The following is a 54739-nucleotide window of genomic DNA, read 5'->3' on the forward strand; positions in this document are numbered from 1 at the left end:
ATGTTACATGTCTTCTGGGTACATTCCTGTTTCCCTCTTAGCTGCTGTCTCTCACAGCTAATTATCTTTTGCTGTTCTGAGTTTCTAACAGGATACTCATTAGTCTTTCCGTCTGATTCCCGACTCCTTTCTGATTTCTGAGCCATTGCTGCCTGCTGTTTATACCTGCCTTGTTTGCAGTTGATATGTGGTCAACCTCACTCAGGTGGCCACTGAGTCAGATTTCTGGTCTGGGCCTGCTTTATCCTCTTTGGCTTCCCAAGTTTTGGCACAAAAACTTCTTTGAACAACAGGGATTCAGGATACCTCCTTTCCTTTGTACTGGTAATCTAGTTTTGATCTTCTTTCTCTAAATTCATCAAAGATTTGTGATCTGTTGACTTCAGTGGACTTTCTCATATGTTTCTCCCAATTAAGCTCCCTATTGCTTTTGACTCCTTGACAATTACATTATCTTCTTTGAAATGCCTTTTCTCCCTAGCCTCTATGATATTATGCATTCCTGATTCTCCACCTGTGCTTCTAATAGCTCTTTTTTCTTTCTCTTCTATTGGATTCTCATTTTTCCTAAGGCAATTGGTTATGGAAAACTGAGATTTTTTTTTTCTAAGATTCAATTTAAACCTCCCCACCTTTCTTCTTCTATGTGCTTCCCTAGTAGTGCATCTAGTCACAAGGCTCTGGTAAAATGTAAAAATAGCTCACATTTTAACATCGTGGTTTACAGAGTACCTTTACATATCTGATTTCACTTATCCTCATTCTAGTATGTGAATGTCTCCACAAATCAACTCCAGTTCTGTCCATGGGGTCTTGCTATTCTTAGCAGTTCCTTCTGATGCCTGTTCAGATTATTAGTCTCATTCCTTTCTCTGGACGCTCACCACACTTGCCCAGATTTCCACGCAGCACCCACAATAATATTGCACTTTGAATTCACATGACCATCTCTCCCCTTCTAGGCTGTCAGTGCTTTGTCCTGGGGGTCTTTTTTTCCCAACAACTAGCATATGTTCTGGCCATAATGTGTGTTTAACAGCCAATGAATAATTGAATAAATTCCCATGTTCTGGTCCTGATTTCCAAGAGTCACTTTGAATCCTCTCCTGAATCTTGTTATTGATTCCTTATGCCTTATGTTTCTTGATGTTGTCCCCTTTCTTCTGTTATTTTTCCTACAGTCACCCAGACTTTTGCACTTTGTACAACTATGACATCCCCATTCTGTCTCCCTGCTTTCTCTTGTCTTTCTCTTGTCGAATCCATCCTATGTTTACCTTGCAAGAATAATCTAAAGGGACTTCCCTGGTGGTCCAGTGGCTAAGACTCTGTGCTCTCAGTGCAGAGGGCTGAGATTTGATCCCTGGTCAGATAACTAGATCACATATGCAGCAACCAAGAGTCTGCAGGCTGCAACTAAAGATCCTGCCTGCCACAACTAAGACCTGGTGCAACCAAACAAATGTTCTTTTAAAAAGAATAATCCAAAAGTGCCATTTGTGTGAGGATCAGGTTTAAATTCCTTATTCTGATATTCAAGACCTTCACACATCTTCTGAAACTTCCACATCATATACCTCAGTCTTCTTTCACGATTTTTTTTCTTGTTACCACCCAGATGCCAGATCCACACCTTTTCCTCTTTCTGCCTTCCTTCTCCCATTTGTCTAAATTTTACCCTTCCTTTATGCAACACAAATCCTGTTTTCTCCAGGAATCTTTTGAGTCTTTCGGTCCTAGACAATGTCATTCTTCTTAGACCTATTACTATTTACTTCTCTACAACTTACTGTTGTAGCATACTCGAGCATTTAATCATCTGTAGTGGGGATCATATCCCATTTAGTCATCTACAGAGCTTCCCTGGTGGCTCAGATGGTAAAGAATCTGCCTACAGTGTGGGAGACTCGGGTTCTGTCCCTGGGTTGGGAAGATCCCCTGGAGGAGGAAATGGCAACCCACTGCAATATTCTTGCTGGAGAATTCCATGGACAAAGGAGCCTGGCAGGCTACAGTCCACAGGGTCACAAAGAGTTGGACACAACTGAAGCGACTTGACACAGCACGGCACATGTTAGGTACCTGTAAGCCAAATCTGGCATACTGCCTGTTTTTGCAGAGTCTGTGAGCTAAGAATGGTTTTTACATTAAAAATGTAAAAGAAGAAAAAGAATATTTCACTCACAGCACAAGAAAATTATATGAAATTCACACATTAGTGTCCACAAATAAAGTTTTATGATAATATAGTCACATCTATTTTGTTTACATATTGTCTAAGACTTCTCTTAAGCTATAATGGGAGACTCGAGGAGTTTGAATATAGGTCCTGCAGAGCCTAAAATATTTACTTTCTGGCTGTTACAGAAAAAGCTTGTTAATCTATGATCTAGGATTTTGAAGTCTCTGTATAATCCTTGCATCACTCTTCAAAAACTTTGGAGAGGTCTGCTTCATTAAAGACAGTCTTTTCAAGGCTAATTATCCATTTGTTAGAAAGGTAGGGGAAACCAGAAAGTAGGCTGCATAGAGTAGGAGCTAGGCTACTTAGAATTTAGTAATGTAGGCAACAAGATTCCAATTGGAAAGTGAAGGTCAGAGGATCCCAGGTGTAGGGGAAAAGATATGATCTTTTTTCTATTTTCTCTGTTTCTGAAGTGGCAGAGAAAATGCAATTACACAGAGGGTCTAGCTAGTGAAAGGGTATTTGAAGTCTTATCTGAATCTAGTTGTTGAGAATGGATCAGTGGTTGCTGACTTAGAGAAACTCAGCTATTAATGACTCAGTTATTGCAGGCCATGAAATAAACTATTAAAAGGATGTAACAGCTAAAGCTGAAAGTGTTTGGCTTTGGCCGACTGAAGCTTCAAGAGGGCTAGGAGGTTTTGCAATGCCTAGAAGTATCACAGGCAAGAACATTTAAAGGATTTCTTTAAAGTAGAAACGAAAGCTAGATATTTAGGTATAGTGGTTGAAGTTATCAGAAAGTTCATGACTTTTACCTAGGTGTTCTATTTCTTTTCATCCCTCTCTCATCATATTTTTCCTTAAAACTTATACAACATAGTGACTATTTAGTAAAGTTCCATCTTACTGAAAAATAATCTGTATAGATTGGGCTGTGGGCTTCGTCTTTCACATCTGCTCCCTGCACCTGGGCAGAGTCCACTTGCTAGTTTTGGTACTCAAACACGTACCACCAAATGGGTTGCTACCTGAATTGCAGGAAGAAAAAATTTAGACTTTAAGAGATAGGACTTGCATATTGAGTGAAATCTATTTTAATGGCAACAAAAGGTGTAAGTTCCTAAGAAGTCTCCCTTTTTTTAAGTTTTAAATGTTCACTTTCATTTATAGTTTCTCCAACACAGTGGAGCACAGTGGAGGATGCACTGTCAGATTAAGATTGAATGAGTAAACAGTTGTAAACTAACTTTTGGAGGAGCTCACTATTTATTCAAGTGGACCCTAGGGAACGATCATTTTGCTGGAGATGGTTTTTTGCATTATGTGGAAGGTAGGACTGATGAATCTGAAAATGTCTTTCAACTCCTAAGAATAAAGTCTTCCGAATCAGCCCTGAAAACTTTCCTTGCTCTTTGCTACAGAACACTGTCCCCTTCCATCTCTCAGTCTCTCCTTCTTTCTCTGTCCCTCTCCTTTCCGCCCTTCTCTTATTCAGACTGCCGTCCTATAACTAAATCTTAATCTGCAACAGCTCTTCCCTTTACCCTTTGATTCACTGCTGCCTGCTTCACACGTACCCTCTTGATTTCCTTCCAGCTCTTCTTTCTTCACTTTCTCAAACTCACACACCCCTTCCTTCCCTCTCTCTCCTTCCTTCCTTCCTATACTATTCCTTCCTTCTTTGCTCCCCCTACTTCATTTTCCATCCGCTCATCCCCCGACGGTCTCCCCCTCCTTCCCGCTCTCTGTCTTACCCTAGTTTGGAAATGCAGCAGACCTCTGAGCCTGCCACCATTGGTTACGAGGGGCTGTCACTCTGAGGCAGGAAGAGCTCCTATTGGTCGGCTTGGAGGCGGGTATGGCGCTGACTATAAAAGGTGGGTCCAGCGGAGGTTAACCGCTCGGCTCTGACAGGACAGGGTCGGAAGGGGACTCCAGGAGCGGAGCTGAGCGCTTGGAGCTGGGGTGCGGGCACTAGAACAACGGCTCTCTGCACCGACTCTCCCCGCCTCATCAGCGGGGACCCTGCCTCAGAGTCCGGCAACTCGCTGCCGTCGCCCGTGCAACCCGAGGGCCCGTTGTCTCCCCTGCACGTGCCGCGCCCCGCGCGCCCCGTCTGGTCGCAGAGATGAGCGAGGTGAGCGGCGCTGCCCAACTCCCCGCTGCGGGCTAGGGCTGCGGCGCGGGGAGGCCGCGGCTCGCGTGTCCCAGGGCGGCTCGGGAAGGTGCTGTAGTCCACATCCGCGGAGAATCCGCCCGGGCGCCCACCTGCTTCTCTGGAAAAGCTTCCGTATCCAGGCGCTGGGAGTGATTGGAAAAGGGAGGCTTTAAGTTTCCCGACTGTGGGTGGCGATTTTGGGGGACTGGAATCGAGTGTAGAATGGAGGGAGGCTGAGGTCTTTGCTTATAAATCTTACCCTCAGGATGCGGCTCTCTGCATCTGTTTTACTGCTCCGAGGTTACTCGGGTTTCCCTTCACTCCCCTGACTTCTGAGAAAAACATTCACTTCTGTCCTCCTAGGACTGTATTGCTTTTACACTCCTTAGGTAGCATTCAGCCGAGAGCTCCAGCCTTCGCCCCCTGAGGTGGCCACTTTGCCCCTTTTAGGAAAGTGACATCCCACCTTCCATTCATTCAATCAAGAGCCAACTGTTGGAGGGACCATTTCTGACATTCAGAAGCCTTGTAGTGGGGGCCTGTCCGGCTCCTGGGGAAATGTCCCCTTCAAGAATAGACCTCCCTCTGCAGTGTTTGTTACATCCTGAGGCTCCGTGGTCATCTGAGCCAGACCCAGTCCATTAACTGTGAATTCCTCTATTCGGAGAACACTGTCCATCTGTGAGGGTCAAAACAGAAACTGGGAAAGACCTGTCCCATTGTTTGACTGTATTTGCAGGCATTCAGAGACAAGGATCTTCCTTTCTGAGTGAAGTCAGTATGGGCAGTGACATTATAGGCTTGGCCTTGGCAACCCCTTTCCTAATACCCAGGATCCTGTGTTAAATCCAACTTCTCATCTATATGCCAGATCCCAGCTCTACTACTTACTATATGGCCTTAGGCAAGTTTACTAAACCTTTCTCTGCTTCAGTGTTTTATCTGCAAAATGGGGATAATACTGGTTGTTCTAATGATTAAATGAGATATTATATGCCAAGTACTTAGTACCTGGCACAGAGTAGGCACTCAATCTGTGTTAGCTATTCTCTCTCTCTTTTTAAAATTTTAACTTAAAAGCATTTTTTAGAGTGTTTCAGAAAAATTAGCTTGAGAATTCTCAAGAATACAGATCAGTGAAGGGGCAGGACGCTGGGCTGGGGTCTCGGTTTAGATCTTCATCTTTAGCAAAAGCTCTGCTGGCTACCAAAAGCTGTCACCCAGGGAACCAATTAGTGCCAACTACTATGTTTTGGTTGCCATGTCCACTAAATTCATTGTGGAAAATCCCGCTAGTCTGGGGGCTGCAGATGAACTATAGTGGTTTCCTGTCCCTCAGATAGTTGTGACTGTGATTACAGCAGCCTTAAAGAAAAGGAAAAAAAAAAAAAGATTCAATCTTCTTTCCTTTTCTTCTTTCAGCTCTAATATGAGAGGAGAGGTTTTCCATCTCCTCTTTTCACTGAGGTCTAGAGTTCAATGCCCCTCCGGTGTTTCTAAATCTGAAAGTTGCTATTCAAGCCATCCCCTGGGGGTTTGTGATCTGAGGGCTGTGCCAACACAAAGATGCATGGTTAGTCTGTGCTTTTAAGGGGAAGTCCACAGCCTTTCTGTAGAATATGCTACGGGGCTGGGATTTAGAGTTGTATTTGGTGGAGTGACAGAACTGTCACAAAGCAGTGTCAAAGAAAGCAATTTGGTGTTTGAGGGAAACATCAAGTCTTGACTTAGCAGCTGTACTTGGCTTGGCTAGCCTCAGTCAAGAACTCAAGTAGGATGGTGAGTGTGGGATCCTTGAATGGGAAGGAACCATCAGTTGTCTGCAGGGCTGCCCAGACTTCCAGGCTGTCAGAGTGATCTGGCTCTAACTAGCAATTTAGCCATCAAAGTTGCCCCCTAATACGGAGCTGAGCCCGACTTCAGGGATGAGTATTTATGAAAGCCAGAAACAGCTACCTGGGCTTTCACAGAGACCAACTGTCGCTGAACCAGATCTCCAAAGGGCCTTGAATTCCCTCGAGGCCAAGACCCAGCCTGTTTTCTTCCTCCTGTAAAAGTTATGATGAAAAGCGGAAGTGTTGCCCAGAGCTCTGAAGCTCCAGGGAGACTCCAAGCTCCTTTATTTCGCTCAGCCCAGCCCCAGGGGTCTCCTATTTCAGGCTGAGTTCTAGCCAGGAAAGCCCTGTGCACTCTGAATCTTATGTAAGCTTCACCTCCTCCACCTGCTTATTTTCTTGCTTCAGAGAAACTGCATGAAATGAGAGGATCTGGGATCTCTTTAAGAGATTCCCATTTCAAATGAAGTGCAAAAATTGAGAGGGGGATGTGGTCTCCAGACCTAGAGGAAAAGTGTAGGGTCCTGGTGACGCTGCTGGGGAGGGTCTCTGGTTGCACTTTGCCTTCCTGGCTCTTTGCTATCACTCAGTACTGCAGCAGAGCATTTCCCTGTAAGTGTGTGCTCATGCGCAGAGGAGTCGCAGGCTCAACTCCAGCTTGTCTGCATTCACAGCTGCAGGCAGGACTTGATTGCTGTCAATCAGTCTATCTCTTATAGTTTAATAACTTTTTGCCAGTTTCGGTGAAGAATGGGAATGGGAGATGCATCCAGTCCCTGAAGGCTCTTTCCTGTAATCCCTTCTCATATGGTGTAGCTGGCTGCTTAAAGCACACTTGCAAGTTTTTCTGTGATCCTGTTGCACTTCTCAAGTGTAAAAAAGCCCAGATGGAGGAATACCTTGGTCCAGCAGTCATTCTGTTGCAACGAAGGTTATGGAGGTCTGATAACTAGTCCCATGGTGTCTGCCCCATAGTGCCTGTCCCCAGGCTGGCAGGGGATGGAGCAAGGGGCAGATCAGTTAGAAACCTCACTAGAACCAGTACTCCCTCCTTTATTATTCTACTTGCTGTCTTCCTAGGTAATAGGGATGGAACATGGTAAAGAATCTGCCTGCAATGCAGGAGACCTCGGTTCAATCCCTGAGTTGGGAAGATCCCCTGGAGGGGGAAATGGCAACCCACTACAGTATTCTTGCCTGGAAAATCCCATGGAGAGAGGAACCTGGTGGGATAAAGTCCATGAGGTCACAAAGAGTCAGACATGACTGAGCGATTAACATAACATATCATAATTTGGGGATCACATTCTTCTTCCTGTGCATATCTGAGTCTACAAGCCTTCTCCACAATGGAAGTTTGGTCAGAGTGACATCATTCTGTTATATCTTCTGTGAACCATTTGTAAGGGAACCTGGTAGGGACTTGTGGGAAATCCAAGTTTCTCTCTTTCTCATTGTATTTAATTATGATGATAATTATATTGGACATATAAAATAGAAAAGCTTGATATTGGAAAGCTTTCTACCTCTAGAAATATCTGTCTTCTAAAGTAAGAGAAACCATAACTTGGTTCTAGAATTTGCCTATCTCTTTCTTAGTCATCCATCCAGGTTGTTGACTTCGGCTGCTTGAGCAGGAGACTCTCTGGCTGGTCCAAGTGGATGACTTTGTCATCCTGTGACCCAGGATCACACTTTAGAATATCAAGTCTCTATAGGGTCAGGCATCCATAAGTAATGTGGCTGAAGTCCAAATATGCAAACCTGCTGTCTTTCATATCTGTCCGTGGAGGGTCTTAACCCTGAAAAAAGTGATGGGTATAGGCTTGCAGAGGCAGTGGAGGAAGAAGGATCAGGTTAATAACTGTCTTTTCAAGGTAGTGATTCTCCCATCCAAGTACTAACCAGGCCTGACCCTGCTTGGCTTCCGAGATCAGATGAGATCGGGCGCGTTTAGGGTGGTATGGCTGTAGACCAAAGTAGTGATTCTATAAATACCTCCTCCTGTTTTCTTTATGTTTTCCTGTAGTTCCAATTTGTCTTTCATGAGTCTATGTTATCACGGGAAAAATAAGCTTAGTTTTGCAAAAATCTTTCTATATGAAATACAGGTAATATTTTTCATCAGGAAAATCTCAAATAATATATCAAAACATTTTAGTGATATAATTTCAGATTCATTAAGCCCTAAAGATCATCTGGCCCAGTCTTCTCATTTTGCAGATAAGGAAACTGAGGCCCAAACCTCAGTATTAGAGTCAACCATGGGGCATAGATGACCGCCTTCTTATCCCCAAAGAACTTTCCCTAAGACTCTTAGTGTGGGACCCCAGTGATAGAGTGATGTGAAATCTCCATGCAACTTTGAAGGACAATACTACAAATACTTTATATAGGAAATCTAAGCAGGATGATTTAGTAAATCCTGAGTAAGAGGGTAGAGAGAAAGGAGAGATCAACATAGGAATGAAAGCACTATTCTTCCTTGAGATGCCTAGTCACCTTAGAAATGGGTGCAATGAATGTGCTGAAGTGGAGTAGGTAAGTTAATAGGAATCAAGGGAAGGGGCAGCCCGGAGGCCCTCTTTTCATGCATTTTTAGCTTCTGGTGTCCATCACTGATTTCCTTAAGTGTAGAGCATCAAGGACCAGAAGGAGAGGTTTTCTTTCAGAGAAGAAAGGAATGACCAATTCTGTTAACTCTAACGTATTTGACTTGGAGGACCCAGTGCTGAAAAGTGGGTATTTAAGTAAAATTGCTATACTTGATGATCAAACAGATGCTGAACAGTCCTCCTTTATTTGGCCACTCGACTTCCAAAGAGAGTATGGTGGCTTCCGGAGGAGAAATCTAGAAGAGGGAAAGAAGAATGTATTAGGCTGGCAAAGTAAGTGATCAATACTAAGTGCATAATTTTCTAAATCCATACTCCAAACCCGCTGCTCAAAATGGCTTGACTTGCCCAGAGTTATTTTACCTGCAAGAATAAGCCAAGCCAGAAGCAGATCCAAAACCACTTTCTCTAAGAAATGTGCATCTCTGCAGGTGCCTGGACCTTATCACATTCTCCTCCTTGAAGCCTGACGACTGCTTAATTCCCGGCTGACAGCAGAGGCAGGCCCACCTAGGCTTCCCAACCCCCCATCCAGGGAAAAGAGGTGCCGTTTACCCTTCTGTTGTCCTTGGTGCTGCCTCCCTCCCACACAAAGCCCTCCAGCTGCGTGTTTGCTTTCAGGCTGTGGTGGGATTAATACGTTTATTTTGGGACATTAACGCCATGGGTGGGATGCACATTGAAGATTATAGTAATAAATGATGCTTTGGCACTACTCTCTCTCCCCCACCCCCTACCCTCAGTATGGGGTGAAGGCACAGTTCCAAGCTGTGTGCAAAGCACCACAAATAACACTCATTAAATTGTGGCAGTCCATGCTGGGGGAAAACGGGCCGGGGCCTTTGACTCACTGCATGCCATGAGCTGGCATAAACAAGGAATTTTGCCTGACTCCGGTGGGGGGTACTGCTATTCCAGGAAACAGAGGTGGGATGGCTGAATGGGGAAGGACAGACCGGGGGCTTGGGAGTTTGGACTGCTTAGATTCTATTCCTGTCTTTGGAGGCACCCTAGCTATAAGGTATTTGAGTTATATGCCTTATGTTAGGAAAAGAAGGTGTGTATGTAGAACTGGGAGTAAGGATTCGTAGTTCTTTCTCTGTCATAATCTTGAGGGTGACCTTGAGAAAGTCTTTCTGAAGCTGTTTGAGGACTGCAGCTGGTTGCTACACTGAAAGAATTGAAACAGTTCCAATGGCGCTCCAAAAACAGCAGTCTGGGGTCTTTCAAGGGCACCAGGGATCCCAAAGGCCTAAGGGTCTTTAGCAGTGAACTTCATTTAACACTGGGAGTGGGGGGAATATGTCAGCAGGGATAGAAGGGTCTCTGGGGGCCTGAAGCCTCTTTGTCATAACTTGAAAGCAGATGCACTAACCCTGTCTCTCTTCCCTTTCTGTGCCTCTAAAGCAAACAGAGAGCTTACACAGTCTAGGATTTATGTCAATACTCTGGCAAGGAAGAGGTGTCTGGGATTCATATCTGGGATTTTTAGGATTCAGTACCTTTTTAGATTTCCCTGCCCTGGACTGTAGGACAGGATTCTAAGTCCTTCTCCCTATTCATCTGGATTAAGTGATTCTAACAGTACTACAGTGTGTGTATAACATGCTTTTATTTGCCCAGCATCCAAGTTATATCATGCAAAAGCAGAGTACATGTTGCCCAGGTATGATGAGATGCTCCTTTGTTCCTGTCTGTTGCTGCTGCTAACAACCTGTGATCCCTCTTGAAAGATGCCAGTAGGATGAGGAGTATAGGAAGATCTGGGTAGTTTACCTTTCCTGTGGTTAGTTTTAACTTGCTGCTTGGAGCAGAGGGGGTGACACTATCTTGCCTCTTCCCTGTGACAATGGTTGCTGTGGCAACAGCACTGAAGATGAAAGAGACAAAGGAAGGGAGAATCGCAGCCTAGGAAGGGGGTGGGGCAAGCAGGGCCTAGAGTCATAGGGCGCCTATTTCCCAACAGGGGAAGCAAGGGAACAGCACCTCATTTTACCACTTTGACATTTTTAGGTGCTTTGCCAGGACAATACTAACCAAACTGTCCTCCGAGGCAAGGAGTGTATTTCCACAAACATCTCTGTGATGCGTAGATGGATGAAAGAACTTGATCAAAGAGATGTGGTTCATTTGCTCCTGAGCACTGATCACCTCCCTGTGGCCTGTAACTCAAAAAATAAAAATAAAAGGAAAAAAGCAAACAGTGTGTTTGTGTCTAAGGGTTCTTGTAAGGTCGGACCCTGGTGGCCTTCTTGGCTTCCCCTTCCCGGTGGCTATCTTGGCTCCTTCTTCCCCTCTCCATCCCCTGCCAGAGGGAAAAAGTCCCACCAAACCACTGAGGAATCTCTGACGTAAAAACCCTCTGCCGAGATCTACCCCGCTTCCTGACCTCCAGAGTGACCAACCGGGTCTCACCACGTCGACTAGCTGACCATTCGCAATCTCGCATTCCCGAGCTTTACCTTATTTTAGGCCTGTCCAGGTTATATGATGCCACTTCTTGCCCCGAAGGCATAAAAATCTCACCCTGTCTTTGTTCAGGGCAGAACTCCTCGTGGCCATTCTTGCGGTCAGTGGGTTCTGCCCGGGAGCGCACTGCCAATAAAGTCTGTTACTTTCCCTTGGTGTCTGGGTTATTTCCTTACAGCTTGAGACGCCCGTTTTCGTTGGGCGCCAAATGTAAGGTTGCGGGCGTCTCAAGCTGTAAGGAAATAACCCAGACACCAAGGGAAAATAACAGGCTTTATTGGCAGTGCGCTCCCAGGTAGAACCCACTGACCGCAAGAATGGCCACGAGGAGTTCTGCCCCGAACAAAGGCAGGGTGAGATTTTTATGCCTTCGGGGCAGGAAGTGGCATCATATAACCTCAGTTCAGTTCAGTCGCTCAGTCGTGTCCGACTCTTTGCGACCCCATGAATCACCAGGCCTCCCTGTCCATCACCAACTCCCGGAGTTCACTCAAACTCATGTCCATCGAGTCGGTGATGCCATCCAGCCATCTCATTCTCTGTCGTCCCCGTCTCCTCCCACCCTCAATGAACACCCAGGATTGATCTCCTTTAGAATGGACTGGTTGGATCTCCTTGCAGTCCAAGGGACTCTCAAGAGTCTTCTCCAGCACCACAGTTCAAAAGCATCAATTCTTCGGCGATCAGCTTTCTTCACAGTCCAACTCTCACATCCATACATGACCACGGGAAAAACCATAGCCTTGACTAGACAGACCTTGGTTGGCAAAGTAATGTCTCTGCTTTTTAATATGCTATCTAGGTTGGTCATAACTTTTCTTCCAAGGAGCAAATGTCTTTTAATTTCATAGCTGCAATCACCATCCGCAGTGATTTTGGAGCCCAGAAAAATAAAGTCAGCCACTGTTTCCACTGTTTTCCTATCTATTTCCCATGGAGTGATGGGACCAGTTGCCATGACCTTAGTTTTCTGAATGTTGAGCTTTAAGCCAACTTTTTCTCTCTCTTCTTTCACTTTCGTGAAGAGGCTCTTTAGTTTCTGCCATAAGGGTGGTGTCATCTGCATATCTGAGTTTATTGACATTTCTCCTGGCAATCTTGATTCCAGCTTGTGCTTCTTCCAGGTCAGCATTTCTCATGATGTACTCTGCATATAAGTTAAATAAGCAGGGTGACAATATACAGCCTTGACATACTCCTTTTCCTATTTGGAACCAGTCTGTTGTTCCATGTCCAGTTCTGACTGTTGCTTCCTAACCTGCATACAGGTTTCTCAAGAGGCAGGTCAGGTGTAGTTTAGAGTGAACAGATATCAGTTTTGAAACTCCTTTTGTACCAGAATAAGCCTCAAGGACCTTTAGAGCCATCCCAGGTATTCCCTTCTTCCTTCAGTCCCACTTAGTGAAGATCTACTCTGGGGAAAGCTCTGTTGCTTCATTCCAGGACTTGGACCATGCAACACCCTAGCAACTTGACCTGTTCTTACATTCAACCCAGAGTTACCTCACTTCAGAATAATAACTATTTATGTTAATATGGACTAGACATTTACATACACTTTTCAGTTCTTTTTACCTTTTAGGATAGATATTTCTCTTCTGCAGATGAGAGATCTGAGCACAGCAAGGCTAACTGCCTTCCCAATGTCACACAGCTAGGAATGGCAGAGCTGGGACAGTCAATTCAGATCCAGGATATGAACCCAGATCTGTCTAACTCTACCTAAGATGACATACTGCTTCCACCAGGAATTTGAGGCTTAAGAAAATTTTAATTCATATAAACAATTACCTATTGAATACCTACATTGGAAGGACTGATGCTAAAGCTGAAACTCCAATACTTTGGCCACCTCATGCGACGAGTTGACTCACTGGAAAAGACTCTGATGCTGGGAGGGATTGGGGGCGGGAGGAGAAGGGGATGACAGAGAATGAGATGGCTGGATGGCATCACCGACTCGATGGACATGAGTTTGAGTGAATTCCAGGAGTTGGCGATGGACAGGGAGGCCTGGCGTGCTGTGATTCATGGGGTCGCAAAGAGTCGGACATGACTGAGCGACTGAACTGAACTGAACTATGTGCAAGGTGTAGGTTGCAGTTACTGCTGCTGCTGCTGCTGCTAAGTCACTTCAGTCGTGTCCGACTCTGTGTGACCCCATAGACGGAAGCCCAGCAGGCTGCCCCGTCCCTGGGATTCTCCAGGCAAGAACACTGGAGTGGGTTGCCATTTCCTTCTCCAACGTGTGAAAGTGGAAAGTGAAAAGTGAAAGTGAAGTCACTCAGTCGTGTCCGACCCTTAGTGACCCCACGGACTGCAGCCTACCAGGCTCCTCCATCCATGGGATTTTCTAGGCAATAGTACTGGAGTGGCTTGCCATTGCTGCTAGTGATCCACAAATGAATGGGCTGTGCTTTCAAAGAAATGGGCCCTGCCCTGGTGGGGTGGTGAAGGTGGGGAAAGGGAGGTGAGACAAGTACACGGTAACCGTAATACAAGTAATATGAAACACACTTCTAGAGAAGTTCTTCCCCTTCACCCTCAGCTCTCTTTCAGGTAAACCCGCTGAAGTGAGGAAGAACAATAAGCTAGCTTCACTGTCTCTGAACCACTACAAAACGAGGCCCTCAGCTATTTGGAAACAAACTAGATTTTAGAAAGCTAGGTGAGGTGGCAAATAAAGCAGAGCTGGAGCTCCCTTCGTTCTTTCGACAAATACTAGTTGGGGACTTACCTGGTGGTCCCGTGGTTAAGAATCTGCCTTGCAGTGCAGGGATTGTGGGTTCGAGCCCTGGTTAAGGAACTAAGATCCCACATGCCACAGAGAGACTAAGCCCGAGGCCCACAGCTCCTGAAGTCTGCCCACTCTGGAGCCCGTGCCCCACAGCTAGAGAGTCTGTGTGTCACAGTGAAAGATCCCACGTGACACACTGAGGATTCTGCCTGCTGCAACTAAGACCTGGCTCAGCCAGATACATCAATATTTTTTTTAAAGTGTTAGACTGAACTGAAAAAAAGACAAACACTGAGTCTGCATCTTGTGTAAAGGCATTGTGCTAGACCCTGGGCTATAAGAGTGTATAAGAGAGACACTGGTGCTACCCTCACAGAAGCTCACAGAGATGGGGGACTTTCAGTATCTAACCACTAAATGAGTGTGTAATTACACTAATAAAAAGTACTATCCGGGAGAAATACTAGGTGCTATGAAAACTTATAAGGAGCGGCCTAGCCTAGTCTGGGGGTGCTTGGAAAAGCTTCCTGGAAGAAGGAATTATTGAGAGCTCTGAAGAATAGGAATTAACTAGGTAAAAGGGCGGAGAAGGCAATGGCAAGCCACTCCAGTACTCTTGCCTAGAAAATCCCATGGATGGAGGAGCCTGGTGGGCTGAAGTCCATGGGGTCGCTAAGGGTCGGATGCGACTGAACGACTTCACTTTCACACGTTGGAGAAGGAAATGGCAACCCACTCCAGTGTTCTTGCCTGGAGAATCTCAGGGACGGGAGAGCCTTGTGGGCTTCCGTCTATGGGGTCACACAGAGTCGGACACGACTGAAGTGACTTAGCAGCAGCAGCAGGTAAAAGGGGAGCAGGGGTAAGAGAACCATGTGTCAAGGTATTGAGGTGGGAAGGAACAGAGATGAGGTTACTAAGGTAATCAGAGGCTGCATAATGTTGGGCCTTTTAGACAATGTTAGGAATTTTCATCTCTATCTTAGGAGCGTTGGTAACGCCTGGGCTCTTAAGGTGGTCTACATAGAAACAGCTGTGTTCGCGTGGTAACAGTGGGAGCAGTGAATGCGTTAAGAGATGTTTGGTAAAGAAAGTTAACAGGACTTACTATTGAATTTGGATATGGAATATAAAGGAAGGAAAGGTATAAAAAACAATTTCTAGGTTTCTGGCTTGTACAATTGGATGAAATGGAGAATATTGCAGAGGACTAGGTTAGGTAGGTAGGATTATGAATTTAGTCTGAAACTGAAGAGTTTGGAGTTTCCATAAAACACCCCAGTGGAGACGTTTTAAAGCTCGGAGAAGAGGTTTGGGACAGAGATATGTGGTCTGCCCTCTGCATCCATAGGCTCCACCAACAGCAGATCAGATTTCTGAATCTAAGAAGGCAGAACCCATGGAGAGCCAACTGTACTGTGCCATTGTATATAAAGCATTTGAACATCTGTGGATTTTTATATCCTTGGGGATCCTAAAACCAATCCTTCTTGGATAACAAAGGGAGGTTGTACATTTGAGTCCTCAGTGGCATTCTGCACTGTTGAATATGGTTTAATTATTATTAATCAATAATACTAATTATTATTAAGTTGTTTTAAAAAATTCTAAATTTTATTCCTCAGTTGCACTAGCCACATTTCTAAGTATTCGGTAGTCCCTTGTGTCTAGGGAGTGCCATGTATTAGATGGCTCTTTATAATTTCAAAATACTTCTATTATTGCAGAAAGTTCTATTGCAGGGGTCTGCACACTTTTTCTGTAATGGGCCAGGCAGCAAAATGTTTGGCTTTTTACGCAGCTCTGCTATTGTGGTGCCGAAGTGGCCGCAAACAATATGCAAACAAGGGCGTGCCTATGGTCCAGTAGAACTTTATTTAGGAAAACGGGCTGAGACCAGATTTAGCAGTCAGCAGTAGTTTGCCGAACCTTGTTCTGTTGGATGGTTCTGGTATAAATGATAAACTGAAGTCATAGGCACCTAGAAGATCATCTGGGAAAAGAGAACAGAAGAGAGCCTCGATCTAAACCTTGAGAGCCTCCAATACTTAATGTTGGCAGAAGTGTCCAGAAAGAAAAAACAAACAAACAGGAAAAACTGTGATGCCCCAGGAGCCAAGGAAAGAATGTGTGTCAAGAAAGGTGAAATGATTAACACTGCTGAATGCTTCAAGAGGTCAAGCCAAGTGGAGCTGAAACTTTGCATTTGATTTAGTATCACAGAGAACTTTGGTCTCCTAAAGAGCCATTTCAGTGGAGGAGTCCAAGCTAGGTTGAAGTGGGCTGGAGAGTCTTTGGGACTTAAGGAAATGGAAACAGTAAATGTTTTGAGGAGCCCAGTTATGGAAAGAAGACAGACATGAGAGATCCTGGCCCTAACCCCCACCCCAGTCACCTTTCTACTCTGTTTCCTGTCAGTCTTTGCTAGCTTCTTGACCTCTCCTTAACCTTTTTATCTCCCTTAATAAAAAAATAAAGTATAATTTACTTGAAGTAAAATGTACCCTTATCAGAGTATAGTTCTGTGAATTTTAACAAATACATAGTGATATAAACACCACCACAATCAAGGTATACAGCAGTTCCATCATCCCCAAATTCCCCCAGCCCCCTGTACAGTCACCCCTCCCATGACCTCAGCACTTAGTAGTTGCTGGTCTGTCTGCTGTCCCGGTGGTTTTTCCTTTACAAGAAATGTCACATGATTGGAGTCATACAGTATGTGTGTCTCCTTTTGGGTCTGGCTTTCTTCACTCAGTGTAATGCCTTTGAAGTTCGTCCAGGTGTATGTATCTATAGTTCATTCCTTCTTTAACTGCTGAGTAGTGTTACATTGTATGGATGCATTACAATTTGTTTATCCATTCCTCAGTTAAGGGACATTTGATTGTTTATAGTTTTTGCTGATTACAGGTAAAGCCATTATAAACATTCACTTAACAAGTTTACATGTAGACATAAGTTTTAATTTCACTTGAGTAAATACCTGGGAGTAGGATTGCTGGTCTGTATGATAAATGTACCCTTAAGAAACTACCACAGGGACTTCCCTGGTGGTCCAGTGGTTAGGACAACGCCACACTTGCACTGCAGGGGGCACAGGTTTGATCCCTGGTCAGGGAACTAAGCTCCCACGTGCCATATGCTGTGGCCAAAAAATAAGAAAAATTATTAAAAAAAAAAAAAAAAAAAGAAAGAAACTACCACAGTAGCTACCACAGTACCATCTTGCATTCCCAGCAATGTCTGAGAATTCCAGATACTCTGTATCTTTGCCAGCACATGGTATTGTCCTAAACAAAACAAACAAAAAACCCCAAACAACAATAACACAAATTCTAATTAGGTATATAATGAGATCTAATTGTGGTGTTAGTGTGAATTTCTCAAGTGACTAATGATGTTATACAAATTTTCATGTGTGTGTTTGTCATCCTTGCGTCCTCTTTGGTGAAGTGTCCAAACATCTTGTCCTTTTTACAAATTGTATTCATATTATGGATATTTGAAAGTTCTTTATATATACTGGATACAAGTCCTTTATCAGGACTTGTATTTGATTTGCAAATATTTTTTCCAGTCTGAGGTTTGTCTCTTCATTCTCTTAGAAGTACCTTTCAAAGAGCAGTTTTAAATATATATATATATATATGTGTGTGTGTGTGTGTGTGTGTGTGTATTTTTTGGCCATGCCAAGCAGGCATGTTGGATTTTAGTGCATCAACCAGGGATTGATTGAACTTGTGCCTGTTGTAGTGGAAGCATTAAGTCTTCTTCTTTTTTTTCCTTAACTTTTAATTTTATATGGGGTGTAGTTGATTAACAAACAATGTTGTGATAGTTTCAGAACAGTGAAGGGACTCAGCCATTCATATACATGTATCCCTTCTAGCCCAAACCTCACTCCCATCCAGGCTGCCAGGTCTCATTGAGCAGAGTTCCATGTGCTATTCGAAGCATTGAATCTTAACCAGTGGGTTGCCAGGGAAGTCCCAGAGCAATTTTTAATTTTGACAAAGTCCAATTTATAATTTTTTTCTCTTATGGATTGTGCTTTTGGCGAATCTAAGAAATCTTTGCATAACCCAAGGTTGCAAAGATGTTTTTCCTGTATTTTCTTCTAGAAGTTTTACAATTTTAGGTTTTATATTCATTTCAAGTTAGTTATTGTATAAAGTGCGAAGTGTAGATTGAGGTTTTTTGTACATGGCTAGCCAGTCATTCTAGGAGAAGGCAATGGCACCCCACTCCAGTACTCTTGCCTGGAAAATCCCATGGACGGAGGAGCCTGGTGAGCTACAGTCCATGGGGTCGCGAAGAGTCAGACACGACTGAGAGACTTCACTTTCACTTTTCACTTTCCTGCATTGGAGAAGGAAATGGCAACCCACTCAAGTGTTCTTGCCTGGAGAATCCCAGGGATGGGGGAGCCTGGAGGGCTGCCGTCTATGGGGTGGCACATAGTCGGACACAACTGAAGCAACTTAGCAGCAGCAGCCAATCATTCTAGCACTATTATGAATGGATCACCCTAACCTTTCAATATTGAGGCTCCTCCAGGGTTGGTCCTAGATCTGATTCTTTTCACTCTAGTGGTGGCTGGAGAAGGAATTCTAATTGATGAAGGCTTTTTTTTTTTCTTTTTGTCTTAGAAAAAGGATGAGGTTTTATTTATAAGTGAAGAAAACTGATTGTAAAGCTTCTTGAGAAGGAGAAAAGGGGAATGGGCTCTAAAACTCAAATGGAAGGACAAGATAGCATCTGAATGCTGATAAATGCCCTGGAAGGAGGTATGGGGTGGGGAAAGGGAGGATGTTGCTATGTCATACCTTTCTCTGCCGTCTCAATGCCTGAAGACAAAAGACCCCTAAGCCAGCAGGCCTCTCCTTCTCCTCCTTCCCCATAGGAAGGGGGAGTCCACAACTTTGAACAGCAGAGGAAACAAAAGTTACTCATGGGAATTGGCAGCTACTGCCAAGATGATCGAATGGAACATTGGAACATGTCAGGCCCAGAGGTGAGGAGTAAAGGAACACAGGAAGAAAGGCAGGGAAAGAAATGAGGGTCCTCTAGGGAAAAACAAGAGTTGATGGGCCTCACAGTTGCTACTTAGTGTTTGGTGTGTATTGAGAAGTAAGAAACATTTAGTCCTCTGTGGGCAGTGAGGTGGAACTGAACCAAGTTTCAGCTCACTAGACACTTCAGTGTAAGCAAGTGAGTCATTTGGAATGGAAACCAGTAGGATGATCCTGCTCATGGAATTCTCAGAATCTGAAAGGCTAGCATCTGGCCCTGGGAGTGAAGAACACACAAACAGGCTATGGCTGACCCCCAGGGGTTAGCCTGGTGTGTGTCAGGAGGCCCACTGAGCAAACATTAAAATGAAAGCCAAGAGCTTCCCTGGTGGTCCTGTAGCTAAGACTCTAAACTCCCAATGCAGGTAACCCAGGTTCTATTTCTGGTCAGGGAACTAGATCCCACATGCCACAACTAAAGATCCTGCATGTTGCAACTAAGACCCAGCCAAATACACAAATTTTTAAAAAACTGTTTATATATGTTTTTAAAAGATGAAAACCAGAGTCAGCGTGGTTAGCTCAACTATCAGAGCAGAACTCTGAATCAGTAGGCACGGTCTGGGGTCATCTTAACTTACAAATAAGCTTTCCACATACTGGGAGGACGGGACCCTGTAGAGTGGTGGTCTGCAACCTTTTTGGCACCAAGGACTGGTTTCATGGAAGACCATTTTTCCACAGACCCGGGGTTGAGGGGAGTGGAGGTGGTGGGGATGGTTCTTGGGTGATTCAAGTGTATCACATTTATCGTGTACTTTATTTCTATTATTACTACATCAGTTCCACCTCAGATCATCAGGCATTAGATCTGGAAGTTCGGGACCCCTGCTCTAGAGTGTGTACCAAGAACTGTAGGGGACTATGGGTTGAGAGAGTAGTTCTTGAACACAGCTGTCTAACTGTGGAAATGGAAGGAAGTCAGGATCTCTAGGACTTTCCTTGCCCAGGGATCGCTCTGCTGTGCAGGAGAACTTGTGTGACTGAGTCAGTTTCACGTTGGACACGCTTCCCGTGCAGTGTGTGTGCCACGTGCATACACGTGCTTACGTCTTTAGCTGGAGACTGGGATACAGCATAGCATATGTTTCAAGAGGGTGGACTCTGGAATTCAACTGTCTTGGTTCAAATCCTGGCTTTGCTACTTCTTAGCTATATGACGTTAGGTAAGTTAATTAACCTCTTCTGGACCTCAGTTTTCTTATCTGTAAAGTGAGACTAGTAACATTACCTATCTTATAGGGTAAGAATTCAATGTGTTATATTGTAAGAATTCAATGTGTTAAAGTACTTAGAAAAGTGACTGGTACAAAGTATTATATATATATATATATGATTTTTAATAAGATGAGCTAGTGAAGTGAAGGTTGCTCAATCATGTTTGACTCCTTGTGACCCCATGGACTATAGCCCACCAGGCTCCTCTGTCCATGGGATTTCCCAGTTAAGAATACTGGAGTGGGTTGCCATTCCCTTCTCCAGGGGATCTTACCAACTGAGGGATCAAACCTGGGTCTCCTGCATTGCAGTCGGGTTCTTCACCATCTGAACCACCAGGGAAGCCTTAAGATGAGGTTGGGTGCGAAGATGAGGTAGCATGGCATTCTAAAGTATTTTGATTCCCTCCAGTTCCCTGAGATGGGTTCTATAAGGACATGGAAGGATTTGCTAAGCAATTTAACTGTCGTTATTTCTGGGGTCAGAAGAGCTCAGTATTGAAAGAAGTAGAAGAGCATCTGAGAGTTAGTAATCCATCCCTGGCCAGAATGAGAGGCTGAGAGAGAGCGCAGCTGAGAAACGAACGCTCACCTGTCACAGCTCTTGTGGGTTAGGCTCAATCCTCTGCAGGTGTAAGTTTTTGTGAGAGACGCTCATAGAGCATGTGATTCACATAGAGTGGCCCTCCGTGCCTCCTTGGTTTGCCTGAAATATGGTTAATCTGATGGCTTCCAGATAGATGCACTAGAGGATCTGTATTCACCTAAAATTGCTGAGTTTCTAGGAGATACACAGGAGGGTTAGGGCAGGGACCAGAGACCAGTAAAGGGCTAAATGTGATGTAGAGGGTGGGAGCTACCAACTTGTGATTTAACTGTCCCCAACCCCCACACCGCACCAAATCACTAACCACTAAATCCAGAAATCCAGAGTGTTTGGAGCAGCTATTTTGAGAACTGGCTGCAGAGGCTGCAGGGAGGAGGGGCAAGTTGAAGGTCTAACATATTACGTTTTAGTTGAAGGTGTGAGAGGGATTTCAGGGAGGACTGTGAGTAATAGGGGTTTTCTTCTCCTTTTTAGAACCCTTTTCTGCTCTCCATAGTGACCTTTCATAAATTTAAGTCAAATAGAGCTGAGAAGCCCTGGGTGACCGTACAGCTGCTGTGCCATGGCTCCATTCCAGGGTCAGTAATCTCAGGAGAGACTCAGGAAGGCAACAGCTGGCCAGGCGGAGGGAAAGGGGTGGCCTGTGTTGTTCAGTGCTGATACAGACTCCTGCTTAGTGGATTCTCAAGGCTAGCTGATATAGGAGGGAATGTAGAGGAAGAGACAGCTACCCGAAGGGAGATATTTAGAATTGGCATCCAAATTTTCCTCCAAAGGGGAGGGGTGAGAGAAAATAATTGGTGGATTAAGGGAATGGGCTTAGAGAGAGAGAGAGAGAGGGAGGGATAATAGTTGAAACAAGGATCAGATTCAGGAATTTGCTGGTAGTAGAGAAAGTAGGATTTGAAGTCAGAGATCATGGGACTATAGAACTTGCCTCTAAACCTATGACCCTCTTGTCTGGACTACTGAATGTTTTCCTGGTACTAAACACCCCATCCATGTCATGCTTTTGCAGTGTGGACAGACCTCTTGTGATGGCAGTGTGCCATCAAGGAAAGTGTCACCTAGCTAACTACTGGATCATTATATTGATCGTGTGAAAAAAAATTTTACTGTAAAACCGGATGACATCTCAGAGATTTCAGAGGATGGTATGGGATAGGGTTTGGCACGTAATAAATGCTCAAGAAGTATTATTTGGGAACATGTCCTATAGGGACATGGTCTTGACTGGTCTTACTTTAAATCTATGCCCACTGACTTCCAGTGAGCCCCTCGGGCTGCCTGGTAACCCTGCCACATCTCGCCAGTCGCTCGCTCTCTTAACTCTGTTCGATGACGATTTCACTCAGTCCCCTCTCGCCTCAAATCTTAAATACTTTCTGCCCCTTCTTCATTCTTAGCTGACAAATGTTCTCGTGTCACTGAGACAATAGAAACAATCAGAAGAGAACTTTCATACATTCCCGTTACTCTTGCCACCTTACTTCCCTCTATACCCCTATTCTGTGTCTTCATTCCTATATTGTTGATAAACTGTCCATAGTTCTGTTTAAGGCCAACCTGTTTACTTGTGCACTAGGTCCATTTCCTTTTCCCTATTCAGGATCGCTCTAGTACTTATGATGTCTATCTTCTGCACCATCAGGTTTTCCTTCTCTACTAAATCATTCCCACGGTGCCACATCCTACCTCAGCTGCTGTCCAATTTCTCTGGGTCTCTTTAAAGCAAAACTCTTTGAAAGAGCTACCTTTATCCACACATCCATCAGCAAATCCACCTTACCCTACCATGAGAATTGTCTCCAGCCTCATCACCTCTCTCACTGCCGCCCTAGTCCAAATGCCCGTGGCCCGCCTTGTGTCACTGTGAGACCCTTGGAATTGTTTCCCTCTCCACCCACAGTCAGTGATCCTTTAAAAACGCGTCAGACCATGTTTCCTTCAGCAGCAAACCTTGTAATGCCTTTTCATCAACTCGCAAAAAATCCAGGACTTCCCTGGTGGTTCAGTGGTTGGGAATCCGCTTGCCAATGCAGGAGACATGGGTTCAATCCCTGGTCTGGGAAGATTCCACATGCTGTGGGGCAACTAAGCCCACATGCCACAGCTGCTGAGACTGCACACTCTAAAGACTGTGCTCTGTGACAAGAGAAGCCACTTCCATGAGAAGCCCATGCACTGCAACTGGAGAGTCCCTGCTTGCCACAACTAGAGAAAGTCCACATATTGCATGAAGATCTAGGGCAGCCAAAAATAAATGAGTAAGAAAAAGGAAAAAAATCTAATCTTTTCCCTGGTCCAAAGACATTCATATTCTAGCACCTACCCAACTTCATTTTCTATACTCTCTTCCTTTCTCACTCAACTCCGGATGTGCTGATTTTCTTACTCTTCCCTGAACACACTAGGAACAAAACCTGCCTCAGTGACTTTCCACCTGATGCTTCATCTGCCCCCAAGACTCTTTTAGATATTCACCTGACTGGCTCTTATATGTCTTTCAAACCTCTATGTCTCTCATCAGAGAGGCCTTCCTGGACTACTCTGTTTTATTTTCCTTCTTGGCACTTGTCACTAACTGGCATAATTGTTTAATGAGTTCAGGGACCTATTAATAATTTTGCTCATTTCTGTATCTCTAATGTCTAGAACAATAATTGGCATATACTGGGCAGTGATATGTTTGTTGAATGAATGAATCTTGTGTTTCTTCTATACTCTTTTCATGTGTAGAACAGTGCTAAACTGAAATATAAGTCCGTGATAAGTATTGATAAAAATAGGGTGGAAACAGCATAATTTACAGAATTGATGCTTTCAAACTGTGGTGGTAGAGAAGATTCTTGAGAGTCTCTTGGATTATTCATTGGAAGGACTGATACTGAAGCTGAAGCTCTGATAATTTGGCTACCTGATGCGAAGCGCCTACTCATTGGAAAAGACCCTGATGCTGGGAAAGATTGAGGGCAGGAGGAGGAGGCAACAGAGGATGAGATGGTTGGATAGTATCACTGATTCAATGGACATGAGTTTGAGCAAACTCTGGGAGACAGTGAAGGACCAGGAAACCTGGCGTGCTACAGTCCATGGGGTTGCAAGGAGTCAGACACAACTTAGTGACTGAACAACAACATAACATAAACTGGATTCTATCAGCTTCCTAAAGTAGAACCCTTATATCTGGCCGTCATTTAACAAAGTCATTTAACTCATTTTGCATCTATAAAATGAGGGGTAATATTTTATACTCCATTGAGCTCTCCCAAGGATGAGATGAGAAAACATTTTTAAAAGCACCAGTTTCTGTATTTTGAAAATATCAAGTACTCAAAACTGTGAAATAAACAAATGCTAAGGGGACCCAGGCTTCAGCAGTATGTAAACCGTGAACTCCCAGATGTTCAAGCAGGTTTTAGAAAAGGCAGAGGCACCAGAGATCAAATTGCCAACATCCGCTGGATCATGGAGAAAGCAAGAGAGTTTCAGAAAAACATATATTTCTGCTTCATTGACTATGCCAAAGCCTTTGACTGTGTGGATCACAATAAACTGTGGAACATTCTGAAAGAGATGGGAATCCCAGACCACCTGACCTGCCTCTTGAGAAACCTGTATGCAGGTCAGGAAGCAACAGTTAGAACCGGTCATGGAACAACAGACTGGTTCCAAATAGGAAAAGGAGTGCGTCAAGGTTGTATATTGTCACCTTGCTTATTTAACTTATATGCAGAGTACATCATGAGGAACGCTGGGCTGGAAGAAGCACAAGCTGGAATCAAGATTGCTGGGAGAAATATCAATAACCTCAGATATGCAGATGACACTACCCTTATGGCAGAAAGTGAAGAGGAACTCAAAAGCCTCTTGATGAAAGTGAAAGAGGAGAGTGAAAAGGTTGGCTTGAAGCTCAACATTCAGAAAACAAAGATCATGGCATCTGGTCCCATCACTTCATGGGAAATAGATGGAAAAACAGTGGAAACAGTGTCAGACTTTGTTTTTTTGGGCTCCAAAATCACTGCAGATGCTGATTGCAGCCATGAAATTAAAAGACGCTTGCTCCTTGGAAGGAAAGTTATGACCAACCTTGATAGTATATTAAAAAGCAGAGACATTACTTTGCCGACCAAGGTCCGTCTAGTCAAGGCAATGGTTTTTCCCGTGGTCATGTATGGATGTGAGAGTTGGACTGTGAAGAAAGCTGATCGCCGAAGAATCGATGCTTTTGAACTGTGGTGTTGGAGAAGACTCTTGAGAGTCCCTTATACTGCAAGGAGATCCAACCAGTCCATTCTAAAGGAGATCAATCCTGGATGTTCATTGGAGGGACTGATGCTAAAGCTGAAACTCCAATACTTTGGCCACCTCATGAGACGAGTTGACTCACTGGAAAAGACTCTGATGCTGGGAAAGGTTGGGGGCGGGAGGAGAAGGGGACGACGGAGAATGAGATGGCTGGATGGCATCACCGACTCTGTGGACATGAGTTTGAGTGTACTCCGGGAGTTGGTGATGGACAGGGAGGCCTGGCGTGCTGTGATTCATGGGGTCGCGGAGAGTCGGACACGACTGAGCGACTGAACTGAACTGAACTGAAGGGGACCCAGAAACCTACAGGAGTGACTGTTTCATGATGACTTGCACCTTGAGACTGAGGAATGACCAGATGAAGCAGTCCTATTGATAGAGTTCTATTGACAAGATTCTGAGGGAGGGGAGTTACTATTATGTTAAACCTAACTCTCCATCAGAGCAGAGAGGCTGAAAAGAAGCACATGTATGAACTGGTAAGTCTCACTTCATATTCATGAACTTGGCCTTGTGAGGGACCTTAATGCTTCCCAGAAATCTCATTACTGTTTCCTAATCCATTCACTTTCCTCCTCTCCTAGATGAGTATTTCATCCCTTCTCCTCTGCCCTCCTCCTTCAGTACCTCTTCTTGCCTCTTGAAGGATCACCTTGTTACCTATTTTACTTCAGATACAGAAGCAATTAGAAAAGGCCTTGCAAATGTCCCCACCTGCTTGTATCTGGGCTCATGTAGCTCTGCTTCCCCTCCAGTTACTCTGGATGATCTGTTCTTAGCTCCTATTCAAGGCCACCCCTCTACTCATGGGCTGAATCTTCCCCCCTTTCTCCTGCTCCAGCAATGAACCTCTTTCTCTCCTGCAGTTTTTCCTTCTTCACTGGATTATTTCCACAAAGCACAAATATTCTGTAACTTTTGCTGTCTTAAAATCTTCTCCAGGTTCCCCTCAAGCCACAGCCCCCATTCTCATTTCTTTGGAACTCCTTCTTTATTTGCTGCTTTAATACCTGTCCTCCTTTTCTCTTAGGAACACACTACAATCAGATTTTTCCTCCCTTCCTCGACTGTAACTTCTCTTGTCACTGTCACCAGTGATCTCCCCGTAGCAAAACCCTTGCTTAACTCTTGATCCTTATTTTAGTAGGCCTGCCTGCAGAATTTGACACAATCACTCTCGTCTCCATGAGATAGTTTCTTTGTGTGGCTTCTAAAGTACTATAATCTCCTGGCTTTTCTCCTGGCTTCTTCTCAGTTTTTTTTATTGACATTTTGTCATTTCTATACCCTCTAATCACTGGAACGCCCCAGGATTTGACCCTGATCTCTTTATTCAAACTCACTTCCTTGGTGATCTCACTCAGTCTCATGGCTTAAATACCAACCACATGTTAATAATTGCCTAATTTATACCTCTGGGCCAAGGCCTTCTCTTTAACTCATTTGAATATTCAACAGTGTATCAAAGCAAATGCTGGATACTTCCATAGGCATCTCAGTTCAATTCAGTTCGGTTCAGTCGCTTAGTCGTCTCCGACTCTTTGCGACCCCATGAATCACAGCACGCCAGGCCTCCCTGTCCATCACCAACTCCCGGAGTTCACTCAAACTCATGTCCATCGAGTCGGTGATGCCATCCAGCCATCTCATTCTCTGTCGTCCCCTTCTCCTCCCGCCCTCAACCTTTCCCAGCATCAGAGTCTTTTCCAGTGAGTCAACTCGTCGCATGAGGTGGCCAAAGTATTGCAGTTTCAGCTTTAGCATCAGTCCTTCCAATGAACACCCAGGATTGATCTCCTCTAGAATGGACTGGTTGGATCTCCTTGCAGTCCAAGGGACTCTCAAGAGTCTTCTCCAGCACCACAGTTCAAAAGCATCAATTCTTCGGCGATCAGCTTTCTTTATAGTCCAACTCTCACATCCATACATGACCACGGGAAAAACCATAGCCTTGCCTAGACGGACCTTGGTTGGCAAAGTAATGTCTCTGTTTTTTAATATACTATCTAGGTTGGTCATAACTTTCCTTCCAAGGAGTAAGTGTCTTTTAATTTCATGGTTGCAGTCAGCATCTGCAGTGATTTTGGAGCCCCCAAAAATAAAGTCTGACACTGTTTCCACTGTTTTCCCATCTATTTCCCATGAAGTGATGGGACCAGTTGCCATGACCTTAGTTTTCTGAATGTTGAGCTTCAAGCCAACCTTTTCACTCTCCTCTTTCACTTTCATCAAGAGGCTTTTGAGTTCCTCTTCACTTTCTGCCAAAAGGGTAGTGTCATCTGCATATCTGAGGTTATTGATATTTCTCCCGGCAATCTTGATTCCAGCCTGTGCTTCTTCCAGCCCAGCATTCCTCATGATGTACTCTGCATATAAGTTAAATAAGCAGGGTGACAATATACAACCTTGACGTACACCTTTTCCTATTTGGAACCAGTCTGTTGTTCCATGTCCAGTTCTAACTGTTGCTTCCTGACCTGCATACAGGTTTCTCAAGAGGCAGGTCAGGTGGTCTGGTATTCCCATCTCTTTCAGAATTTTCCCCAGTTTATTGTGATCCACACAGTCAAAGGCTTTGGCATAGTCGATGAAGCAGAAATAGATGTTTTTCTGGAACTCTCTTGCTTTCTCCATGCATCTCAAGCTTGTCCAAAAACAAATCCCCAGATCTTTTCCCTAATACCTGCTTTCACTGCTGTCTTCTTCATTTCAGAAAATGGCAATTCCGTTGTTTTTCATTTCCTCAGCCCTAAAACTTTGGAGTCATCCTTGACTCCTGTCTCACAGTGCCACTTATCCAATCAACCAGTCACTTTAGTCGTAGCTTGAAAATAGTGGCTGACAGTTCCACACCTGTGAATTCAATCAACTGAGGATTGAAAATATTTTTATAAAAATTCCAGAAAATTCCAAAAAGCAAAACTTGAATTTGCTGCAAGCCAGCAACTATTTATAGAACATTTACATTGTATTAGATATTATAAGTAATCTAGAGATGATTTAAAATATGTGGAAGGATTTGCATAGGTTATATGCAAACATTACGCCATTTTATACAGACGTGCGCATCCATGGGTTTTTGTATCCTCAGTGGTCCTGGAACCCATCCCTTGTGGATACTGAGACAACTACATACCAGGGTTGAACTACTACTCACCACTTCCACAGGCTTCCCAGGTGGCGCTAGTGATAAAGAATCTGCCAGCCACTATGTAAGGTACAGGAAGATCCCTTGGAGCAGGATATGGAACCCGCTCCAGTATTTTTGCCTGGACACAGGATCCTGGCAGGCTACAGCCCATGGGGTGGCAAAGAGTCAGACACAATGGGCGACTGAGCACACCACTTCCACTGCCACCTTGTTGATCCAAGCAACCATTATCTCCTGCCTGGTCTTCTGCAATAATTGCTTAGCAGATTTTTCTGCCTCCTCCCTAATGCCCCTAATGTGCCAACTGAAGGTCTCTAATGGCTTCTCCTCCCTCTTATGGTAAAAGTCAAACTCCTTGAAATGACTTCCGAGGTCCAACATGGTCGGCCTGCACTCCCAGTCCCTTCTGACCTCACCTCCATCTGTTGTTCCTCCTTCCTCCTCCTCTCCACTCCACATACACTGGCTTCTTGCTGTTCCTTAAACAGGCTAGTGGCCCTTCTGTTTCAGGAAGGGGGACCCCTTTCAGGGCCCGAGAGTGGGCTCTTGTCTAACACTCAGAGCTTAATTGTCTGAGGAGACACACGAGCTGCTAAAGCAAGAGGCTTTATTGGAAAGGGAACCTGGGCAGAGAGCAGTGGGGTAAGGGAACCCAGGAGGACTGCTCTGCCACATGGCTCCCAGTCTCAGGTTTATGGTGATGGGATTAGCTTCCAGGTTGTCTCTGACAATCATTCTGACTCAGAGTCCTTCCTGGTGCTCAGCCAAGATGGATGCCAGCGAGAAGGATTCTGGGAGGTGGAAGGACACATGGTGTCTCCTTTTGACCTTTACAAACTCTTCCGGTTGGTGGTGGCTTATTAGTTCCGTGTTCTTTGCTGGGACCTCCTGTTATAAAATAACTCACACACATGGTTACTATGGTGCTTGGCCAGGGTGGGCAGTTTCAGCCAGTGTGCTTCCCCTAAACGTCCACCCCTTGAAAGCTCTTGCCCTGCATCCATAGGCCTTACTACGTATCTCTTTCAGCTCTTGGCTCAGATGCCACCTTTCAGAGAGGGTTTTCCTGACCACTCTGTGTACACCTGTATTTCTCCATTCCCACCTGGCATTCACTACCTCTCTTCCAATCTTTGGTCTATAACACTCCTCACCCTTTAACATAATAATAATTTTCTAAAAAATTCTTTTTGATGTGGACCATTTCTAAAGTCTTTATTGACTTTGTTACAATATTGCTTCTGTTGTTTATGTTCTGTCTTTTTTGACCACGAGGCATGTGGGATCCTAGCTCCCTGACCAGGAATCTCGCCTGCTTCCCCCCCAACTCAGATTCTTAATCACTATACCAGTTGGGAAGTCCATAATAACATAACAATAGTTTTGTTTATTCATTTGTCTATCTAAATCCTAGAATGCAAACTCAATGAGGGCAGGTTTTTCCACTTTTGTCCTCTACAATTTCCTTAGCAACAAATACTTTTTGAATACATTTTGGTGACTTTTCTCCCTCTCTCTGATCTCAATTCTCACTTCTTCAAAAGGCTAAGAAATGTACTTGGTAATAGGAGGACTTGAAAATTATGATGGTGATTTTAAGGGGATGGTACCTTAATACTTCCATTAATATCTAATATTCTGATTTTTCTTTTCCAGCTTAACACCAAAACATCCCCAGCAACCAACCAGGCACCTGGCCCTGAGGAAAAGGGTGAGTGGGGATGGGCTAGGAAGTTTATAGAGCAGGTAAATATAAGGACATGAAACCAAGTAGAGCTGTAAATCTGGAAGCTACTGAAGTCAGATGTAACAGGAATAAGAATGTAATAAGTGAAACAAAGCACTAGTTTAGGACCACTGTATCTACAGGCTTCCTTTGACTTTTTTCATAAGAAGTAAACCTATGAGTATTTACTCTTTGATTTTAGAAACTGGCTCTGGAATGCTTGGAAACAGGCGCACAGTGATAGGAAGAAACTCATCAAATAATCCCAGACTCTGTCTCAATCAGAACTTGAGAGATAGCTGGGGAAAAGAGAGTGCATTCCGGTACTCTGAATTGTTGTTTAGTTGCTAGTGTCTGACTCTTCGCGACTCTATGGACTGTATCCCAACAGGCTCCTCTGTCCATGGGATTTCCCAGGCAGGAATATTGGATTGGGTTGCCATTTCCTTCTCCAGGGGATCTTCGCGACCCAGGGCTCAAACTAGTTTTACCTACATTGGCAGGCGGATTCTTTACCACTGAGCCACCAAGAAAGCATTTAGGAATAAGTGATGACAGAAGACATTTGTCATCTTGGTTTAAGAGTTGCAAAGCTCCTGAGTAATTACTATAACTAATTCTCAGCCCAGGTACCCTGACATTCTGTGTCCTAGAAAAGGTTGGGGGCCCACACAGAGTCTAAGCAGAAAGTGGACTTTAACCACTGTATTTGGGGCCTGGGATAAAGGGCTGGGGCAATTCAGGTTTCCTCGTTAATGAAACTCTCAACTGTCTGCAGGGAAAGCTGGCAGTGCCAAGAAGACTGAGGATGAGGAGGAGGAGATTGACATCGATCTGACGGCACCAGAAACTGAGAAGGCTGCTCTTGCTATTCAGGGCAAGTTCCGGCGATTCCAGAAAAGGAAAAAGGATCCCAGCTCCTGAATAACCAGCCTTGCCCTCTCCTTACACTCTGCTCCCTTCCCTCTCCTTTTCCACAGCTCTGACTCCCATGCGTCTTTGTCTCTCTGTTCCACCAGCCTCTCATAGGGGCAAGTTCAGCCCTTACACGTTATTTATTCCAGCCCCTCAAGCCACTGTCATTGTAGAGGCACAAGGAACATAGGCAAGATGAAGAATTTAATAGGCAGCCACTTGTCTAAGGGTGGACCATTTTCTCCTGGAGATACAGCCACTTGATCAGTACCTATGCCTTCCCTACAAGGTTGAAGAGCAAGAGGATTTGAGGGTGAGAGAGGGACCACTGATAATGTGGGAGGGAGGGGAATGCCTTCAGTAGGGTGCCCGACGGTGGGGCATCTACACTGTTCCACTGGTTACAAACGTTTCGCTTCAGGTAGCATCTTTTCCCCTTCACATCCTTGTCAGCAGCACCTCAACTCCCCTCCTATGAGCTAAGCCACAGTGGGAACTGGAGCCTCCCTTTCCCCTAGGCAGACCTAAATCAAGCTGCTTCCATGTTAGTGCATGCTGAGTAGATCAGTCCCAAGGATGGGAGACTGGGACAAGGAAAAGTTTCCTTCATCTTGTTAGTAGAGAACCATAAGGGGCAGACGTGGAAGAGGTTCAAGGGGCCACAGGCAGGGAATGGGAAGATTTGGGAAGGAAAGAAAACTGGAGCAGGAGGAGGTCCCTAAAGATACAAGTTACTGCTGGTAAAGGTGTACTATGTAAAGGATTCTTGGGGCTTTGCTAACCTGCCTACCTCCAACCCCTCACGTCTAGATACCCTCAGAGGCCACACATATCAAGTGACCCCTGTAGCTCCCACCTGCCTCATGGTGGAGTCAGAGCAGAGTTGGAATAACCACTCTGTGTGATTTTAGCATGTGTAATAATTATGAAAACAATAAAAAAAAAAAACCCTCAAGCTGAGCCGTTTGACCTCTGCTTCTATATTTTTCTCCAGAGGAATATGAATGTAAGCCTGAGCGGGCCTCAGGGAGGTGGTAGAGCAACTGCACAGATGCCACGGTGGCTCAGGAAACTGACGCGGGCTGAGAATTTGCAGACTGAAGCCCCCTCCTACCTTCTTTCCCTGACCTTGTCCTCACCTTGATTCACCACCCACACAGCCTTTATTGCTGCTGTTGCCACCCCCGGAGTGCACCTGCAAGGGTGCTTGTCTCCTTCTCTTTCCCATTCCTGCTCAGTGTGTGCTTGGTGGATCTGCCTCTGGAAACAAATCCCATCTTCCTTGCTCCCTATCCCCGAATGACCTGTGCTATCTGTCCCTCCTCTGTTGTCTTCTCCCACATCCCTCCCCACCTCCCACTGTTTTATCAAACTTAGGAGAAGAAGTAGATGAGTCTGGGTCAATAGAGAGCAGCACTGTCACGCTGAAGATTTTAAACTATGAATAAAATGATGGCTTACATTGCTGAGAAAGGAACTCTATATATTGTAACCGGAAGACAAATGCTTAAAGATGAAACAAGGAACATTTTCTCCCACTCTTCTCACTTCCTAGCATTGATTTAAGAATATAGAAGTTGAGGGACTTCCCTGGTGACTCAGTGGCTAAGACTCTGAGCTTTCAATTCAGGGGGCCTCAGTTCAATTCCTGGGCAGGAAACTAGATCCCACATGCTCCTGAGTGCTGCAGCTAAGACCTGGAACAACCAAAAATAAAAAGAATACAGAGGTTGAAACCATGCACAGCTCTGAGTAGGAAGCAAGGAACAATATCCCTGGAAGGCAACCTATATCCCAAAGTTTATCCATGCCTAACAACTCATTTTAGGCTTCCCTAGTGGCTCAGATGGGAAGGAATCTATCTGCCTGCAATGCAGGAGACCCGGGTTCGATCCCTGGGTCGGGGAGATCCCTTGGAGAAGGAAAGGCGACCCACACCAGTATTCTTGCCTGGAGGATCCCATGGACAGAGGAGCCTGGCAGGCTACAGTCCATGGGGTCACAAAGAGACACAACTGAGTGACTAACACTTTCACAACAACCCATTTTATATTTGAAATCTGTTCTGAGTGCAGTATAGCAGTGATGGTGGCTCTTAGTCCCGGACTCAGCGGCAAATAAAAGGATGACCTCATTGTCACACCCAGCGTGTGTCCAGCATGTCCTGTTAAACAGGAGGACTTCCTGTTTTGTTTCATGGACACAAGATGGGGGACGAATGTACTGCACCTTGGTCCTCCCCTGTGGACATGAAGTAAAACAGGTGTTTCCTGTTCCTGGTGATACAGACTTCTGAGAGTTGACTGTCTGCTGTGCTTAGTCACTCAGTCATGTCTGACTCTGTGACCCCATGGACTGTAGCCAGCCAGGCTCCTCTGTCCATGGAATTTTCCAGGCAAGAATACTGGAGTGGGTTGCCATTTCCTATTCCAGGGGATCTTTCTGACCCAGGGATCAAGGATCCTCCTGACCTGCGTCTCTTCGTTTCCTGCATTGGCAGCTGGATTCTTCATCACTGTGCCACCTGGGAAGCCCAGGTGGGAAGTAGACAGTTGACTGCTGCTAAGCAGTGGTGGTGTTCTCTGTCATGTCGGGAGGATATTTGCTGATTTGTTTTTTTACCACGCTGATCTGGAGCATGGTGCTGAGATGATTTTTTTTCCCCTTCACCACTGCCTGTTCCAGAGTATTGCACTTGTCCTCAGGCATGGGTTTTTTTTAAATTTCTAAATTAATTAATTTATTTTTGGCTGTGCCAGGACTTTGTTGCTGCGCTTGGGCTTTCTCTAGCTGAGGCGAGTCGGGGCTGCTCTCTAGCTGTGGGGCGTGGGCTTCTCACCGCAGCGGCTTCTCTTATTGTGGAGGATAGGCTCTAGGCAGTAGCAGTGGCATGTGAGCTCTAGAGCTCAGGCTCAGTCACTGTGGCTCGTGGGCTTAGTTGCCCTGTGACATGTGGAATCTCCCTGGACCAGGAATCAAACCCGTGTCCCCTGCATTGGCCACCAGGGAAGTCCTCATGCACATTTTAAAGAAAGGGCATGGTAGCAAAACATAATCTGTTGCTTTGGGAAAGATAGTTCAAACTGGAAAGAAAGGTTTAGGCAGCATTTGCTAAACAAGTGGCAGTTCCCATAAAAGTTCTGAAAGCTGCTTTCTCTCTACCCAGGCTACTTACTTTTACCATGGAGCTCTCAAATTGAGCCTCTCATTTCTGACATATCTGTAACTCCTTCTTGGGGCCCTAGAATTCTGTCTTTCTGCCCTCTAATTCCTACTACTGGAAACATGATCCTTCAGTACTAATCACTGAGGAATTATTCCTGAGTGCTTTGTTTTGTGGAGCAAAACCTGCAAGTTCTATGAGGGGTCGGTGAGCGCTTTTGTTATAAGTGGTTAGGTGGAAAATACACGCGTTAGAGACAGTCAGGGAGGGAAGCAGATGCAGCTATCTCACCTGTATCGCTGAAAACTCTTTCGGGGTTTTCTCAGTTGTGTAGGAGGGGCAGAGCTGGGAGTAGAGTCCTGACAAAAGTGGAAGGCTGGAGAGCTGAGCAAGGGCTACTTTGAGATATGTTCCCAAGCCCAAACTCGAGGTGAAAGTCTAGGGAGAAACTCAAGTAACCAAAAGGACAAGGATTCTGCTTCCCTGGACAACTGATTTTCAGGGACTTAGTGTCATTGCTGGGTGGGACTCTTCCCCTCTCCTTGAACTTGCCCCGGTATAAAGCCACCTTTCCTACTTTGGTCTCTTCCATCATTTACTGTTACAAGTAACCCCTGTTCCACTGTCCTTTTTGGAAGTTTCTTCCTGTCCACCTCTGCCTCTCTCTCTGTCCGCCCTTCTTGTCCTTGCTGTGTTTTCTCTATTTCTGGAGTTGTTTCCAGTGGGAGTGCCTCCTGGCAGCTTCTTTGTTCCTGCTGTCCTCATCCCTGAGAACTAGTCCTCACTGGAATCACTCTCCAGTGAGTTGCTGTTTTCCAGTGTTAATCCCCTGGTCTCCGTGCCTCTGAAAATGGAGGCTTTGGGGGTCAGGTAGTTTGTTGAGACGGATATCACTGGTACCTTCCTTTCTGGTTGTTTGGGTGGCAGTCCTGACTCCAGATCTGCAAAGGCAGAAAGTCACAATCCACAGAAGGACAGAAAGTCAACCTGTTCACAAGGCTGCAGGAGATGCTTCTGCATTCCCTCTTTGACTACTTTCCTCCTCCAGCCACTGGGTTGGGGTGACATTGACAGCCCTCCCTCCTGCTAAGCTTTTAGCCTCCCCCTTGTTATACTATTACTACCACTACTACAAATAGGTCTTTCTTAGCCCCTGCCCACCTAGATCTTTAAGAATGAAGCAAGAGAGCCTTCTCCCCTAGATCACCTGAGTATTCTTACCTGCACAGAATGTTCTGTTAACATAGGTTTCTTTGTAGTGTCTTCAGGGATGTTCAACCCCCAAGGTGGGGTAACTCCATAGCTTTATGCTACCTTCAGGGCATGAATGGTGATGACAATTGTAATGTCTAGATTTGGAAAGTACTGTGTGCCAGACCCTATTCCAAGCACTTTTACATATGTAAACCCATCTAATTCTTACAACCCTATGACATATTATTCTCTTTTACACATGAGGAAACTGAGACCCAGAGAGATTAAATAACCTTCCCAAAGCAAGTGAATAAGAGAGTTACAATCAGAACTCAGGTAGTCTGTCTCCAGAATCTGTGTTCTTCATCCCACCTTGATAAAGGACTGGGTGAGAGAAGGGTAGAGACCTTGGTTATTAAGGATGTTGTCTAGCCTAATACAGAGGGTAGAGAGGGCCAAGGTGCCCCTAGCTGAGCCTAGGTGTACCTACTTGGTCCCTCACAGCCCACACAAAATCTAGACCCTCTCAATCTCTCATATTTCTAGAGAACCACCAGCTCTGGCTTTACCTGATTGTTCTGCCAAACTCCTCCCAGAGTTCTATCACTGGCTTGATCTCATCCAGCTGCCTCTCCTGGTGTTCCAAGGAACAAAAAGGAAGGCTCTCTGGAATTAAAGGTTGTTTGAAGTGAAATGAATAGAGAAATGGGGCTCAGAACTTGGGAGGCAGGGCTGATATGCATGCTCAGAAAGAAGCAAAGGTCAACAGACTCACATTAGGATACAAAGGTGAATAGAAGGGACTTCCCTGGTGGTCCAGTGGTTGAGAATCTGCCCTTCAATGCAGGGGATGAGGGTTCAATCCCTAGTCTGGGAACTAAGATCCCACATGTTTCAGGGCATCTGAGCCTATGAGCAGCAACTAGAGCCCGGATGCCATGCCACAACTAAGACCCGTTGAAGCCAAAAATAAATACATATATTTTTTAAAAGGTGAATAGATGTGGGCATTAGGAAATTAAATCAGACTGTAACTCCTGGGAGGGCGCTAGGTATCACTTACCCCTCAAGCCAACAGGAGAATGACTTGCGGAGTTATCAACAGGAGGGTGTACTGCCCTCTAGGGGATGTTCTGGAAATCCATGGGGGTATTTTTCGATCGTCATGGTATATTGGGGGGTGGGGTGGGGATGGGTAGGGTTTCTTGGTTTTGAGTGCTCAGGAGCAAAATATGTTATAACCTGGATAGTAACCTGCAATAAGGACAGTACTGCACAAGATAAAAGTGTCCCACATTCCACATGTCCTTTAAAAATATCATTGAGGACTTCCCTGGGGCTATAGTGGCTAAGAATCCGCCTGCCAGTGCAGGGGGCAGGGGTTTGGCCCCTTGTCTGGGAAGATTCCACATACTAGGGAGCAATTAAGCCTGTGCGCCACAACTACTGGGCCCACACTCCAGAGCCCACGAGCTGCAGCTTCTAAAGCCTGCACACCTAGAGCCTGCTCTCTGCAACAAGCGAAGCCGCTGCAGTGAGAAGCCTGTGCACTGCAATGAACAGTCGCCCCCTCTCACCACAATTAGAGACATCCCTTGCATCAATGAAGACCCAGCACAACCAAAAAGAAGTAAATAAGTGAACTTATTAAAAAAGTAAATAAAAATAACATTGGATATGAATGTGAAAAACCTGTTACAATGTGAGTGCACCTAGAATCCAACCTGATTTTACATATAAACACAAAGTACTTTTTTGCACCATTTTAAATATTGAATTTCCCAGAAATGCAACTAAGATGTAGATTGAAGGGATTTATAGTTTGTTTTGCTCAGTACTTTACCATGACTTGCTTACCATTTCAGAAATCTCTGTCATCAATAGCAGTGCCGCTTATGGTATCTGCGTCGCTGATGCAAGCCCACCAGTTGGCGTTTGTTGCTGTTGTATTCACAGTGATTCCACATGTAGGTTCAGGTCTCCGATGACTACATTATATGCTTCCAGTCTAGTTATGGCTGAATATTACATAGTAAAATATTTGTAATATTATTATAAATTAATTTTGCATTTCACCTGTATATTATGTTAGAGTATTATATTTACCTTCTAAAATTATGTTTATAGTTTATATTATATACAAATATCATTTCTGGGTAATAAAGGGACACTGGGTCTGAGCGTTTGGGAACTATTGCTCTAAGGTTTTGAAAAGCCATGCCCAGCACTAGCCTGAAGATTCTGGAATTCCTCTTCCTCCTGCCTCCAACCCTTTTCTCTCGAAAAGAGCCCCCTGAACGTTGCTGCCAAGCTGTAAGTTAGGGCTGGACACTCAGAGCGAGACCACAGGATAAATAGTGGGGGCTCACCTGGAAGCCACAACTGCCCAGAAAGGAAAGCCTTTGCAGCATCATGTCTGTGTTGTGACGATGTCTGAACTGTAAAGCAGACAGCTGTAGGCAGAGATCTAACCTGTGGGTGAGTTTAGGCCCTCTTGCCTGAGTGTGCGTTGGGTGAGGGGTCCCCCATTTGCTTCGCTGAACAGAGGAAGAAAACGGAGAAAGAGGATGGATGACTAGGAACTAACGTGGGTGGAGCTTCTACTCCATGCCGAGTACTTAGTGATATCGTTTAGATTTTCAGTTTCTTCTTTTAAATGCACCATAGGGTGGATATCAACTTAATAAAACTCAAGGGTATGCAGTCAGGTGATTTGTCCCAGGTCACAGAGAGCCACAAGCAGGAATTAAAGCACAACTGGTTTGCTCTCTTTTAGATCTTCCCCAAAACAGGGATGAGTTCCTTCTTTAGACAGTTCCTAATTTTTGGTTCTTTTAGAATAAGCAAAAAGATTTAAAGCTATGTTAAAGAACATTCACACACATCACTTCAGCTTCTAAGACTTCTCTCTCTCACTGTGTCCGCACACATCTGCTAAGACCTAGACTCCCTGCTTTTGTTGGGGAGACCACACATGTAGCTTCACCCACACTGGGTGACGCTTCCTGAGGAGGTGTTCTGATCCCTTTTACTGCTTGTGTGTCCCTAACCAGGAGGGAGGAGAGCCAATAAAAACTCCACTATCCCATGGAGCCTGGCTCAATGGACAAGATACTCTCTGGTTTTCATCTAATTTCTCACAAGAACTTTACAAGCATTGCATGTTTCATTTATCTCAGTACATCAGAACTGTCTTCTGGGACTTCCCTGGTGGTTCAGTGGCTAAGATTTTACTCTCCCAATTCAAGGGGACCCAGGTTCAATCATTGATCAGGGAATTAGATCTCACAGGCTGCAACTAATGCTTCTGCATGCTGCAACTAACACCCAGTGAAGCCAAATAAATAAATATTTGTAAACAAACAAACAACAAACTAACTTCTGGGAAGGAATATATAACATAGATTTTAGTATAACCCGTCCCACCACCAAGCTTTATTGACACATAGCATTGTATAAGTTTAAGGTATACAGCATGATGGTTAGACACATTTATAAATCACAAAGTGACTACCACGATAGTATTAGCTACTACTGTATATCATCACGTAATTACCAATTCTTTTTTTATGCTGAGAAATTTAAGATCTACTCTCTTAGCAACACTCAGGTATATGATACAGTATTATTAGCTATTATCAGCATATTGTACATTTGATCCCCAAACTTGTAATCTTATTGATACATTGGTGTAACTTATTTATTTATTTTTGGCTGCGCTATGCCTTTTTTGGGCTCCAAAATCACTGTGGATACTGAATGCAGCCATGAAATTAAAAGATGCTTACTCCTTGGAAGGAAAGTTATGACCAACCTAGATAGTATATTAAAAAGCAGAGACATTACTTTGCCAACAAAGGTCCATCTAGTCAAGGCTATGGTTTTTCCAGTGGTCATGTATGGATGTGAGAGTTGGACTGTGAAGAAAGCTGATTGCCGAAAAATTGATGCTTTTGAACTGTGGTGCTGGAGAAGACTCTTGAGAGTCCCTTGGACTGCAAGGAGATCCAACCAGTCCATTCTAAAGGAGATCAATCCTGGGTGTTCATTGGAAAGACTGATGCTAAAGCTGAAACTCCAATACTTTGGCCACCTCATGCGACGAGTTGACTCATTGGCAAAGACTCTGATGCTGGGAGGGATTGGGGGCGGGAGGAGACGGGGACAACAGAGAATGAGATGGCTGGATGGCATCACCGACTCAATGGATATGAGTTTGAGTGAACTCCGGGAGTTGGTGATAGACAGGGAGTCCTGGCGTGCTGTGATTAATGGGGTCGCAAAGAGTCGGACACGACTGAGCGACTGAACTGAACTGAACTGATGGCTTTGTTGTGGTGGGGGCTTTCTCTAGCTGTGGCGGGGGTAGGGAGGACACTGTGCTTGGTGCTGCACTGGTTTTTCATTGTTATGGCTTCTCCTGTAGCAGACCGCGGGCTCTAGAGTGTGCAGGCTTCAGGAGTTGCAGCATCCAGGCTCAGTAGTTGCGGCCGGCAGGCTCCAAGACTCGGTAGTTGTAGTGCACTGGCTTAGCTGCCCCGAGGCATGTGAGATCTCCTGGACCAAGGATCTAACCCAAGTCCCCTGCACAGGCAGCCGGATTCTCAAGAAGTTATACCAGGACTTCCCTGGTGATCCAGTAAGTAATAGTCTTATTTGTTAATTCCATTTTTCTAAGAGAAGGATACACTAAATTACATGGTGAATATTATGAGGGCTTCAGGACTAAAAGGTAAATATAACTTAAAGTCTTCCAGATGACTCCAAAGTTGCGTGCCTAATATATCAATAGCAGAGGCCAATACTGAGTCCCTGACATGTACTATTTCTGTGGGAATTAGCTAGACATTTGATGTCAAGGTAATTATATTGGATTTCTTTCTTCGTGGAGAGGGCATAGATTTATCTTTACTGAAAAAAGGCACATTTTCGACATGAATTTGCCTTCTTTGCTCAAAATGCTGCTGCCAGCACCAACATTGGTAGATTCACCGATATGCCTTATTCATAGTTACGGCATTCCCCATAGCGTTGTGTCCAATCAAGGAACTTCATAGCAAAGGAAATGTACCTGTGCTCATTAAATTAAGTGATCTCTCCATGTACCCCATCTGAAAGCAGATGCCTATTTTAAATGTGGAATGGTTTACTGAAGAGTCACAGCAACAATTGGGAGACAATTCTCTGAAAAAAAGTACAAAGTTCTGTCTTACAAGATGCGATATAAGCTTTGAATCAGGGACGATTACATGGTGTTGTCTCCCTCATGGCCAGGATATAAGGGTTCCGGAGTCAGCGGCTGAAAGTGGGGATAGCTCTTTCACTATTATACCTAATAATCCACTTACAGAACTTTTGTTTTTCCTAGAAACTTTGAGCTCTGCTGGTCCGGAGAACTTAGGCTCCAAAATGAGAATGCTTCTACCATTAGACACTATGGTTCCACTGAATTAGAAGAATCTGCCACTTGGTCATTTGGGGTTCTATATGTCACTGAATCAAGAAGCAAAGAAAGAAAGGGATTACTTGGCTGGCCGCTGTGATTGGTCCTGATTCCCTAGGGGAGATGGGATGCTCCTACACAATGAGAGAAGGAGCGCGTTTCTGGAATCCAGGCGAGCCTCTGGGGCACTTCCTTGCCTAGTAGTAAAGGTTAACATAGCAACTGAAGGGGAAAAAAAAGGCATCACAGACCTTGAGTCGGCAATGAAAGCTTTTATTGTTCCACCACGTAAAGAACCCTGACTCTCTGAAGTTCTGGCTGCAGACATGGGAAATATGAAATGGGTAGTGGAAGTGGTTCAGAGATGTCAGTTATGGCTTCTTCACCAATTGCAGAAATGAGGGCTGTTGTAACTTAGCATATTTTCTGTTTGTTTTAGGTGTTTGTCTAAGTAACCATTTTATTCCTCTTTCCCTTTCTTCCCATTTTTGTTATTATACAAGTTGTTGGAAGTGAACTTCTCAATTTAGTCTTCTTAAAAATTCTTATTTTGGCTGTGTTGGGTCCTTGTTGCTGCACTCGGGCATTCTCTAGTTGCCTGGAGTAGGGCTGCTCTTTAGCTGCTGTGTGTAGGCTTTTTGGTGTGGTTGCTTCTCTCATTGTGTAGCATGGGTTTTAGAGTGTGCAGGCTCAGTAGTTCCTGGACCAAGGATTGAATCTGTGTCCCTTGCATTGGCAGGCGTATTCTTTACCACTGGACCACCAGGGAAGTCCCTAGTGTTTCTCTTAAAATATATATATATATTTATTTATTTGACTGTGTTGAGTCTTAGCTGTAGCATGCAGGATCTTCGTTATGTCATGCAGGATCTTTTGTTGCAGTACCTGGAGTCTCTAGTTGTGGCAGGCAGCATCCAGAGCATGTGGGTTCAGTAGCTCCAGGGCATGTGGGATCTTAGTCCCCAACCAGGGATCAGACCTGCATCCCTTGCATTGCAAGGCGGATTCTTATCCATTGGACCACCAGGGAAGTCCCACACAATTTAGTCCTTTTTTTTTTTAATATTTGTTTATTTGGCAGCATTGGGCCTTAGTTGTGGCATATGGGATCTAGTTCCCTGACCAGGGATTGTGGCGTATGGGATCTAGTTCCCTCCCAGGTCCCCTGCACTGGGAGCATGGAGTCTTAGCTACTGGACTACCAGGAAAGTCCCTACCATCTAACCTTTAGATAACAAAGGATTCAGTGGGACTCTGAGTTTGACGAGTAACTTGTACAGCCAGAGAAGAGCACGAAGACTGGTGGCCTGTGTGGGGAACTGTGAGAAACTCTGGGTTGTATTCTGATTACACCTCCGTTCTGCAGCTTCACTCCCACTCATAAATGTCCCATTTCTTAGACGTTTTATTTCAGAGCAGGTAAGACAGAGTATGGTAAGAGTGGTCAAGCAGGTAAGGAAATGAGAGTGATGAGAATTCAGGCTCGATCTAAAGGGAAAAAACAATATTCAGTTCAGCAGGATCGTTCCCATGCGATGACCAAATGTAGCTTTAAATATGCAAACACATCATGTGGGACAAACAAAAGATGTCTTTCTGGTTGTTTCTATCTCTACTTTAAAATTAAGTCACATGTGCTGTGCTAAGGCACATCCAGCTCTTTGTGGCCCTATGGACTGTAGCCTGCCAGGCTCTTCTGGATCAAGGATCAAAGCCAGGTCTCTTGCATATCCTTCATTGTGAGGCAGATTATTTACTGCTAGTGCAACCTGGGAAGCTGCATTTCCCAAATGTTTGTGTGTGTTGGTTGCTCAGTCATGTCCAACTCTTTGTGACTCCATGGACTGTAGCCCGCCAGGCTCCTCTGTCCATGAGATTCTCCAGGCAAGAGTACTGGACTGGGTTGCCATTCCCTTCTCCAGGAGATCTTCCTGACCCAGGGATCGAACCTGGGTCTCCCTCATTTGAGGCAAATTCTTTACCATCTGAGCCACCAGGGAAGCCAAATGGGTAGAGGTAAAGCCATGCGAGTGTGTTTCATAAAAGCCAAGTGATGAAGTGTCATGAAAAAGAGGAAGTAGCCAATAATGTCAAATGCTGCTAAACAGATGAGAAGGACCGAAAAATGACTATTGTATTTGGCGAAATGGTCATCACTAGTGTCCTTTGACAGGAGCAGTTTCAGTAGAGTGGGGGACAGTGGGTTGAAGAGAGAATGGGAGGTTGGAGATAGTGCCCTAGACTTGTCCAAGCAGCTTTGCTATAGAGGGAAGCAGAGAAATGGGACAGTAGTAGGAGATGGGAATAATGGAGATACTAGATTATTACGTGCAGAAGGTATTTCATTTGCCCTGTATTTTTCTCCAAGATTACCAACTGTCTTTTGGTTTCATTTATAATATATTCTGCCTTTAAAGAGGTTCAAGATTTCATGTACTTCCTTTAAGATTTTTTAGACTTCTTCCCTTATTTAAAGGTCTTTCCCGTTTGAGGATTAAATGAATGTGCTTATCTCCTTCAGATTCTTGTATTTTCTTAACATTTGGATTTTATTTTTATATATGATGTAAGATAAAGATTTTACTTTGTTTTCTTCTAGACATATATCAATATAACAATATTTTTGATTAAATAATCCATTCATTTACCACTAAACTAGAATGTTATTTTTATAATATAGTATGTTCCCACACTTATATGCATTTCTGAACTCTATATTCTGGTTCACTGAAAAAGACTCTATCTTAGTCTCAACTTTATTGTGACTAAGCGTTCTCTGTCTCCCTTAAAAAAGCTATATTGACTCTGTTAACTTTTATTTTATCAAAAAATTGTAGCAAAATACATTTACCATAAAATTTCCCTCTTAATCATTTTTAGTGTATCAGTTCAGTTCAGTCGTGTCCGACTCTTTGCGACTCCATGAATCACAGCACGCCAGGACTCCCTGTCCATCACCAACTCCCAGAGTTCACTCAAACTCATGTCCATCGAGTCGGTGATGCCATCCAGCCATCTCATTCTCTGTCGTCCCCGTCTCCTCCCGCCCCCAATCCCTCCCAGCATCAGAGTCTTTTCCAGTGAGTCAACTCATTGCATGAGGTGGCCAAAGTATTAGAGTTTCAGCTTCAGCATCAGTCCTTCCAATGAACACCCAGGATTGATCTCCTTTAGAATGGACTGGTTGGATCTCCTTGCAGTCCAAGGGACTCTCAAGAGTCTTCTCCAACACCACAGTTCAAAAGCATCAATTCTTCGGTGCTCAGCTTTCTTCACAGTCCAACTGTCACATTCATACATGACCACTGGAAAAACCATAGCCTTGACTAGACGGACCTTGGTTGGCAAAGTGATGTCTCTGCTTTTTAATATGCTATCTGCTAAGTCACTTCAGTCGTGTCCGACTCTGTGCGACCCCATAGACGGAAGCCCACCAGGCTCTCCCGTCCCTGGGATTCTCCAGGCAAGAACACTGGAGTGGGTTGCCATTTCCTTCTCCAATGTGTGAAAGTGAAAAGTGAAAGTGAAGTCGCTCAGTCGTGTCCGACCCTTAGCGACCCCACGGACTGCAGCCTACCAGGCTCCTCCATCCATGGGATTTTCTAGGCAATAGTACTGGAGTGGCTTGCCATTGCCTTCTCCGAATATGCTATCTAGGTTGGCCATAACTTTTCTTCCAAGGAGTAAGCATCTTTTAATTTCATGGCTGCAGTCACCATCTGCAGTGATTTTGGAGCCCCCCAAAATAAAGTCTGACACTGTTTCCACTGTTTCCCCACCTATTTCCCAAGAAGTGATGGGACCAGATGCCATGATCTTTGTTTTCTGAATGTTGAGCTTCAAGCCAACCTTTTCACTCTCCTCTTTCACTTTCATCAAGAGGCTTTTGAGTTCCTCTTCACTTTTTGCCATAAGGGTGGTGTCATCTGCATATCTGAAGTTATTGACATTTCTCCTGGAAATCTTGATTCCAGCTTGTGCTTCTTCCAGCCCAGCGTTCCTCATGATGTACTCTGCATAGAAGTTAAATAAGCAAGGTGACAATATACAGCCTTGACGTACTCCTTTTCCTATTTGGAACCAGTCTGTTTAGCGTATAACTCAGTGGTATTAAGTACATTCCTAATGTGTGCAACCATCACGATTATCCATCTCCGTAACTCATCATCTTGTAAAAGTGAGACTCTGTCCTGGTTAAACAGTAACTGCCCGTTCTCCCATTTCTCCAGCCCCTGACAACTACCATTCTACTTTCTGTCTCTCTGGTTGTGACTATGATAAGTAACTCATATAAGTAGAATCACAGTATTTGTCTTTTTATGGCTGGCTTATTTCACTTAACATAATGTCCTGAAGTTCAATCCTGTTGTAGCATGTGCTAGAATTTTCTTTCTTTTCACAGTCAAGTAATACCCCATCGTATGTGTAGATACACTGCATTTTGCATATCTAGCCATCAATTGTCCGTGGACTTTTGGGCTGCTTTCACATTTCAGCCAATGAGAATAACGCTGCCAAGAACATGGATGTGCTAATAACTATATCAAGACCCTGCTTTTAATTTTGTTAGATATACACCCAAAAATGGAACTGCTGGATAATATGGCAAGTTTATATTGAATTTTCTTCAGGAACTTCCTACCATCCACAGAGGCTATACCATTTTACAGTCCCACAAACAGTACACAAGGATTCCAACTTTTCCACTCCCTTGTCAATACTTTGCTTTGTTTTTGATAGCAGCTATCCTAATGGGTATGAGGTGGTATCTCATTATAGTTTTGATTTGTATTTGCCTAGTACTCTTGCCTGGAAAATCCCATGGATGGAGGAGCCTGGTAGGCTGCAGTCCATGGGGTTGCTAAGAGTCGGATACGACTGAGCAACTTCACTTTCACTCATTGGAGAAGGAAATGGCAACCCACTCCAGTGTTCTTGCCTGGAGAATCCCAGGGATGGAGGAGCCTGGTGGGCTGCCGTCTATGGGGTCGCACAGAGTCAGACTTGACTGAAGCGACACAGCAGCAGCAGCAGCATTAGAGTCTATTGGGCTTTGCAGGTGGCACTAGTGGTAAAGAACCCGCCTCCCAGTGCAGGAGACATAAGAGACATAAGGTTTGATCCCTGGGTCGGGAAGATCCACTGGAGGTCGGGGAATGGCAACCCACTCCAGCATTTTTGCCTGGAGAATCCCATAGATAGAGGAACCTAGCGGGCTACAGTCCATAGGGTTGCAAAGAGTCAGACATGACCGAAGTGACTTTGCACACATACCCAATGGAATCTATTAGCTTTTACATTAAAATGAATTTGGGTTAATTTTCCTTTTAAGAGAAATGGAAGACAGCCCTTGAAATAAATGGAAGCACTCTGGGTTCTGCAAAACTGCTATTAAAAATCTTTTTTTTAACCTCTTAACACGGTGAAGAAATGATTTATGAGACTCTTGGGTTTCTTGCCATCAGTAACCACCAAGGGAAAAAGATACATATATGTTTTTCCATAATTATTTAAGGACTCTGGATATTAATGGTGTACCTAAATTAGCATGCCAACAAATTAGCTAATGAGCTATTAATAGCATACCTAAAATGCACCAACAAAACAAAATTGTGTGTGCATGAGTGAATGAAATTAGTGCTAACTTGTAAAGTGTAATCCATTAGGCAAGACTGAAAAACATCTGTAAAGGACTGATCGTTAATATCTTTGTCGTGTATCAATTTATAAGTTACAAAGGCTTCCATACACAGCATGGAATCATGTGATTCTTACAAAAATCCTGGGAATTCGGCTGAGCTGGTATCATTATCTCAGTTGTTTACAAATGCAGAAACAGGCTTACTTAAATCAAGTAACTAGCCCTAGGTCACACAGCTTGTGAGTGGCTGAGATATTTTAAGAATACACGGTTTGGTGAAGAGGGAATCTGCTATAACCCATGTAAATGCAGAGCCTGACACACAGTTTAGCACATAGTACAAACTCACTGGATATTTGTTGAATGTCCGAATATGTCTGAGTCTGTTTCACAGTTCTTTCCACTAGACTATGTAACCCCATATCATGAAATCAAATTGTTAACAACTGAAATCAGTTGGGGAAGAGTGGGACTGGGGATTAGAGGCAGGGATTACTCCCAGGAGAATGAGGAAACTGGAGATGGAGGCAGCAGCTTCTGGAAATGTCAGTGTTTATTAAACATTTAAGGACATTTGGGGGGTTTGAGAAGAAATATACAGAATGTAGAAAAATCCTAAGAATCCCCTGTGGCTGGGAGTGCAACCTCTTCCCTTTCCCCCTATTTCCCATTTGTTTTTTCTGCTTTTTCTTTGGTTATTTAAAAGCTATTTCTTAAGGCTCATTTGCCCCTTCCTCAACCCCTGACCTGTGAGGACACTTTGTCTCCCTCTCTCCATTCCCGTCACCTTGAGTCCCAGAATAGTGCTCCTGAGTGGTCAGGGGACACCATTCCTGTAGCTGAGGTTTGAGGATCAGGAGCCCCTCTGCTTGGGCTGGCTCTCTACTAAGGATTTAAAGGGGGGAGGTGATGGTGGTGAAGAATTGCAAAAGCCACATGACGTCATTGGTACTCAGTCATGGGGGGAGGGTAGAGCATGGGCACAGATAAACAAACAAACAAAGAAGAATGGATTAAAAAATAAAAAATAACTAACAACTAAATAAACCCCGAAGGAGAGTCTGATCTGGGTGACCTGGGTGTTAGCTGGGAGGGTAGAGTTTGGAGCTCGACCACCTGAAGGAGGGGAGGGAGAGTCAGAAAGAAGAGAGCCAGAGGGACAGGCTAACTGGTGCAGGAGATCCAAACATCAGGTGGCCTGGATTTGAGGCAGGGGTATCAAGGTCCCTTTCTTCTCGGTGCCAGAGGAACAGGCACCAAACACACAGTCCTTGGGGCAAGGGAAAGATAGGATGGGGCCTGGGCTTCCAGAAAGCCAGGGGCTGAAAGTGGGGGAGAATATGAAGTGCCTGGGTAATGAAGTCTGGAATGAAACTTACATCTCAAAAGGAAGTGAGGGCAGGGCAGGGCTGGGGAGCTAAGGAGGAAAGCACCTAGACGGGGGATAGAGGACCGGAGGTCCCCCTGCTCTGGCAGGGCCTTGGAGGGGGGGTGATCACTTTTCTGAGTCCAGGCCCATCATGTTCTTGAGGGCGTTCTTGAGGCTGGTTCTGCTGGGGGACTTGACAGCAGGCCGGAGCTCCGCGCTCTGCTCATCCTTCCGTAGCTCCATCTCGATGACCACCACCCGAGAGCCTTTGGCCTCCGCCCCTAACTCCCGACCCCCCGCCCGGCCCGCTAACCGCTATTTCTTATCCTTGCGAGACTCCCCCAACCCTTTAGTCTTCTTCTCACTGGCAGCTTTGGTGCTTCTGCTGTGGTCCAGCATGGCATACAGCACCGGCGTCTGTGGGGAGGAGAGCATGCATCAGGGACCATCAGGGACCCTTAACTGTTCCCAGCCTGCCCTCGACGGCTGCCCGGCGGCTCCCCAAGTCCCGCTAACCTGCCGGCCGCGCTTTGAAGAGTCCTTCGCAGTCTTGTGCAACTTGCCTTTCTCCATGGCACTGCAGGGAAAGGGGGTGCTGTGGATTTGGCGGCTTCCTCTTCCCTTTGGCCCTCCCACCCATCGAAGTAGTCTCCGCCCAGAGACGGGGAGTAGTGGGCTGGGGAAGGGGTGTCAGGCTCCGCCCTTTACCTGAGCCTCCTCTGCAGGGCCGCCTGCCTGCGTAGCCAGCAGTACCGAATCAGGTAGAAAAGCAGCAGCGCCAACAGCACAACCCCCAGGACGCCCCCGATCACGGCTCCCAGCACCACCCCGTACCTAGTAGGCACTGAACGGGGGGAAGGAAAGGAAGTGGGGGAATGAGCAGAGACAAGTATCTTTGGTTCCTAGCCACGCGCTTATTCCCTGCGGTTGGGGGTCTAAGATTTCCCAACAAGGCTGCTTTCTGCCCACTGTCCCAGAGCCCAAGGGGCATTAGCCCGGGCATTTTGCCCCTGGCCCCGGCCTCTCAGCCAGGCCTGATCCCCTCTCTGAACTGAACTGCCTCCCATACTCCCGTCCCACCTCCTCTCACACCTTTTTCAAAGACATAGAGCGTGACCTGAGAGGTCTTGCCCACTATGTCTGGTGGGTTTTTGACGTCACAGGTGAAAGTGCCGTTGTCACTATAGTCCAGGTTGTGTATGACAATGGAGCCATCCTTCCGGTGAGGGTCCCCTACCCACTGGATGCGCTCTTTGAAGGTCCCCACCTCATCGATGTAGGGCTGTCCCTTGGCGTAGTGGAAGATCTGTGAGGAATGAGGGGAAGCATGCAACTCTCGCCTCGGGGTGAAGGATTCTGGGCTGGAGAGGGTAGGGCTGGGGAGGGAGTGTCAGTGTTGGTAGGTCCCAGTCAGGGTGACAAGACTTGCCACTTACCTTGCCAGAGTTGGGGTTATGGCTCATAAAGGATTTCCCGTTCCTTAGCCCAGTTCTCTTTCCTGTGGTTGTCTGAAGCCCCCTTTCTCTTATGCAATCCCAGTATTCCCCCAGGCACTCACCGAGATGGCATCACGGCCCCCTTCCGGCTGGTAGCGCCAGGTGAAGGAGAGGTCATCTGAAACCCACTCACTGGACCAGAAGGAGCAGTACAGGGTCACCTGGGAGCCCACAGCACCGTGGACCTCCTTGTCTGTGTAGACCACAATGGCCTGTACAGGGGAGAGCACTGCAAACATAGAGGGGAAATCAGATGCACGTGCAGGCCCAGCAAGGAGTATAGAAGGAGTGAGACCAATGGGAAGTCAAGCCTGAGACACAGACCATAGCGAAGATTGGGGCAAAAATGATGAATTCGGAGGCCCAGGTCTCTCAGAACTAATTGAATAGAAGAGTAGAAGTACTGTGTTGGCTCAAGTTCTTCAGCATGTTTGACAGAGGAAATGAAATCAGCAGTACCAGAGTTCTCCGGAGGACTTGCAGACGTTGGATTCAGTCTCCAGAGTCTTACTTTGCCTTTATGTCAGTATCTAATTCTTAAGCTATCCTTTAGATGCAGGCTTAATGATTTTTAAAACCTATTATAAATTATACAGGTAACACCTTGTGCATTCTTCTTATAACTATGCAAGCAGTATAGATAAACAAAGTTAAAGTCTGTCTTGACAGCTCCCAACTGGCCCTTCTCATTCCTTAGTAGTGTAGGAGGTAACTTAACCTTAGTCTCCTTCCAGATAGAACCAACGTTATCAGTTTAATGTGTGATCATTTTCTATGTATCAGACTCAACATAAACTCAAGATACACATGTATTTATAAGAAATAGTTTTGTTCTATGAAGTTTTTTTTAAAAATATATATTGCATTACAGTCTACTTTTTTCCTTAAGAATATATGTATATGAAAGAATACAGGCGTCTGGGAGAGTGTTCCATGTTGATGCCTACTGATCAATATTATTGCTGCATAGTATTTCATAGAATGGCACACTCAAGTTTCTTGCAGGAAAGATGAAGGTAACTAGAGACTGTAAGTCTTTTTCCCTGGCCCAACTGTCCTCATTGCTGAATCCCTACTTTCCATACAACTGCTCCTGACTGGAGGGGTCAGGGAGGAGAGGACCTCATACCCCTCTCAGGGGAAGTTGAATTCAAGCAGGAAACCCTGCCACCCCTGCCCCAAGCCCTGAACTCAGATGACTCTGCTTGTGATCCCTCTGTGGTTCTGATTTGACCCTCCTCACACTCCTTCTGACCATTCTGGCCCAGTGCCACTACTAAGACTCACCCATACAAGGAAGGCCATTCCAGGGTGATTATGTGTGTGGGTTGGCCCTGGCTGGGGGCAACTGTAGACCCTTTTGTTCTATGGGAGGGGGAGGAAGCAACCAAATAAATAGAGACCCATTGTCTGACCAGTGACCAGTGTTGGGGGCTTATGCCTCTCCCCTTCCCCCGATCCCATCCCCAGCTCCACAGTCCCAAATCTCCCACCTCACATGCAATACCAGTGATTCACCTCCTAGAACTCAGCCTTGGAGCCTCCTGGGGAATCCCAAATGTAACAAGGAAGGTTATTCATTGGATCTAACTTCTGTTCCTCCTGTTCAAGTATAAACCACTGCCCTTCAGCTCTGTTCAATAGTTCTATGAGTGGGGCAGATGCTGGAAGTACCCTTTCTCCCTCTTAAACTCCAAGATTCCCTCTCCTCATTTCCCTTGGCATGCCCTTCTCCAATTCCCTATCCTTAACATTTTCTCAGGGTACCTTCAAATAGTCCAGTACAGCCCAGAGGAGTCTAGATTCTGGGTTTAGCCCTAAAGAAGCTGACAGCAGAGAAATTCAGACGTTCTAACCAGCTCTTCCTCCCGCCTCTCTCCCTTTTGCCTTCTCACCCATTGAACCAGGCTTCAGGGCAGTTTGGAGAGGGGAAGGATCCATTCATATAACTCTGCTTTGAGTTTTTCTTGCTCAGTCAGGATCTGCATGGGAGGGGCTGGCCAGCTTCTATGGAAGATAGCTTTAGATTCAACAAGACCCTAGAATCTCACAGAACTTTCCTTCTATTCACCCACATAATGGACAACAGATGCAGAGTTAGAAACTGAGGCAGCAGATCCAAAGAGCTGGGAACACAACCCTTGGGCTCCACCCTTAGATCACGTTCCCTGACTCTTTTCTTTGGGGAGACTAAGGTTAAGTTACCTCCTACACTACTAAGGAATGAGAAGGGTCAGTTTCCAACCCCTATCCAGTCAAGTCCACCTTGGGGAAACCCTCTACACTCTCTTTTCCCTTCTCCCTTCACAGAATACTTTTATCTTAACAGCCTCTCTCCAAACTATATGTATATATATTTTTCTACAGAAAATATCACCTTCCTGCTCTTGCTCACTCTTTCTTTGATTGCAAAGGGGAGTGCAGTGAAGGCCGTGGAAAGGTTGCTGAGAGACAACCTGAGTCCCAGGGCTCCCAGACTGGGTCAGCTCAACTTACCCAAGGAGGAGAAGAGTAGCGCAGCCAGGATAGGACTGGGGCTGGATGAGGGAGCCCCAGGAGCCATCGCTGGGGCAGGGCTAGGGCCCAGAGCGCCTGCGCAGTTGGGAGAGTGGGGGACAAGGAACTGAGCGGGGGGTTCCTGGAAGCCGCTTAAAATCCCCCGGGGCCCCAATGTGAGGGGGCTGTCCTGAGCCAGTAACCAATTGCAGCCTGGCATGTGCAGTTGAGAGGTGGTGGGGAGCGGGGCAGAGTGCAGGCAGCAGAAGTGGCATTGTGTCCTCTGGGTGGAAGGGTTGGGGGTCACATACCACCCCATACACTGAAGGCTTTGTGTCTGCTGGCCTCCCCCTGCCCTAGGCTGGAATGTCATTTGGTGGGGGGGCGGTGAAGGAGAGGGACAGAAAAAGGGACACAAACACATTTCTCTGAGGGACAGATGGGCAGGAAAACCTGAATCTTAAACCTATGAAAAGGGATTTTTCCATAGTCTCCTTGCCTGAGAGTGGCTCCTCTAGAGCCCTGGGAGCCAGCGAGCCCCAGAGAAATTTGCAAACAGGAGATCCCTACTATCTCAACTACTATGGGCTGCAATACAGGCTTCTTGAGATGACCAGGTCCGTTGGGAGTCTTCATCTTTTTTTTTTTTTTTTCATCTCTCTGCGTCTTGGGTGATTCTTTCCAGATAAAACCTTTTCTCCATGGGAAAATACCCAGGGGATAATCCTCTGATCTTACCCTCTTTTTCAGGAATCTCTTCACTGCCTCATGCTGCAGTTTAAGTCCATTTCAGTTAAGAGCAAGGCAGCAAAATCACATTGAGCGCCAGCTACATAGATGAGTATGTGGGTAGTTGAGTTGAGGGAGTAGTTGCGAGAGGAATAAAAGTTAAGATCTTCCTTCAAGGAGTTCAAAATTTAGTTTGGGGAAGCAGAGGGGGAGAATCAGAGGACAAACCCATTAACAATGAACTGTAATAAACCATGATGCTTGGTATAGAAGCGTGATGAACAAAGTGCCAAGAGTATAAAGAGGGCACACAGAGCTACATTAGGAAGATTAAGTTTGTGTAACAGATATTAAACACAAAAATAACTTTCATTTGATAAATGAAGTTCAGAGGAAGGGGGAGCCATGTCTAGAAGTCAGTATTAGATGCAGACCAGCCTTTAAGGATGTGTGGCATTTTGATGAGGAGAAATTGGCAGTGAAGATATCTGGGAAGGTAGAAGAGCAAGAGTAAAGACAAAGAGATAAGAGAGCATGTGTGTGTGTATATGGGGTTGGGTAGATTTGTGAAGTTTGAGGAATATTCAGGGCAGATCTGGTACCCCCCACTTTGACTTGACATGGGGGATCTTGAACAGGCATCACAGGAAAGCTGAAGTCAGTTTCTGCAGGGCCTTAAATGACAGACTAAACAGGGTGGATTTAATTTGGTACATCATAAGAATTTGCTGAAGGTTTGGGGTTTGTATTTGGGGATAGGAATGGGAGTGTCTATATAGTCAGAGCTGAGTTTTAAGACAGATAAGTTAAGTGAATCTATTTAAGGAGTTAAGTGAAAAAGACACTCATTGGATTTGTTAATGTGAAACTTCAGAGGGCCAATGACTAGAAGATCAATAGCAGAAAACTCTAATATAACAAATTCCTAAAGACTAAATTGTTTATTAAATGAAACCTGTTTTTTTGTGTCTTGAAGATCAGCTGTCAGCCATGTTGCAGAGGAGATTCCTGAACTAGATAGAAAAGCAGGTTGGAGCGCCTCAAAGTTCTTTTCCAAAACCAGAAGCCGATTAAAGTGCTTTCTTTGCCAGCATTATAGAAATGCAAAATAGTATTCTCACTTGATGCAGAAATAAGCGAATCTCCACTATGTAAGTCCTGAAAGGAAAAGCACAGGAGTGCTAAATATAAATAAGATCTGAATATCAATGTAATGAATATATTTTTATTGTAGCACAGGAGTTGCTCTGGGCTGCAGTTTCCTTCACTTCTCCTCACCCCACCTCCTCAAAAAGGGCTCAAGAACTTTTTCTCTCTTCTATTGCTTGCCGGTTGTTTGTTTCTCCCTGAAATCCTAAGTTCTCTGGAAGTGACTGCTGTGCTAGGTTTCCTCAGAACTGCTTTCCTGCATACAAATCAAAGCGAGTTCTCCCCCACCCTCACCCCAGGTTCTTCTGGCAGTGGGTGTCGCCCACATAGCCCTGAAACAAGCAACAAGGGAGCGCTGTTGTTAGTGGGCATCTAGCTCATGTGGCAGCTCAAGCCCTGGAATTGTGAGACATAAAGCTCAAGGAGATGGTTAGAGGATGCTCCCCAACCTCGAGAATAGTGGTCTGGGAGGGTCTCTCCCCCACGGATCTCAACTTGTGCACTATTTCTGGTGAAGAAGGTTTACATAAGAATGGGAAGGAGCCCCAAGTATCTCTAATAAACTTTTTTTTAAATTTAAGTATAGCTGATTTACAAAATTGTGCTAGTTTCTGGTATGCAGCAAAGTGATTCAGTCAGGTATCTAGTCATATATAAATATATATATATTCTTTTCCATATGGTTTATTACAGGATATTGAATGTAGTTTCCTATCCAGTAGGATCTTCTTGCTTATCTATTTTATATAGTTAATTTATATCTGCTAGTCACCTACTCCAGTATTCTTGCCTGGAGAATCCCAGAGACGGGGGAGCCTGGTGGGTTGCCGTCTATGGGGTCGCACAGAGTCGGACACGACTGAAGCGACTTAGCAGCAGCAGTCCCAAACAACTAATTTGTTCCACCCGCACCCCCATTTGGTAATTAAACATTTGCTGTCTATGTGTTTCCGTTCTGTAAATAAGTTTATCTGTATCATATTTTAGATTCCACATATAAATGATACCCTATTTGTCTTTCTGACTTACTTCACTTAGTATGCTAATCTCTT

General features: G+C 45.0%; 2 protein-coding genes across 2 annotated transcripts; one reads left to right on the forward strand and one right to left on the reverse strand.

The window, feature by feature from the left end:
• Positions 1–4102: 4102 nt before the first annotated feature.
• On the forward strand, positions 4103–32440 carry PCP4L1 (Purkinje cell protein 4 like 1). Its single transcript, XM_088834970.1, has 3 exons — positions 4103–4325; positions 30023–30077; positions 30871–32440. The coding sequence occupies exons 1-3, from the start codon at positions 4317–4319 to the stop codon at positions 31014–31016; spliced, it is 210 nt and encodes a 69-aa protein (XP_088691096.1). The 5' UTR covers positions 4103–4316; the 3' UTR covers positions 31017–32440.
• Positions 32441–46983: 14543 nt separating this feature from the next.
• On the reverse strand, positions 46984–51946 carry MPZ (myelin protein zero). The gene is made up of 6 exons (XM_055402251.2): positions 51810–51946; positions 49376–49542; positions 48910–49123; positions 48526–48661; positions 48334–48394; positions 46984–48234 (listed from the first exon to the last, which is right to left on the reverse strand). The coding sequence occupies exons 1-6, from the start codon at positions 51874–51876 to the stop codon at positions 48133–48135; spliced, it is 747 nt and encodes a 248-aa protein (XP_055258226.2). The 5' UTR covers positions 51877–51946; the 3' UTR covers positions 46984–48132.
• Positions 51947–54739: the final 2793 nt, after the last annotated feature.

Source organism: Moschus berezovskii, chromosome 4, assembly GCF_049115385.1.
Source record: "Moschus berezovskii isolate FMDL1 chromosome 4, NW_MosBer_1.0, whole genome shotgun sequence".
Lineage (NCBI taxonomy): Eukaryota > Metazoa > Chordata > Mammalia > Artiodactyla > Moschidae > Moschus > Moschus berezovskii.

What these genes read in the sequence shown, in the direction of transcription:
- PCP4L1 (XM_088834970.1), top strand. An exon ending in ACCTGGCCCTGAGGAAAAGG is followed by an intron (nt 30,078 to 30,870) that starts GTGAGTGGGGAT and finishes AACTGTCTGCAG; the next exon opens with GGAAAGCTGGCAGTGCCAAG.
- MPZ (XM_055402251.2), bottom strand. Translation starts at nt 51,876, where the DNA reads ATGGCTCCTGGGGCTCCCTCATCCAGCCCCAGTCCTATCCTGGCTGCG. An exon ending in GCTCTATGTCTTTGAAAAAG is followed by an intron (nt 48,662 to 48,909) that starts GTGTGAGAGGAG and finishes CCCCCCGTTCAG; the next exon opens with TGCCTACTAGGTACGGGGTG. An exon ending in GCCCTGCAGAGGAGGCTCAG is followed by an intron (nt 48,395 to 48,525) that starts GTAAAGGGCGGA and finishes CTTTCCCTGCAG; the next exon opens with TGCCATGGAGAAAGGCAAGT.